The sequence below is a fragment of the Centroberyx affinis genome, unplaced genomic scaffold (assembly GCF_046629955.1).
Source record: "Centroberyx affinis isolate AG114_WGS23_722 - 3 ecotype Tasmania unplaced genomic scaffold, CSIRO-AGI_Caff_v1 ptg001919l_1, whole genome shotgun sequence".
NCBI lineage: Eukaryota > Metazoa > Chordata > Actinopteri > Beryciformes > Berycidae > Centroberyx > Centroberyx affinis.
In genome coordinates this window covers 163-63,245 of record NW_027280282.1, presented here as the reverse complement: position 1 = coordinate 63,245, position 63,083 = coordinate 163, and the positions used below count along the sequence as shown (strand labels likewise).

General features: G+C 41.8%; 1 protein-coding gene across 1 annotated transcript; it reads right to left on the bottom strand.

Moving 5' to 3' along the window:
- Positions 1-26,926: 26,926 nt before the first annotated feature.
- On the bottom strand, positions 26,927-56,818 carry LOC139653520 (delta-sarcoglycan-like; the record flags this gene model as incomplete). The annotated part of the gene is made up of 3 exons (XM_071530373.1): positions 26,927-27,125; positions 34,755-34,878; positions 56,746-56,818. Coding segments are annotated over 3 exons (383 nt in total), but the record flags the coding sequence as incomplete, so codon positions are not given.
- Positions 56,819-63,083: the final 6,265 nt, after the last annotated feature.

Below are 63,083 nucleotides of genomic sequence, written 5' to 3'. Positions count from 1 at the left end.
ACATTGACAACTTTAAAATGCTGCTTACATGTATGTCAATAAATCAGTATTAATATTCCAATAATTTATGAAAAATATAACTCTCTAAATGGGGACAGTTTGCATAATGAGTATGTTTACTTTGATACTCTAAGTACATTTTGCTGCCAATACTTATGTACTTTTACTTAAGTAAGATTTTGAATGCAGGACTTTCACTTGTAATGGAGTATCTTTACATTGTTGTATTGCTACTTTTACTTAAGTAAAAGATCTCAGTACTTCTTCCACCACTGCACACACACACACACTCATAGGGTCACACAAACTGGAAATAATGCACACACACACACACACACACATGTAAATCAGTATGGGTCCTGCTCCTTTTTTGCCCATCAAGCATTCACCCAGCCTCCGAGCGTCTGATTTAAGCTGCAGATTGTCTCTCTGTCTGACAGACGCTCTCTCTGCCTTCCATCCCGCAGAAGCATCGCGGTCTACATCAAAGCCCTCTGGAGCTTTTTACCACGGCAACTGATAAACACTCAACGCCCCGTCCCGTCCCTGTCTGTCAGTCCGAGCGGTCGGCGCAGGGAAAAAAAACCCAAAACTTTTCTAAATTTGACATAATCTCTCGCTAATATTCTCCCTCAATCTTCACGGTGTCAGGAGGCGAGAGAGGCAAACAAATCACTTTTCTTTTCTTTCTTTTTTTTTTTTTTTTCCCCGGAGGGACTGAATGTGTATGTGAACTCAATTAATGCTGGGTTGATAGTTCAGCCGTCAGTTTCAAGCACTGACATCGCACAATCTGGCACACACACACACACACACACACACACAAATGCGCTCATTTGCATGCACACCCAAACACACACACATAGATGAACACACCACATATGCATGCATACACAATCACGCACATGCCCAAATGCACACACACATTCTTGCTCTCGCCCACCGACCCAATCATCCATCCATACTCACACACACACACACACACACACACACACACTGCAGCTTCAGAAGCTCTGCCCAAGCCAGAAAAGTTTGTATAAAGTATATTACTGTATATATAAAGTTATATTTACTACGCACCATTATATGTGAGCAGCTGTAAAGCTTGCATCTAAAATTTTACAGCAGTTAGAGAATTTCCATTGACATAAAAACCAATATCTATGTGCAGACAAATAGGAATAAATGGTGTATAATTGATGCCTATCCAGTGCCAAATGCCTTTAAGGTTGGCTTTAAAACTGAACTGCATGCTGAATTTCTGAGCAGGCCAAACAGTTTGTGTCTGTTGTAACTAAAGCTTTGTTGTTGTGTTTTCTTTCTGTCGTCCTTGCAGGAGGCAGCAGGGTGGCACAGTGAACTAGGCATGGACGAGTCCACATTTTCTGGAGTCAATTCCGACTCCTTGTCATGGAATTGATGGAATCGATTCTAAATAGATTCAGATTCCAAATGAAAATCAACACAAAAATGTACGTTTTTTATGCTGGTTGGCATTCAACAGTGAGCCCTGAATTTGTCCCTCCCCACTCCCCACTTGTGAAATGGATCAGACCGAGGCAGTCGAACACAGATTAGTACAGATAGGCCTAAATCTGAATGAGCACGTCACAACTATGTGCAGACTTGCCAAAAATGCATATAAACAGCGTAAATTTGGGAAAATGGAAAAATCAGCTTCGTCAGTCCCTGCCTATGCCAATGCTCAATGCCCATGTGCAGTTTCAGATTGACCAACCCATCGAGGAGCAAAATGGATGCAGACAGACAGACAGAGTTTTCCTCATTTTATAGTAGGATGAAACAGTTTCTATGATTCCAGTTGGGAGTCGACTCCGTTTATCAGTAGAATCGATTCTCCGAATTGACGTGACAGAATCGAGAATCGGCTCTTTTGGAGCCGACTCTCCAGCCCTACAGTGAACAGACTCTCAACAGGAGAATCCAAACACCCCCCCAAGTCAGAAAGCATCCGTCCTGCTGAAGTGTCCTTGAGCAAGACACTGAATCCCTGTCCGCTCCAGCTGAGCTGTACTCACCGACTCCTTTGTGGAAGGAGCCAAGGGAAAACACAATTTCCCTGCAATGACATATAAGTATGGTAGTATGCAGTATATGTAAGCATACTGCATTCTACCTACTAAATAGTATGCAGTAAGAAAAACTGAAGTTATCAATACATCAAACTTAAAGCAAAACACCAAGAACCCACCAGACATCGTAACAGAACTGACAACTGATCATTTTTGCAGTGATAGCGGTTGCAGCTGCTATAGTGACTCCCTCACTATGACTGAGGGAAAGGAGCAGAGGTGGGATGTAACAGTAAAAATACTTAATTACTGTACTTAAGTAAGACTTTCAAGTATCTGTACTTTACTCAATTTTTTCTTTCACTTAAGACTTTTTACTTTTACTCCCTACATTTAAAAAAAAAATCTATACTTTCTACTCACTACATTTTCAAAACAGCCTCGTTACTTTCGGGAAACCATCAACTGATTTTCTAAAAGAAAAATATTTTCAGCATCAGACGGCTTCCATCCCGGAAGCAGCTGATCAAGAGCCAAATGTGATTGGCTGCTTGTTCAGCAAAGCGACAGGAAAAGGGAGAGAGAGAGAAGCAACAAGAGAGAGAATTAACGTTAGTGAATTCAGCTGCTAGGGTTCGGTTTCCTGATCTGAGCTGCAGACTCTTTCTCATCTGGGATTCAGAGGAACGCTCAACAGAAAACCAGTTTAGAACATCAGAAATGACTTTTTTAGAGAACGACTTACTTTTATACTTTAAGTAAATTGAAGTCCATGCACTTTTATACTTTGACTTGAGTAAAGAATTTGAAATGGTACTTCAACTTCTACCAGAGTATATTTTTAAATGAGTATTTGCACTTTTACTTGAGTAGGGAATTTGTGTACCTCTACCACCTCCGGAAAGGAGCGATGACTGATGGGAGCCGATCAGTTCATCAATGAAACTGAACTTTTTTCCCTACGGGGCTGTGTTTTCTCACAAATGTGAACACACTGTACGGATCACATTCACAATGTGGGCTGTGTGCGTTTACACCCTGCACCAACAAGCATTTTTCCATATCCAGATACAGATCACATTTTAATAGCAGCTGTAAACGGAGCCCTGGTTACATTCTTTAGTGTCTGATCTAGACATTGTATTTTACCCTTTACAGTTTTATTCTTCTGTTTTATTGTTTGCTTGTTATTTTATGAGTTGATCATTTTATAATTGCTGTTTCCATTGGCATAGAGGGTCATTCCTATGCTGGACTATTTTTGATTTTGACATTTTAATGTAACGTAATGGTTTTAATCCATTTATTGTTTTAATCAATCCATTTTATGTAAAGCACTTTGAGTTGTATTCTATGTATGAATGGTGCTATATAAATAACTCATCATTATTATTATGAAGAGTGCTATAGTGGGACAGAGGAGTTTTGGAGTCACAATCACATTTTCAATTCTCTTAAATGGACAGCAGTATAACACTGGTTCACTTGTGACAGGTGTTTTATCAGGTAACATCAAAAACATGTTCCACAAGATGACAGGGTTTTCACAGAGAAACTCATTTCAAGATATCATTTTAGAGGCGTTTCAGTGATTAAAATCATACTGCAGTGTTAGTGGACTGTGACACACTAAGTTGACACTCCAAGTTATTTGTCAGTGTGTTTTGATTTGCCATGGTGGAAGCATAATGAAGCAGGCATCAAGGTAATGAATAAAAGTGAAGAGCTTTGACGTTTGTTTTTTATTTCTGAATATTAATTTGAGTTGTTTTCCTTCACTAACAGCATCAATAAAGAATGGTAACAATTCCCACAAGCCATTTCAGGGAAATTAAAGGACAAATGTAAAAGGCTTTTTCCTCCACAAAGTGACAAGAAGAAAAGACAAGAAAAAACAAAACCAAGGGGAAAACTTCTAGATGTCAAGGAGCCCTGAATGGAGAATGTTGAAGCACTTTTAACAAACTCTGTAAAGGTTTTTATTTTTCTTTGTTATTATTATCATCAATAAGCCAAGATAGATACATAAAGTCAGTAGCTCCATCATCTATTCTCAAAATAAATAAGAGAGTATTATTGAGATACACATGAAACAAAACATACAGGTAATAATACCAAGGTTCTCTTTGATGATGGACTTTGTAATGGAATCGAACAAACAAGAGGACCAAGATACTCACACTCACTCACTTTTCAATAACAAATATCTTCATTAATCCATAATGGGCTACATGTGCTCTTGTTCTCTGAGCTCCATTAGCACCAGTCGAGTGCTTTGGCCTGATCTTGAAGGAAACCGGTAATTGGAGGAAAGCAATTTCCGCACGGTGTACAAAGCCAACAAAGACTTACTGTTGCACAATAACCCCACCGACTGAAAGAGATACACCGACGCTTTGAATTTCAGTCGGTGATTTGTCTTCACTAAGCATGTTCGGCTAGTTTTCACTGAGCCATTTCATAGCAATTACAGTGTGAATGTGGAGACGTAAAAAAAAAATCCAAATATCGAGGTAGAATGCCTAATGGACAATATTGCAGCACCAGAACATTTAAAGTAAACATACTATAAAAGGTATTTTTCTCAATATTTTCTTCAAGCCAAGGCGGCGGCATAATGAAGCATGCAGCGAGGCAATGAATAAAAGTCAATAGCTCCATTAACATCGCTGCTGAGCTGCGTGTTCACCGATACAGTGTTTTAAAGCTTTGGCCCGACCTTGGAGAAAACTGGAGGTAAGCACTTTTCATACGGATTATTAGCCAACAGAGTCCAACAGTGCTGTGACCGGGTGTTTTTAAAAAGCACAACAATAACACAGTATGGAGTAAGTATGGATTAAATGTTACAAAAAATATTTTCCTCAGTGTTGTACTGAAATAAAAGGATTTTCCAGCCAATGACCTGGACAAGGCATAATAATAATAATAATAACTTTATTTGTATAGCATTTTTCTAAAAGCAAAGTTTACAAAGTGCTTTACATACAATAAAAAACCCAAAAAACAATGATGCAGAATTTACCACAATCAAATAAATAAAACTGAATAATAAACATAAATAAATAAAAAATAACAAAAAAAGGAATAAAAGGTAATACAGGGGATAAATGGATACAACTAGAAAATGAACAGACATGCAACTAAACACAGATGTAAACAGATAAAAGTGAACATGAAGAAGAAACACAATTACAAAATAAACGATAAAGAGGAGATACACTGCCATTCAAAAGTTCAAAAGCTTAAAAGTTTAAAAGTTTGGAGCCCCCGAGAAAACTTCATACCCCCGAAAGAAACCAATGACTCCACTCGCCAAGGCAGCACCAACCAATCAAAAAAGGCACAGCCAAGACACCGACAATGCCACAAACCACTGCCTCCACTCCAGACAACTCCACTCCTCAAACCCCCCACCCATGACAGCCCCGCAGACCCCAGGCACTCCAGCCGCCAAGCCCCCGAGACATCCAGGGGAAGCCCCACCCCACGTCCCCTGCAGCACCGGACACAGGCGCAACCGGCCTGCAGGGCACCCCCCACGATCAAGCCGCCCCCACAAAACCCGCCAGTCAACTGCCGCCCCGAGAGGCGAAGGCCACCCCCCCCCGCACAACACCGCCAAGAAGCCGAAGACCCCACACAAAGACAGCAGCGCACGGCATGCCCGACCCTGCCAGCCCGGTCTGGAGCTCCCGGGTGGCGCCCCGACCCTGCTTCACTGCCAGTGGCTGGGGCGGACATGCTGCTTTCACCCTCCCCGACTTTAGTATTATTATCGTTATTAGGGGTGGTGGTGGTGGTGGTGGTGGTGATGGTGGTAGTAATAACAGCAGTAGGCTAGTATTATTTTCATCAGGGGGTGTCAAAGGTAGTATTAGTATTAGCGTTTCTTTTTCTTTTCTTTTTTTTTTGTATTTATTTATTTTTGTATTATTACTTATTATTAATCTATCTCCCATCCACCTTGTAGACCTCTTCCTAGTCTGACAATGTGGGACACAGGCAGGCAGGCACGCGCACACACACACACACACACACACACACACACACACACACACCAGGTCAACACAATACCTGACAACTAATGTCACTTTGCTCTGTTGTTTTCTGGCTAGACTTTTATTAATTGTTCTGTCCTGTATTTATTGTTTTGTTTTTCCCGTGTTGTCCTGTCAATGTTCTGTTGGATGGATGAATGAATGAATGAATGAATGAACAGAACGTCCGAAGAACAGAACAGCCACCCGAAACAGAGACAGCAGTTCGCAACACCATCAACGCCCCAGCTGCACCTCCCGACCAATTCAAAGCCATCCCGGCGGACAAAAGCACAAACAATAAAAAATAAATAAAATAAAATGATAAAAACAAAGGCACTGTGGTTCAACAGATATGGGTTTTTGAAGGCCGATACCAATACTGATATTTTTGGATTGCATCTGCCGATATTCAGCATCATTATCATATCATTATTTTCCCAATTTTCCAAGTCAAAAAAATGAAAAAGAAATGCCCAGATTGAGTAAGTTTCCCCCAAAACTTTATTCTTGTCAGGATGGAAAAGTCTCTGAAAAAGTTAGAGGAAAAAAGTAGCACATCCAAAAATAAAAGTAGCATGGCAGAGTATACTCACTTTTCACTTGAATTGATTTGCACACACACACACACACACACACACACACACACACACACACACACACACACAATCATTTCCAGAATCATTTTCACAATAAATTTCAAATTTACAGGTTTCATTATGGATTTTACAGGCTGAAACCCTGAAGCTATTGAGTAAAATCATGTCCTCACCTCCATCATATCAGCAGTAAACAACACTGAATTGGTATCATATATCCAATTTTTTATTATAAGGCCAATATCGGCCTGAGCAAACCGGTATATGACTCTAACCCTACTGTATATCAGGGTGTCTGCTGTCCTGGAGCGTTTTTACCTGAACAAAAGCAAAGAGATGTAATAAGAAAACAAAACAAAAAATGAATTACAAATATGCTGGTTTCAAAATGAGAAAGCCACTATATGAAAAAATGACACAGTGCGCTGCTTGTAATGAAATTGAAATTGACGCCTACTCTTACAAATTGCTCGACAGCACAGGATTCAATCAAACTACAAAAGTTTTTAAAGATTAGGAGATAACTGAATTGACACTTTCACAAACTGGATCCTCCATGGTGTCGTTTGGAAATGAGCACAATGATGAATTGTAAGCCTCTTGCTGAGAACATCAATATCCTAAAATATTCTGGTTCGGAGAAAAGTTAACCGTAAACAAAAGTGGCACTTCTGAATGAAACTTCAGTCACTTTGGAGTCTACTCGCACACACACACACACACACACACACACACACACTTGCAAACAAGCAATGATTAGATCCTGATTACAGTAATCATATAGATTGTCCACTAACTAGCATAGCTACAGTGCCATGCTGTGTTAGTCCCCCGCCTCCCGTAACTCCTGTAATAGATGATAATGCTGGTGGCGGCCGACCGGAGGACACTGATTTTGGATGATAAACATGATCTACTTTCTCTCTCTTTCTCTCTCTCTCTCTCTCCATCAGTGTGTCTGTATCTCTCTCTCTCTCAGCCTCTTCATGGCTTTCTTCATCGTTCACTACAGAAAAATGTCCACACTCATGTAGTAGGTTTGTATTTTTGAGTGTTTTGAAACGCTGAGGAAGGCCAAGAGCTGAAGTGCGTACGTTGCTGTTGCTGCTGTGCAAATGAATGAGTCAAAAATACAGACTATGTGAGTGCAGACATTTTTCTATAGTTTATATTTTTTGAGTCGATGAAGTGTACGTTTGTGAGTCCAGCACACCTATTCTCTCTATTTCTCCATCATTAACCGATTCGTTTGTGCTTGGTCTGCTGGATTTCCTCTTGTCTGTCTCTCTTGGTTCTTTGTTCTCATGCTGTTTCTCTATTTTCTTGTCTGTCTCTCACTCTTTCTCTCTCTCAATCTGTCCAACATTTTCTGTCTCTTCTCATTTTCTTTCACAAACATTTCAGTGCTGCTCCGGAGGCAGAAATAAACTCATTGGCTGAGTTAAACCTCAACGGGCGGAAGTTAGCTAACTGGCAAACTTGAATGGCAAAGAGCGAGCTATGGACAAAATATAAATCACTTGTTCCTCTCTCATTTATTCATAAGCATGGCATTCATGATCTTGGAAGGTCAGCAGGCTAGCTAGCTATTCAAATCCAAATCCAAATCCAAATCCACAGATCCAGCCAAATCCACTTCATCCTTTTCAGGATGTCCATGTTTGTCTTCCGGGTTTGATTTTCTGACTAAACAGCATGTGAAGCCAGAAGTCCTGGATACCGGACCTTCCAACCAGCACAGTCTGTATAATTAAAACTCTAAACCTGCCTGTTCCCTATCCCCTCCCATTCTCTTCTGTTTACAGGAGAACAAACCAGCCTCAGCCTGTGGTTATACAGCATCATTCATCATTCTTCCTCTCACACTTTTCTCCGCCCCTTCCCCTGTGTTGTTCTTTCTCTCTGCATCTGTGTGTCTTCTTGTTGTAACAAGTTAAGTGGCAAGGTTCAAAATACTAGAATTTATAACCTCCTCCCTCCTTGTCTCCTCTCCTCTCTTCTCCCCTCCTCTCCTCTCTTCTCCTCCTCTCCTCTCCTCTCCTCCATGGTGGGACACACAAACACACAAACTGCTCTCCAATTATAGTAGTGGGATAAGGAACCAGAGAGACGGTCGACAGAAAACAGAAAGTGTCTTTAATAAAAGTGGTAGGGAAGCAGGGGTCAAACTAGACTAAGGAAGGCTCCTCCCATATGGAGCTTGGCCTTGTTAATTTTCTCACTGTGGGGGCGGGTATAGTGTCTGCCTGCAGCGGTGAGCCTTTATAGATTATACTTGTGGGAACCCGGCTTGTCCCCCACCAGCCTGGTCATCGGTCTTGTCCTTCCTAGGTGGAGGAGAGGGAGAGACAGAGACAGGAGGACCAGGTGAGCCACAAAACAGCAGGAGGTCCAGCGACGTTCCAAGGACACAAAAAGTTCAATCTGAGTTTCACAGGACTCACTCGATCCACAATCCCTTATGGGTGTGGAGCTGCTGTCTGCTTGGCTCTCTCTTCCCAACTGACCGACCTTTCTGTCAGCAGGCTGGGTGAGTTAAGGCTGCACTGATCAGCTGATGGGCCTCAGGTGTGTCCCGGTCCAAGTGGCAACTGCATGGCTGCAGCATTTGAACTTGATCCTGTTCCCAGCTGATTGTGTGCTACACATCGGTTACTGTGTTGAACGCTATACGCAAACTATTCTCCTTGTAGATCCTCTCTAGACTTTAGCCCCTCCCAACCAGAAAACCTCCTGGGACGCCTCTGGCTCAGGTGCGTCAATCAGTCAGTAGGGTTTGTGTAAACAGGAAAGTGTATCTCTTTATAACTGCCATGCGTAATAGCTGCTAACTAGTAACTATAACCGCTATTTCTGATTAAATATCCTTATACCATGGTCTGGGTGAATACTAGATTCTGATTGGCTGCAGGGTGTCCATTAATTCCTGATAATGGACACCTACTAAGTAGTTCCAGTGAAACTGTCTGTTCACCGTTCTAAATTAATGCGCTGGCTACGTAGTATCAGCCTGTATCTAAAATGAGTAACCATAGCAACAGAAACGCAGTCAAAGCCTCTGTTTACAATTTATTGCAACAGGTTAACAAGCTAACATCTAATTACAACAATGAGTGACTTCAACATTTCTTTTAACCTATTTAGAGAATATGACAGTACACATGGCCTATCATTTGTTCGTGAAAATCTTGATATTGATTTGGGGACAATGACATGGCTGGCTAGCTAGCTAGTCTTGTTGTTAAACATACTGTCAAATTATATTTACTGTCAGCCGTACGCAATGGTATTGACTTTGAATGTTGCTAGCATAACGTTAGCTTTCTGGCTCATAGCTGAGCCAAAGGGTTCTATGAGCTGAGCGGACTAGAAATATCTCCCACTGCCAAGTCGTATCTAAGGTTCGTCCTATTTACTGGAGTAGTGAACAACGTTTCCATTGCATAAGAACCTTATGGGATGGTAATGATTGTTCCAGGTATTAGTCAAACCCTCATAGTTATGGCTTGTGAAAAACTTTAGATTTTGATTACAAAACGCATGAAAATATAAATTATGGTCTTAATTTTTTTTCTTTGGCAAGTGACCATGGTATAAGCGGGCGGGATAATGCCCGACGAGGTGTCCATTATCAGGAATTAATGGACGACGGGGAGGCCAACCGTCATCGGGCTTTATCCCTTACATGTTCTCTTTCCTACGTCTAGCTTACTGCACTAGCGTTTACAGTCTCGTCCCCAGATGATTGTATGCTATGTGTCAGTGGTTGCTAGGTTACGCTATAGGTATTAGCTCAACAGTGTTTTAGCATGGTTGTTGCTTCAAGGGGAACAACAGCAACAACAACGGTGGCATTTTCCACATATACCATGCCAAATTCCGCATCCAGTCAAAGAGACTTTTGTTGCCTAGTTACCTGGACTGGATAGTACAACACCTCCCTTCAACCCCCTCGCCCAGCAGCCTGGGGAGCTGAAGTGGCCCTGCAGGTCATGGTCAAGACTCACTGCGGCTCTCTCCCTGGCCCTGAGGCAGTTGTGTGGCAGTTTCCCCTGGTTTGCCACAATATATGATCAAAGGTTTTTTATTATACAGTTCAAGTAGAGAGAGACAAGAAAGACTGGGAGAGAGAGGGGGGTGACATCAGGGACGGACTGGGACAAGAAAATGGCCGTGGACTTTTTGACTCAGACCGGCCCACATCCAGCCTGCGAATATTCCACCATCCCCACCCCATTGATGCATACATGAATACAGCAAGACTCAAGTGTCACTAATAGTACATACGGTTTGTCGCCAGCAGACCACTGTGAGGATACTACAACAGATACAGGCTGCTATATTGTGCGTTTAGTGCATCATGATAAAGGGCTGTATTTGAAAAGGCGATATAATCTATATCATTACAGATGAAATCAGTCAGGGATTGCCAATGCCATTTTTATCACTTTAATTTGATAACTTTCAACAATAAATATTTAAATTAACCAACACCAGGTAACAATAAATTATAATAAACTATAACGTTGTCTAATAACAATAAACTATAAACAATTAAAAGGTGGAGTAAAGGGGTGGGCATGTAGAGAGAGGCACTGAGGCCAGGTCTGTAACTTTTGTGCATTTTGATGCCTCAGCTTCACGGGCCTTTATTTTTTTATCCCTCAATTTTTCTGCCCCACCTTTTTGTTTTTTGGAAGGATTCCTTTCCATTTTGTTACGTTTTTCTCCAAAATACCGCTGTCTGATCGCGCTGATCGGCTCATCTGACGCTCCGTTCGCGAGGGGTGGGGGCATCGCTCACTCACTTCTCTCTCTCTCTCTCTCTCTCTCTCTCTCTCTCTCTCTCTCTCTCTCTCTCTCTCTCATTTATGAAATAGGCGGCTCAAAGTTTTGTGGCCGTGGCCACCGACTCATAAAGCCCGGTCCTCCTGATTTTCAGTCCGCCACAATACGCACCTTAGACCACTGAGTCACCAAAATGCCCCATGATCAAAGATTGTTAATGACCACATTTTTTGAGGTTGAATTTAAAGTTACTGCATTTTCAAAAATCCACCTTTTTTTCCAGGCAGTTTCAGACTAACTAAGCTGACAACTACATTTCTTTTCAAAACGTCATGAAGAACATAATAATTCTCCTGAGCTGTAGCATATTTGCAAACAAAGTCATGAAAAATCAACAATATGCTATTAGAACATACTGTAGAATCATCTGTGTGACCTGTGAAGATCATTCATGCTAACATTTTAGCATACACTATGTTGAGTGATAGTTGCTGTCTATGTTCTCATCATTCAATGGGTAAGTCAATGGGCCAGTCTCTCTAGTAAACTTGGTATATTCCTTTAACACAACAATGTAAATTAGTCTCCAATTCACATAGAAGAACCATGGAAGCAATAATAAATGTTTGCTTGGATCCAGCCAATAAGCACACACAAATCAAACAGGTGGCAAGCAGCTGGGATTGTAACATACTTGTGAAAAAATGGATTATCAGGAAAGCTGTGGAACAAGTGAGATGATGTGTTTACTGTTGATTTGGAAAGGAAATAAATAAAACATATGGCAATCTGTATTCCGTGTGGGAAAGAGGAATCCGATTTCATTGTGTAATGCCAGATGTAAATGTAATCCAGCTAAATCAGATCTCGACCCAATCCAGATACGACACACAGGTTAATGTCAGTTAATGTTAAAGTCTCCATGAAATTATAACTCCCATTACTTTTTCTTACTGGAAAACAGAGTATCTTTAATGGCGTAAATAAAAATTACAATCAATAAAACCATCACACCCTCCCATCAAATAAAACTGCCTTTCTCTCCTTAACTGATACTCCATTGGTTTACACTTTTGAATGATCCCTGACTTGTCCCGCCCCCCAACATCCTGTTTCAACAGGAAATACATCAAATCAAAGAAGTAAAGATTAAGTTTAATGGAGTATTTAAATGGCTTCTTTGTCTTCCTCTCTGTTTACATCCCAACAAGGCAGGGATCCTTCCTGAATATCAGCCTATGGTTTCATATTCTTCCCCTCTCTCTTTTCCCTCCTCCCTCTATCCTCATTCTCTTTTTTTTCCTCTCTCTGTATGTCACATTCTCCATCCATCTATTCCTGGCTCCATCTTTATTTTTATAACCCGACAAGGCAGTTGATGCTCCCTAAACATCAGCCTGTTGCTGTCAGCTGCACAGTGTTTCATCCTTCCCGACTGATTCAGGGGTCAGCTGGTCTTGCCACACAGCGACATCACAGCTATTTTTCTAATTAATATGAGACACCTCTCTCTCTCTGGGAGATGGATGGGTGCAGCGTTGTCTCAGTATAATGGCCCTGTGATGCTCAGTAATTAAATGTATTGGTGTTTACATTGGCTTGATTGCAGTGCTGTCACTGTAGCATCTTGGTGTGTAATCTTATTAACTTCAGACTTTTTTCCACAAGTGCATGAGCGATTGTTGCAATGACCTTTATGCTTATCTTGAGAGAGAGAGAGAGAGAGAGAGAGAGAGAGAGAGAGAGAGAGATAGAGATTGCTCGGTATTGAAAAGACACAGATGACAGAGATTACATCCTCTAAAATGGTGGTTCTCAATGTGGGGTCCAGGGACCACCAGGAGTCCTTGAGGGGGTTCCAGGGGGTCCCCAGCAAACTGATGAATTGTTAAACTTCAGCATTATTTCATTTACAAGAAGTTAACACAATTAGATAATGTAGAAAAATGACTATTTTGATCATAGTTTCACTGTTATCTCTCTACCTATAATACAGATAGTCATGGAGTTCAGGACAAAATCATACCTAACAATAAAATATTCTCAGATTTGGGTTCGAGAGACAAATTCTCATCAAATGGGGGTCTGTGGTCCTAATGTGGACTAAAGTAGGGGTCCTTGATATGAAAAAGGTTGAGAATCACTGCTCTAAAAAACATTTTTTTCATGAATTGGATTATGTGAAAATGGCCCAAATCGGGCACAGCAGAGACTTTTGCAGGAGGAAAACTGTTTTATCAGTGTTGATGGAGAGCTGATAGAACTGGTTATCAATATGGGTCATAGATTACTTAATGAGCCTTTACTGGCCAACAGTATGAGACTGGTTGTACTGGGAGACTTCCATGTGTGGATGGGTGTAACTGTGTTAAAGCAGGCAAACACTAATGAGCCTTTCGTCCTGATGCCTGCAGGAATGTGCTGTAGAAGCCCCACATGTAAAACAAACAGAAGAAAGTTTGGTTTTATTCCAGAAGCCATAAGACTTTACTGTGAACAGTAAATCTAAGAGGAATGGTCTTCTCACAGCATATAGACTGATAAATGTACTGGCACTTTCCTCTGGACTGGACAGAACTGGATAGTATTTATTATGTTGTAGCCTTTTTTTTTTTATATCTATCTATTTTATATCTTGTTTTCTTCTTGTCTTTATGTGTATGAATGATTGCATATTGTTCTGTTGTTGTTTATGAACTTGCTGCCTTGAATTCCCCCTTGAGGGATGAAGTATTTTGACCGATTGATTAATTGTTACTGAAAAAGAGAACAAACACAATTTCCCTGGATAAATAAAAGTTAAATAGAATCTGTGCGTACTTCAATTCCAACTGGAAACTGATCGGTTTACAGTGAATGTAATGAAGGTGAAGGGGAACCATGAAGTCATTGTGTCAAGTGGGCAGAATCTTTTTAAAATAAGTTTATTGATACAGTTTAGATTGCAACTAAATTCATAAATACAAACTGTATACAGAAAGTATAATAAATTTAAGATAGTTAACTGACATAATTCATTGCATTATTACAATGCGGTCTATATCCATTTGTTTTGCATAGAATGTGCGAGGATCCTCTTTGCTTACATCATGGCACAAACCAGAAAAGAAAAAAAATCACCAATGTTAAACCTAGATGAGTTAAAATAAGCTGTCAGTCTTCGCAAAAATGTGTTCAACAACAATTGAAATTCTCAATCTCACGATTCTCAGAAGAGAGAGAGAGAGAGAGAGAGAGAGAGAGAGAGAGAGAGAGAGAGAGAGAGAGAGAGGAGAGAGAGAGAGAGAGCATTTGAGGAAAAGTGATGAGGCTTGACCAGCGACGACAGCAGGATCCACAATCTGTTCCTGGACCAAACCAAACCTCTGTGTTTTGAGCAGTAGAAAACCTCTCCTCGTATGAAACAGCTTGCTGTATTTACACTTCATTTATACATGTGGAAAATGTGACAGAATGACAGACATAAGCGACAGTTGTTCAGTTGTTTTTTTTTTTTTTCAAAGAGTCCTCATCTGCGTTTTGTGCTCCGCTGATGCGCCACCGCTTCGGATTCTCCTCAAAACATGACTCAACACATTTTTGTGAAGCCAAGAAAAACCCCAAAAACAAAAAAAAAACATTATCACACCGGTATCAAACAATATTGTAAATAATTCTTAGCATTTGTTTTAACTGGTTCGGAGTACGAGATGTGTGCGATTTACCATTTCAGGACGATTTGTAGCTCAAAATATATATATATATATATATAGATATATAGATATACTGTATAAAGGGCCGTTTTCAGTAAAATGTGCATACATTTAAGTCAAATCCCTAAACCTTGCACTACCCATTCAGCTTTGTTGGAGTTAAAAATACTGGACTGCCTTAAACTAAAATATGTAATATTGTCCGGGTCCTGATTGGTAAACTCAACCCACCTGTTACTCCTGCCAGGTAAAAACAATCTTTAAATATTTGCGAATAGTATTTGACCCAATTCTGCATACTACGCAAGAATGAGCAAACACACACACACACACACACACGTACACAGACACGCACTCAGTTCAAGAAATGGCTCAAACACAAAATATATTTCTTTCAATCATTTAGTGTTTACACCCATTGCAGATTAAACATAAATCAAAATAGTACAAATATATGGCACTCAAAGTCCTGCTTTTTAGCGTGATAAATCTCAACAAACAAGCAGAGGTGTGGAACACAACAAACGGCATCGGACAACAGCAGTGAGAAGCAGTAAAAACAAATCAAATCAGTAAATAAATGAAACGTAATGACAGCGAGGGCAGGAAGGATTCTCCACCCGGCAGACACAGTGGTGAACGGATGCCAAAATTCACCAGCCACTTTGATCAGTTTAGCAGCCAAATCAGATTTTTTACCATAGAATATGATTGGCTGCCTGCAGAAATGGCTGGAAAACTACTGTAACTCAACATCCAAAGTTAAAATTTGCCGAAATTTGACTGGTGGCTGGTGTCAGTTTCCAACTTTGATGACATCTGTGTGTGTGTGTGTGTGTGTGTGTGTGTGTTAGGTGAACGGTGTTACCATGTCAGCAGTGACACACCATGTCCTGTAACGATGATGTCATGTCTCCCTATATATGTTGTAATAGCACTTTTACCTAAGCTGTCATGTTTGCTATAGTCTCTCTTCATGTATTCATCCTGCATCAGTACCACAGGTAATTTTCTCGTCGTAAAACGTTGTAAAACCAAAAATCTTCTGTTTCTCAACCTACTAGTTACTGAAATGTTCCTCGTCATGTTTGAAATGAGCAAAACTGGATTTTTCCAAGCAATTCCTCTTCTTGAGGACGGAGCAGAATAATTTACACATTTAAGCAGAACCGCCAAAGTTAAACAATTATCGTCCATTAAAAAAAACAACTCAATAGGCTTTCGATGGTTCACAGGCCATCATGTGGTGCTACAGACCTGGAGATGGACATGGAGTACTTTTGATATTTAAAAAGATAGACCACAAGATGTCACTTTGTTTTGCTGCTAAACGTTCCTCAAGAAACCAACAGAAACCAATCTCACTGACCCTGCAACAACCTCATCTACTGTATGTACCTTCCTTTAAGTGTGTGTGTGTGTGTTACATTTTGACATGCAGCTTATAGTTCAAAGTAAAGCTCTTCTGCATTAGACCGACTTCCTCCATGAATCCTTTGAATCTTTCCTTTTGATCGCTGGACCTGATCCGGCCCTTTAGGTGCGACTCCTAAACAATCCCTTCTCCTATTAGCTGCTCTGACACTGAAGTCAGAGTCAACAACTCACTCTCAGCTTTGGCGTCTCATTACAATAATCCGAGGGGAAAGTCATCGGAAGGAGCTCTTGTCTTCTAAGAGTCGACCGGCCAATCAAACGGCGCAAAATCATGTGGAATCTAACTCGGAAGAGGAAGAGGCTCCTGACCTCGAAACACCCTCGGGTTCGAGCCTGATCTGTCGAGTGAGAAAAATGAATCAACAACCAATTAGTGAAAAAAAAAATCAAATAACCGAGGGTCAAGTTGGCCTGTCGGACGTGTGATAGACGGGGGAGCGGTGGAGGATTGAAGCTAATCCTGGTCACTTTCATCCCTTTGATACTTATTGGCAGTGGCGATGAAGATGAAGGGGAAGACGAAGAGGAAGAGTGTGTGTGTGTCAATTTCACTCGTTTTTCCAGTGCGACTCAGTTTAACCCCCTCTGGCAGATGATTTCACTTGTTTTAAAAATAAGTACGATTTTGACACCGGATAAAAGATTTAATGACTTGTTAAGATGAATATTTTTTCGCGGGCGTCTCGGCGGCCCGAGGTAACCCGCCGCTCGCCGAAGATTGGCTAATGAGCCGACCCGCCGAAGCCGTTTCCCAGGCCTCCAGCTGCTCAGAAACACAGATCAAACGGTCTCTCTGCAGCCTGGCCCCGCCGTAATAAGCCGAGGAAAAGCAAAAGGGGGGGGGGGGGGTTTGCAGCTTAATCTGCTGTGGCACCGGTTCACTCCTCTGATGACACACAGTCAACAATGCAACCTGGCCTGAACTCTGGGAAGCCTCGAAATGAAACGCGTCTCTGGGAAAATGAAGTTTATATTTTTAGGAATGAAGCCGGTGCTCTTCTGTAGCAATTTAAAACGAGTGAGCAGGCAAAAAAAAACAATCTCCCATTTTTTTTTGTCATTGTTGGGTGTAAAAAACAAAAGGAAACTGCGAGAATCTAAAGTAGTTTCTAAGCTGAGAAAAGCCGATTGGTTGATTTCTCTGTTTTGGAGCGGATTAAAAACTTCTTTCAGACGTCAGAGTGGGAAATCCAATCAGAAGTCGACCTCAACATGCCGCTCTCTCTCTCTCTCCAGTCTACAGTGAAGCTCGCTCCGCCCAGGTTTATAGCAATGTATGTATATGCTGGTAAAAAAATATTTTTGCTGCCGAATGAGCTAGACCAGTGATTCTCAAACTTTTTCAAATCAAGGACCCCTAATTTAGTACACATTTGGGCCACGGACCCCCATTTGATAAGATTTTGTCTCTCAAACTCAAATCTGAGAATATTTTTATCATTAGTTATGATTTTGTCCAGAATTTCAATTGATTATCTGTATTGTAGGCAGAGAGACAACAGTGAAACTATGATCAAAATAGTCATTCTTCGACATTCTCTAATTCTCTAATCGTGTTAACTTCTTGTTAATGAAATAATGGTGAAGTTTAACAATTCACCAATTTGCTGGGGACCCCCTGGACTTGAGAACCACTGAGCTAGACTGAGCTAGCGGAGCGTGTTTTGTGTAAAAGGTTTGGAATTTATCAAGTTTGGCACTGTCGCTCTCTCTCTCTCTCCAATGCAGAGTGAAGCTTGCTTGACCAAAGGCCAGAGGGAACGCCCAGCAGCTCTCTGAACTGGATCACTATAGAAAATGAGCTCCATTTTATTACAGTTATTGAATGTTAGGTACGCTCAAATCTTAGTGGATGATGAACACAGAACTCAAGAGTGATGCTAAAGAAGAAAATTCATATTTTTAACTGGGTTGACCGTCCCTTTTAAGGTTTTACAGGTTCCTTGTCTTGTTCGCATGGCTGTTGATGGACAGACCGGCTGCTGTTGGGATCAAACGCGTGGCGCTCCAGTAACAGAACGGTCTGGAAGGATGACGTCTTTGCGATGATAGCAGCTTGAACGTAGAAAATGCAACAATGCAGTTTTCAGTGAACACCGGAGGGTAAAAGCCCACGCCGCCGACTTTTGATTTAAACATTACATTACTGAAGAATTGCCGGCGCAGTGTCCTCATCCTTCCTCGACCAGACCTAAAAGTGTGGGCTTTAAAATGTCTGAATTTTTCAAAATCACTTTGGAAAATAAACACAGGCAGTTTTGGACAGTTTTCTCCAGAGGAAATGGCCTCATTAGCGCCAGACAATGAGCTGCGGGGCGTTCATACCCGAGCGTCTCTCTCTCTCTCTCTCTCTTTTTTCCTCCAGTGCTTTTTATTTGCGTGGCCGCTGCGTTTACACACGGAGACAGTGAGCAGCATCAAAACTCCTTTGAAACTTCACAACTTCACACAGACGATCGCTCACGCACGTTCGCAAGAAGTTAGCGAGAAGGGGAAATCAGGTTGGACAGAAAAGGGAGCAGACAGCGCTGTTTGAATAAAATACACAGGTTACGTGCCGACTGTCTTCTTAAGAGTATTCTTTGTGGATAAAACGCAGTGTTGACGCGCTTTTTATCTTTCCACTTTGTGTACGGACCATCAGCAATATGACGGGGTCACATCAACACAAATAGACTTCAAGTGGCAGAAAACATCCTTAGGGTTTTACGGGTTCCAATTAAAAAATAAAAGGTATTGAATAAGCCGTTGCTCAGCCCCATCGACAGGAAACCTGCTGTAAAACCTTCCTCCTGAAGACCGATCTCTCGCTGCAGTGCCACTTACACAACAAAATCACTAAACTACAAACACTGCAGTGTCTCTGCTGCACATTTTTTAAAGGAGAGTGTCACTTTCAACATATTTGTCTTGTTTGGGAGCAGGTACAACGGCGCTACCTTTCAACACAACGTGAAGAATGTTTCGTTCGGAAAAAACGTGACACTCTTACAAAGTCATTGATAGCAAAAAAATAAAGATAATCGTGGTACTTTTTAAAGGAAAAATACACCCTCAGAGATACTTTTACACTGTTTTTTTGTGATGAAGTGTTGTAATTTACACACTTTCTCTCGACCTGCCTCGTCTAGTTCTACTTCAGTTAGTGATTTCCTACGTTTCCCAGAATGCCTTTCAGCAACCCCCCAGAGAACGGGCCTGAAAATGGTGCATTCACATGCCTGGGGAGAGAGCGACAGTGACAGTAGTAGCACAGTAAGAGCAAGAGCGCAGGAGACTTCCAAGTTGAGAAAAAGCCAAGTCTGATAGCTGCATTGCATTCTGGTCTCTCTCCTGCTCCTGTGGGTGGAGAAACTGGCCTCTCTCCTCTTCTACGATGGATTTCTCCCTGTGTGATTGTTGAACGTCTCTCCGTGCAAAATGGCGGCTCTAGAAAGAAGAAGCCCTCGCTCTTTGATTCTGAGGGACTGACACCAAAACCTGACGTTTACCGCTGATGTTTTAGATCCTGAAGCATTTTCTCATATCAAACTCCACTGTAGCTGCTGGAAATATTTCGAAGTGACGGCAGACGATAGGTAACTTTAGTCCTCGGATGACAAAATGACATTTTTACAGATTGGATCCTGTGTGTTGTTAGTTCTAAACCATGAGGCATGGAGAGCCAAGAATCTGCAAAGTATCATTCCAACCAAACACTACAGCAGCTGAAGTCACTAGTTTGTTCGCGACTCTGTGGTTTAAGGTGCTGAAGTGAAATCATCTGCTGTAATGACAACCTGCAGCCTCCTGGGCCTGAATGACACAAGGTTACAGATACTGAATTATAACCTTCAGGTAATGGTATTTTACCATAATGGATATATTGTGTTTTGGAAATGGGAAGTGTGTTGCCATGAGCATAATCCTGTATAGAAAAAGTTACAAAAAAAAAAACGGAATAAGTTGTTCCAAACTAGATACAGAGATGTGTGGAAAATGGCTTCCTTTATCAAAGTGTGTACCCCTCCCACCCCCACCCCTCCTCGCTCCACCCCCCCACCCCCCACACCCCTAGCCGCCACCACCACCTTCACTTTGTAGGACTGGACCGGTCTAAGCTCCAACAGAAAGCTTTGTACAGCAGATAAAGAGGAATTCAACACAGTGATGCAAGGCCTGAGGGAGCAGATGGCTTTCTGTTTTCTTTTAGGCTAAAAGTTTCTGCACAGACACAGACACCGCTGTCAGACCCGCCTCATCAAAGCAGCGCCTCCGTCAGACGGCCTGGAACCGCCTTCTGACTCGCTGGAGAAGTGCAGAGCCGTGTTCTGACATCCTTCTTAATGACTTCACGGCTGAATTAGGTCATGGTAGCTCTTATATGGAATCAAAAAGGGGGTAAAAGAGATGGGAACCAGAGAAGGGATTACATACAATGAAGGTTATAAGTGTGATTCAGACCCACGACATCACGAATTCATCAGTGAGCGCTGGCCTGATGATCCACTGTTCAGTTTGGTAGATTGGTAGATGTCACAGATGTAGTTTACCGTATTTCCTCTAATAGTGGCCGGTAGTCAATTAAAAGCCGGGTCTCCGATAATGGCCGGGGCTGTGATCGACACGAACAAATAAAGGCCGGCCCCAAATACAGGCCGGGGAAAATAACAAAGGAAACAAGCGTGAATTCCCAATAGCTGCGACCACGTACACACACTGTGTGGCTACAGGCCGCCAAAGGGTGGGGAAATTTTTGTGGACCAACCGACCAACCGACAGAGCGAGCTGTAGAGCTGCTGGTCGCAGCTAAAAACAACGGTGGATGCCGGTAAACTCCTGGTGCCTGGCGGAAGTCCCTGGAGCGTGCCGTCGTCGATTACCGTAATTATCGGTAATGCGTTGCAGTAACAAAAAAACGGCTACCTAACGAACCCCAACAGAAGCAGATCAGAAAACAAGGAGGCTTCGTACTAAAATATGAGCAAACATACTTATCAAACAGAGGAAATTAGAAATAAAGGCCTGTCTCTAATATAAGCCTTCTAATAATAATAATAATAATAATATAATGCTTCCAATAAAGGCCTGGTAGCCTCTGCAGTTGAGGTAAATAAAGGCCCGGGCCAATATTAGAGGAAATACGGTAATCCTGCTCTGGCCTATCATCGCCCTAAAAAACAACAGATTGCACAAACCAACCCGCATGGGAAAATGGGTAAAATTCTCATTTTTTTCTGTTTTTTTTAATTAATTTATTTTTTTTAGGGAAGATCCAATAACTGCTGCAATCAATTTGAACAACGCCTTTTATTTTGGCATCTTTGAAAACTACTCCATGAATGGCAGTTTCAGACTGAAGAATGAGGTGAAGCAAAAAATGTAAATATTTTTTTTTTCGGATGGATGTTTTTTTCTCGCCTGTGTGCAGCCAGGAAAGTAATCTGCAGAGGAACAAAGGGCTCGGCATGAACACACAGGGCCGGGACAGGTACTTTCAAAAGGTGAGCTATTACTTATTACATAATCAACATGGTAATCAGCAACATAATCCACTGGGTTACTCCTGTTCAGTGACATCATCTGTTTACCTCCAGTCACTTTTGGATTACTTTGGCTCCAGAATCTATACAATACGCAGATTTAATAATAATAACAGATTTATTCAGATTCAAATTTGCGCAATCGTGTTTATCAGCTACAACTATGTTTAACCATTATTCAAGGAAGATTAAATATTTATATCAAAATGTCCTTTTTCCTCTTTTAAGTAATCACTGATTTTCTCTGATTGACGATATTGTGTATAATCCGATTTGATTGATAATCTATTCTCAGTTTGTGTATAATGCAATCTATAATATGATCCTGATACTGTGTTGTTTTTAGTAACTGCAGTGGATTACCGTTGCTAATTTGTATATAATCAGATTATTGTAATCCGTTGTGTGTCCCTGTGTATGATTTCCTTCTCTGCTTTTTTTTTTTTTGGTTTGTACGTTTTGCTTCTCTGAGATTCATTCAACAAGTTCTGTGGAGCGAGAGAAACAAAAACAAAAGCTCACTCATAGTAGCACAAATTTACACACAGCACACTTGGAGAATGCAAAGACCTTCGGCCCCGACTGCAGCAAAACGACGAGAAGAATGAGAGAGAGCCGGTTGGTGTGTGTGTGTGTGTGTGTGTGTGTGTGTGTGTGTGTGTGTGTGTGTGTGTGTGGTCCGTCTGATCCCAGCAGGAGAGGCGAGTACAGGGAGGAGAAGGCATCAAATCAAGACCAACTTGCTCTCCACAGGCGAACATCGTATACATTACTGTACATGCTAACCTGATGGATATTGATCAACATCATTTTTTTGCCCTTTAGTATAAAAACACATAGTGATGTATATTATAAAAAAGGTTTTCCTCTGCAAAAGAGCAGTGTTTTCCTTTCGCCGACGCGGTTTTGTGTACAGTATTTACAGATACAACCGTATAAAAAGATGTATTTCTCTGGTTTACATTTATTCCAAAAAAACAAAAAAAACAAATACGTCAGTCGGGTTTAGTTTCGTTGAGAAATACGTCTGAAAGTCCTCTAATATACAGTGAGAGAAAAGCTAAGAAAGAGAGAACACTCAAGAAAGAGGGAGGAGGAGGAGGCGAGTGGGGCGCTTTTAAAAAGGATTTGTCGTTTTTTTTTAAAACACACGCTCACATCTAGTTTGGGGTGTTTCATACGCTATGTACCGGACGATTTCTGAGTGTGGGAATCAAACCCCAAACCCTGGCAGTATCAGTGCCACGCCCTGCCCATCACACTCCACAGGACGTTTCAACACAAATGTTAAAGTGCCTATTGAACTTTGGTAGTATCTTGATAATAAAACCCCTAAAATCAGCGATTCTCTGTTATCTGAGGAGATTGGAGAATTGTGTTTTTTTTCTCTCTCCATTCACTGCCATTGTATGGTGAAACGCCAATTTCATTCCATTCCATCGCCTATTCACAATTATTGATAAACTTATTATTTTCTTCATTCCATCAGTATTGTATAGTAAGTTTCCTCCGACTGGATTTCTGTGTTACCCTTGTTCAAACTGACAGGTTTAATAAACATAAAGAAAACGATTCACTTAAAAACAATTCAGCAGAATGACTCGTTTTTTTCCCTATATTGTCAGAATCTGCTTTATTGGTGTTCGTTTATGTGCTAGAAGTGATTTTCAGACTGTTCCTCCATACAATGGCAGTGAATGGAAAGAGAAGAAAAAAAACACAATTCTCTAATCTCCTCTACCGGAGCAACAGATAACAGAGAATCACCGATTTTGGGGGTTTTATCATGGAGGAAGATACACAATCCAATATACTACCAAAGTTCAACATCACTTTAACAGCAGTACATACATGTTTTTGACACAAAATGCTTTGTCATGAACACATGCTGTACTGCCAAGAAACACGTGTGTCGTCCCAGACCAGGGAACGCCGAAACGTTCAAAATAAAAAACGACACTTCCTCTTTGAGAGCCGGGTGTTGAGCGCAGGCTGACAGCAGGGGGCGCTGCAGTCGGGCGCGGCAGCAGGTCTTTGCATTCCTCGACACAGAAAAAAAAAAAAAAGAGGGTTTGAGAGGTTTGTGAACTGAATGAAACTGAACTGAAATCAGAGATCATGTAACTCGCTGATACCAAAGAAAGTCTGTGTGATGTGCTTCTCCTTGCCACAAGTGCATTGACATAAGGCACAGGCACAGTTCCCCTCTTTCAACAGAGTGGCTCGCATTGTTTTTTTTTTTTGTTTGTTTTTTTTTTTGTCTTTTTTTTTGTCTTTTTTTTTTTTTAAATGTCCCAGTGCGAGAAACAAGTAGGGTGACCACCTCAGAAGTTCGAGTAGTTTACATCTGAAATTTATACAACATTTGATCTGTTTTTGTGTGATGGGGGGGGGGGGGAACGTGCGTGCGGGTTATAAACGCTTGTTGTTTTTATGGTTTTCCTCATTGTCGGGACGGTAGTGAAGGGTGACGCCATTTTGTCAGGGAGGGACATGGACGGTATTTAGAAAAGCAAAACAAAGCAAAGATCACTGACGGTCATTAAATGAAACAAAATCACTCTCCATTCAGTTTAGAATCAAAGATGTCACACAGGATTTGTTTAAACTTTCTAAACAGACCAGACGTTGGGTTTCACAAAAGTGTCGTAGCGCTCGTGCTGCGTTCAGGTCCCGTCGGAAGAAGCGGGAGAACGGGATCCAAGATGTGAGGTGAGGTCAACTGTTGTTAACGAGTTACTTCAAAATCAACCATAAATGATCTGCAGCAGATCCGGCTTGTTTTGGAAAGTAGAGTTGATTCCCTGCCACTTTTTCACAATTTGTGACGCCAAGTGGGAGATTTCAGAGCGTACAAAAAAATTCCGACATGTCCTACTTGTAATCACCACTAGGAGGCTGACGTGAACTGTTTTTTCCCCGGCCCGCAACTCGTATTTACGGTAAATCCGATGTGACGTGAACGCAGCATTAATCAGTGTTACTCAGCTGGTGGTTCGTGACCCAAAATTTAGTCTTTTCATAATGGGATTGAAACTGACCGGTGCATTAACTTAAAAATGTTTCTTTGTCTCATTGACTTATGATGCAGCTGAGATAGACTTAGTCCCATTGACTTACAGTGGAAATAAAATTGTCCTTGTCCCACTTACTTGCAATAGGACTGCATTTGCCTTTGTCCCATTGACTTCCTATGGAACTGAGTTGACTTTTAGCACCCACACGTCTTAGGGAAACCCAAATCTGGTCCAACAAAAAAAAAAAAACTGGTAACATTTTACTTGTAGTGCACTGTGAGGCATCATAAGCACACTAAGAGCACATGTGTATGATGTGTGTTAATTTTTTAAAACGGAGCTGCTATGATGCATAACAAATTTAAGAGAAATCTGACAATAAAGTTGTATCGTATACACACACACTGCAATAAATTACACACCTGATCTAGTATCTAGTGTGACTGAAATTGCTGTTAGCAATAAAGTTGCCCCAGAAAGTATGAAACCTCTATAAATTTGCACCTCATGGTTATTATACCACTTTATATCATGATCTGATTAAAATGATGAATAACAGAGTCATAAAGTGCTTATAATGTGCCTGTGGTGCCTTATGATGCTTTATGAGCAACAAGCGAAGTGTTACCAAATTCCTTCAGGTTTGGTAAGCTAAAGCAGAGAGAAGAAGAAGAGGGGCGGGGTGTTGGGACGGGACGGGCGTTGGGATGGGGTGGGGTGTTGGGACGGGGTGGGGTGTTGGGTGTTGGGACGGGGCGTGGGTGATCACCCTAATGATTCTGGTACTGAAAGTGTCTGGAGGGAGAAAAGTGTCACTCTGAGAGTCTCTGTTAGCAAATCTCTGGAGCTTTTCCTCTCGGTTTCTACCAGGAGGCTCCTAGGAGCGACTCAACCCCCCGCAGCTGTCTGTGTGTCAGTGTGTGTGTGTGTGTGTCAATGTGTGTGTGTGTGTGTGTTCCAAATTGTCAGTGTTAACTTAACACTTAAAGTGTTAATATCAACACTGGAAAATTTGCTGTCTGTGTGTCTGCATGTGTGTACGCTATTTCTACATAGCAGTGTGTGTGTCTGTTAGGGTTAGACCGATATATTTCTGATATGGGCCTTTTATTAGATATCGGGTATCGACCAATCAGTGTCGTCCCTCTCTGACATGATGGAGGTTCCTCCGGACCACAGCTATATATAAACAGTCTGGAAAACCTGCAATGAAATTGCACATTTTATTTATCAGTAAATGAATTCTTCATTTAAAACCAAATGTATTCCAGAGTTTCCCTGGCATTGAATAGTTGTGGCTAAAAGCATTTAATTTCTATCTGTTTCAATTAAGAGTTTTATGGTTTAGTGTTGTCTAAATGCTGTTTCGGAGGCTTTTCCACCCTGACAAGTGTAAAAATCAGTGGGTGAATTTTTTTTTTTTTAAATATTTGTCAGGAAAATGGTCAAAATTTAACATTATATCTGCGCAAAATATCAGTAGCTTCAATCCAAAAATACCGGTATCGGCCTTTAAAAACCCATATCGGTCGAACCCTAATGTGTGTGTGTGTGTGAGTGTGTTTGCAGCTCGTACTTGTCTCTGTGTGTCCATATAGATATCTATGTATGTTTCTCTGTCTGTCTACCTGTACGCCTACATCAGTCCTGGCAGACAGTGTGTGTGTGTGTGTGTGTGTGTGTGTGTGTGTGTGTGTGTGTGTGTGTGTATCAGTCCTAGAGGCAGACATTGTGTGTATATCTGTGTTCATGTGTCTTGTTTACGTCTGTCTTTTCTTTCAGGGCGTCTGTGTGTTTTCTGTGTGTCAGTCCTAGAGGCAGACGTTGTTGCTGATCTGGCAGGTGGATCCGGTGCCGGCCTGGGACAGGAAGAGCCTCCCGTTGGGGCAGACGCAAACCTCGTAGACAGTCTGTCTGGTCCCGGAGGACGAGGAGCTGGAGGAGGCCTTCCCCTCCGGCAGCCGCATCAGACGGATCCTCCGAGCGTCCAGGGAGATCTGGAGGAGGGAGGGGAGAGGGAGAGAGAGAGAGAGAGAGAGAGAGAGACGGAGGGATGAGGAGATGCGGCGGTGGAGATTTGCATTGTGGCATCTTCATTGAACTTCATCATCCGTTCATCCAGAGAGCTCAGGTGGGCCCGCAACAAGGAGAGATGGAGAGAGAGGGAGAGAGACAGAGAGAGAGAGAGAGAGAGAGAGAGAGAGAGCAGAGAAGAGGCGAATGCAGACATGGCCGCCTCAACTTTCCTACCTGATCTCACATCACTAAGGTCTGCTACAACAGTGTCTTCTTTTAAAAGCAGACTAAAAACATATCTCTTTTCACAAGCTTTTAGTTAGGTTTAAAGTGTGTGGTTAACGGGAAAACTTTTATTTTAGAATCAGTATTATTACTATTATTCCCTTTTTAATAATAATAATACCTTCTTATCTTATTCCTTTTTATTGTAATACCTTCTTATCTTATATGTTTTTATCTTTTTTTTATATGTTTTTATATATGCCCAAGGTTTCTTCCAAGTTTTCCTACCAAGGTTTTTCTTGGGAGTTTTTCCTTGTGTGCCTTTAGGGTCTACGGCTGGGGTGCCGGGTAGGTTAGGCTATGTAGAATAGGTAGTTTGTTTTGTCTTGCTCAATCTGCTCTTGCCTACCGGTGATTTTTTGTTTGCTAAGTTTGTCTTACATAACTTTGTTCACCATTGATTGTGTTTAGTTAGACCTAGCTAGACACACTCTCTGTAAAGTCCTCTGAGACATGCTTGTGACAAAGGGCTATATAAATAAACTTGACTTGACACATGTAATACCTTCTTATCTTATTCCTTTTTATTGTAATACCTTCCTATCTTATATGTTTCTATCATGTATGATCTTTGCCTATTTTTTGCTTTTTATTTTGAAGCACATTGAGTCTACGCCTGTCGTATGAAATGTGCTATATAAATAAACTTGACTTGACTTACATAAATACGTGAAATGACCGACTGTCATCAGTGTGTTTACATGCACAGACAGTTCTGCTTTTAATCTGGTTGCTGTAGTAACCTGGTTTCGGATCCACATGTAAACGTCATAACTCTTGTCACACCTGCACACCTCTCTGTGTGGCTCGATGAGCTGTGTGAACTTTGATGTGTTATTCATGTACCTCGGCACTCATGCTCATCACACTTCTCATGGAGACCACGCTTTTCAAAGCTCCAGTGTTTTAGTGGAGCTTCAAAAAGGCAAAAGAGGGAATAAAGCTCATTGTTTGTAGTCAGGAAGGCTGATCTCCCCAAAACGAATAGTCCAAGGCAAACTTCTTTGCTGCAAAACTTAAAAAGCCTTTAATTTAAATCCTTAGAATAACCTGGGTAAGCTCTAACACTGATATGAGAAAGCTTGGCAAGTTATATACTACTTACTTACTACATAAGGTTAAGGTCTTATTCAGGTTAAACACCGGTGTTAACAATGACCTTTGATAATCTTATTGTGCCATGGAAACGTCTAACTCCTTTCACTTTTGGTTTTTCGTCATCTGCGCAAGCTCATACTCGCAAAGCATTATGGGAACATTTTGGCGTCAACAAAAACACTGCACAGATTACTACTGGGATCATCATTTCTTTCTCCTGCATCAGAAGTACCCAGAGGAGGGAGCCGGCAGCCGAAACTTTTAATTATTTTTTTGCCAAACAGAAATATTCTCTTCATTTTGAGGTTGTGATGTACATGTTCCATCTCTTTGTTTTTGTCTGTGCAGGCCAACTTTATTTCCTGCTGTGAAGTACTTTGTGACAAACCTGTGTATTAAAGTATTAATCCACGATACTCATAACACTTTATTATGAGAAGCCTGGTTAAGACGCCCGGCGTACTCCGATATTAAACGGGTTACTGTGGCATGGAAACATCTTGCTGCTTTTACTTTTGGTTTTTCCCTGTCTCTTACTACTATTACTGTTCCTCATATTCAGCTATTTCTCCATGTGTTCTTTGTAATAAATAAAATTAATACTGTGTTTTTTTTTATATGAATAACACACTCTGTCCTTTGTTTCCTTTGTCCTGCAGAGTAGAGTGTTTCCCCCCCCCCCCCCCCCACATACCATAATGATGTAATCAATGCATGTATGTGTGCCTGTCCACTATATATGGTTATGAGTGGTTTTGAGTGTTCTTATAGGTGGACAATAATATATGCTATCCATACGTGTTTCCATATTAGGCTAAGTTGGTTGGCTTTGTCTCAAGGAATCTGAACCTGTGGGTTTGGCTCAGTGTCAAGATTTACAATTTTGTTTAATCTATAGAAGTGAATCCTCTCCACTCCATGCATGTCTGAATAAAGAACCCATGGAAGACTTTTGAACCTTTGCTCATTTGTTTTGACACAGGGGTGAAGCTTATTTTTCACCTACATTTTAATTGTTCTTAACTGCAGACAGTCCATCAGCTTAAGTCACAGAAACTGGAATTGCAGTATGTCTAACCTAGCTTATCAACACTGTCCAATAAACAAACTACTAGAGTCCATGTGACTTTGGTTTACAAGCCAAAACGAACCAAACACAAAAATGCAACAAAGTCAGTTTGTCCACTCTGGTTCAGACCAAAGAAAACAAACTGTAGGTGTGATCGTAGCTGGTTGACAAACCTTTTCATACTTTTGCTGGTGGACTGTTCTATGTACAGGAATATCCCACTACTATAATTGGAGAGTGGTTTGTGTGTTTGTGTGTCCCACCATGGAGGAGAGGAGAGGAGGAGAGGAGAGGAGAGGAGAGGAGAGGAGGAGAGGAAAGGAGAGCAGGAGAGAGGAGAGGACAGGAGACAAGGAGAAGAGAGAGGAGAGGAGAGGAGACAAGGAGAGGAGAGGGGAGAGGAGAGGAGGAGAGGAGAGGAGACAAGGAGAGGAGAGGAGGAGAGGGGGGAAGAGGGGAGAGGAGAGGGGAGAGGCGAGGAGAGGAGAGGAGAGGGGAGGGGAGAGGAGAGGAGACGAGGAGAGGAGAGGAGAGGAAAGGAGAGGAGAGGAGACAAGGAGAGGAGGAGGGTATAAATTCTAGTCCTCTTAATTGGGTTATTCGTGACAACAGGGAGACTCACACACACACACAGGGAATCAAAGCTTCATGTAAACAGCTTGACCTGAATAAGACTTTAACCAGAGCATGGCCAATAGCCGGGTGACTCTGTGCATGTAAACAATGATGCATGGAAATGTCACACAGTACACGTGGGTGTGGATCTTAATTTGTGTTCATTTTCCAGGTCGTTGGGTAAATAAAGACTTGGTAGCTGAAGGGACTTGTTAATGGTGTTTGGCGAGGTTTGGCTTGCTGTCAGCGCTCCTGTTACTGATGACTGCCATTTGGCTTCTGCCTGTCATTTTGCTGCTATTGCTCATGGTAACATTTTGGTTTGAAGGGGCGAGTAACTGAAGAAGCTCTGGTTTCACAAGCGCAAGGAGAGAGAAAGCTACTCCTCATATGGAAATGAACTGAGGAAAAACATATTCCAGATACAGAAGTTTACTGAGGAGAAATCTACTAGAGAAGTTGTTTCTTGAGGAGAAATCTTGTGATCATTCATACTGATAAATACTGACATTACCATGGGAGAGATAGAGGAAGAGAGATGGAGAGAGAGAGAGAGAGAGAGAGAGAGAGAGAGAGAGAGAGAGAGAGACTGGTAAAAAAAAAAGAGATCTGGTAGAAACAGACAGAGAGAGGCCTACACTGACAGAGACAGCTAAAAGAGAGAGAGAGCCATAGCTTCTGTTGTCCATTGCCATAGCTGACGACTGACCTTGTATTTCACTCAAGTGTCTTTTCAAAATAAAAGTACCATGGTTCACTTTTCAGGATTATATTTTACATTCCTTTTAATGCAGGGGACATGTTCCTTTCGTTTCCCTAGGCCTAAATGAAAATTAGAATAGCGTAACATAAGCTTTGGGTGGCATGATGAAAACCTGGCTGGCCACAGGTTGCCTACATGCCTGGGTTCTACCAGCGTTAGTCTGGTTACCATCCAGGCAGCGGAAAAACACAAGTTTAGACGCTACTGCTTTGTGTAGAGCAGAGCGTAACAGCCAGCCAACCGGGAGCCTGTTTGACACAGAGCCATTTGATTGGCCCACAAGAGAGAGTATGGTAGCCAGCAGTGACGTTTGAAAACCCAAAACTGTCTAAAACCGAGACATTCATATGTTATCGTTTATTTTCAATTAATGCTACTTAGTTTGCACTTGCTAGCTACTGTAACAATGTAACTGAGCCTCTGGCCCCGCCCACAATCTGTCAGAACTGACATCAACACACATCGACCAAGCTGCTCGCAGTGTGAAGGCAGGGTCAGTCAGTTGGTTCACACACCAATTCTTCTGCCTTCTGACCACTGAAGAGAGAACAACACACACACACACACACACACACACACACACAGCCACCCAGCCTCATTTTCCTTCCCTCAAATCCACATTGATTGGAAACAAAGTACCTCACTCCATCCGCACAGACAGGAACCGCTACTGTATGAATCCCTCTAACACCCCCGCACCCCCCCCTCCCCGCACCCCCCCTCCTCCCTCCTCCCTCCTCCCCGCCTCTCCTGGGGCTCATAGAGGGCTTGTATTTCGCCGGCCGAGGAGAGGAGGTGCTCTCCGGCTATAAAAAGGTAAAGGAGCCATTACCAGGCGCCTCGGGGAAGCATTGCCATCAAATGACCTGGAACACTTTTAAAGCAGAGTCTCAGCTGACTTCCTCAGACAGCTGCTATTGAGCAAATCTTTCACCAGGAGGGGCACAGAGTGTGAATGTGTGTGTGTGTGTGTGTGTCTGTATGTGGAGCGGGTAAGGCCTGGAGTGTGTGTGTGTGTGTGTGTGTGTGTGTGTGTTCGTGTATTTGTAGTTGGAGAGTAAGTAAGGCCAAGAAAAAGCATGTGTGTGTGTTATGTGTGGGGATAGAAATCTTAAGTGTATGTGTGTGTTTCAGTGCCTGTGCATGTGTGTCTCTGTGAGTCTATTTCTGTATCTGTGTGTGTGTGTGTGTGTGTGTGTGTCTGTATGTGAAGCGGGTAAGGCCTGGAGTGTGTGTGTGTGTGTGTGTGTGTGTGTGTGTTCGTGTATTTGTAGTTGGAGAGTAAGTAAGGCCAAGAAAAAGCGTGTGTGTGTGTGTGTGTTATGTGTGGGGATAGAAGTGTATGTGTGTGTTTCAGTGCCTGTGCATGTGTGTGTGTGTCTCTGTGAGTCTATTTCTGTATCTGTGTGTGTGTGTGTGTGTGGGTGTCTAATGGCCAAAACCCGCCAGTAATTGCGGCGGCGGAGCCAAGGGGGTCCTGAGGAGTGTGTGTGTGTGTGTGTGTGTGTGCATGTGTGTGTGTTTGTGTGTGTGTGTGTGTGCAAGACAGACAGATGACAAATGGACATTTGGAAGGCAGCGCTAATGGAGTGTGAGCGCGATTCCAATTATATGAATAGGTGGCAGCGAGCTCAACGGCCTTATTATCATCCGCACCGAGGTGAGGCTGTTCAGCTTCGGCTTCCAGACCGCCGCCTTGATTCCTTTTAATTGTGCCGTTTGACATCGAAGTGAATCCAAGGGCACCTTCTAGAAACAAGCTGCCACCCCCCCCCCGCTCTCCCTCGCTTCGCATTCATCTCATAATGTAAGAAACTGCTTTGTAAGAAACTTTTAAACACTTTCTGCTCTCTCTTTCTAATCCTCCTCCCCCTGATTTTACCAGATCTGACATGACATGACGGCCGAGACCTAAGGAGGGAAATCCGTTTATCAGCGCAACAAAACTGTGATAAATTTGGGGGAAATGGCGCATGTGACAAATCGTTAGAGAAATAGTTTGAGGAATTTTATGTGGGAAAGAAAGGAAGGAAAGAACAGAGGAAAGAAGGAAGCATGGTAAGGAAGAAAAGAAAAATGCAAAATGCTTCTAGAAACAGAGAAGGGAAAGTATAAACGAGATAAGATGGTTAAACAATTAAGCAAAGTGGGAAAATTAAAGACCGGAAGAGGATAGTGGAAGGAAGCAAGGAAAGGAAAGCAGGCAGAAAAAAAAGGACAAAAATAGATGTAACAAACAGGGATGCAAGAGAGGAATTTATCAAAGTAGAAACATTAAAGACTGAAAGATGTTTGAATGGAAAGTAAATAAGGTAGGAATGAATGAAGGAAGGAAGAGAGGAAAGAAGGAGGGACACACACAGGCTCTTGTAGAGCCGCTCATCCCGAGCAACCTCATAAACTTTTGTCAAAAATGTTCAGTATTTACCATTTCTTCTGCCGTAACAGATTCTGGTGGAGGGCCAGTGAGGGAAATTGCCACCAGCCTTTGGCCAAATGTGGGTTTTAATAAATGTTTGGCAGGGAAGTAAGCATTGTTTGGAAATGTTTTTTCCTTCTAAAAATCAGTTTGGCCCGGAAACAATATTGAATTGAGCTGGAATCCCTTCTGCCAGTATGGGTAAGTGGATAAAACGTTAATTTGTCAGCTTGCTAGTGCACAGAGTGTTGTCCTCATGCAGAAAGACTATTTGAAAGAATGGGGATCGCACTTGACAATGTTTTGTTTTCATGATGGACAGGATGTTTTTAACCCACCGGCCTTCACCAGTGTCTGCCATGAAAACAAACAAAACATTGAAATATGAAGGGTTTGATTTAAAAACAACATGTATCTTCATTTTTGAAAAACCGCAATGTGATTTCTCAATATTAAAAATAAACAGGATACTAATAATTTTGAACTAGCCTTTGATTAAAGCTTTTTAATCATATGAAGAGTGCCTTGGATTCGCCCCTTTTTTTGACTATTAAAAATAAACACTTGAAAATGTTACTGTACTGTAAATAAATGGCTCAAGTTAGAAAGTGATTAGCTTCAGTGCTTTGCTTTACTTTACTTTCATGCCAGCAGTTGTTTTGACGGAGGTGTCACTTTTGTCAAATGATGGATATCTCAAGAGTTTTGTTGTTTCAAAAATGAGAAATCCACTATTTGACAAAAGTGACATCTACTCTCCCAAAATGATTTATAGCACAAAATAAAATAAAAACTAAATCCAGGCACTTATTAAATGATACTAGGTAACTTTAGTTCTTCTTTGGTAAAATAATGACTTTTCCAGACTGGACCCTCCACATTTTAGAGATACTGACTGATGAATGAGGTGAAGACTTTTTCTGTATGGATATACTGTACACACTACCAGTCAAAAGTTGGGACACACCATATTTTTCTTTAGTCTAACTATTTTCCAAATTTTTGAATAGTAGTAAAGACATCGAAACTATGAAATAACACAAGTGGAATAACCAAAAAAGTGTTAAATCAAAACTATCTTATATTTTAGATTCTTTAAAGTAGCTGCCCTTTGCCTTGATGGAAAGGCAAAGGCTTTGGAAAGAAATTCATACATAGGATCAACTTCAAGCATTTAAGCAGAAGCCTTTAGATCAAAATGGCTTTAAGAGAATGAAAAACATAGTACATTCAATCAGGTGTGTTCAAACTTTTGACTGGTAGTGAATAGCATTTAATAAACAAACTCTTCATATATTTTCTTTGCTGAGTGCGGTCCCATTCCTTCAAAACAGACAGAAACGTGAACTTCCCCCCCACACCTCTCCGTCTTTGGACTCCAGGCGCAGCTCGTTCCTGCAGGTGGCCTGGATGTCTCCGGCCTCCGCCAGGATCTGGATGCCTTTAGGAGCCTCCATCAGCAGAGAGCGGGTGGGAGACTCCAGCCTGGGGAGCAGAGAGAAGCAGAGCAGCTCTGTCAGTCATCACACAGCTTGTATCATGTATCATCATCATCATCATCATGTTGGGATGAGTGAGGTGGCAGTTGTGGATATGTAAAGGAGAAAATTCCTAATCGTGATATAAAGGGGAGAAGTTTAGGGTTGGATCACAGCTACAGTTTGTTTTCTTTGTTCTGAACCATAGTGGGAAAGTCACATGTAGCTCATTTATTGGTTTTGGTAAACTGCCTTCCTGCAAAGTTAGAGACTTTCACCTCATCTTGACTTCAAGTTTGCCCTCGGTTCATTTTGTAATGCTACGATTTCCAAGCATGAGTAACTGCTGGCTATCAGATGTCAACATCCGTCTCCTTCTACCCATAATCCATTGTGTTTTGTGGTTGCTTCCTATAGTTGGTTAGGATTTTGTTGTCACTCCTAAGGAACAGCACCGCAGTTTGCTTGGAGGAGGACTGAGAGGATTAATAAGGGTTAAAATAATCATACTATGACACTGTGGGATATTTCAGGCTGAAGAGTAGAGAGCAACAACTCTGAAAAACACACAGGGAAGAACGAGTCTAATATTCATATTCAGTTCACAGAAACACATAACTCAAAGATACAATACACTATAAACACACTCCTGGCTCCTTCTGGCTCTTGTAACTTTATTAAAGACAATACAGCGGTGTCTTATTTAACATACTTCATTCTTCATATTATCTTTCACTTTCACTTGTAATTTACTCACTGCTAATCATGATTGCAGGATTGCATATAACAAGTATAGAAAACAAGATGGCAAGCACCACCTATATAATATTGTATATAATATGTAACATAATGACGAGCGATGTGATGCGATTAGGGAATTCACACACACCGATGTATTATACTGTTGCAAGTAATTGTAAGTCACTCTTCATAAGCTAAATGACTGAATTATCATGTAAGAAGAAATAATCTAAATTAACATTCAGTTGAGGGAAATGCAAACTGCCAACTCCATCCAACACAACATCACACAGAGAGTAATCCATGTAAAGCAATGCCTATGATACTGAAAAACATATTTCCATAACGATGCATCAAGAATAATGCATATAAATCAACGCCTGTGGCAAAGAAAACAATAAAGCAGGATTCAGAACATGGAAGCACATCGCTTGTGGCACTGAAAACACAACTATTTACAGTACATAGATTCACATTAGCATTTTTTTCTTTTTTTCAAGAATTTTAGAGCACTTCAGCTGCACATTCCCCGCAGTGTGATGTGTCCTTCCACACTGCAGAGATGAGAGTCTTACATACATCTAAGCATTTCATCAGAGGGATCAAACTGCAGGGGCGGCAACAAGGAGCGGCTGGCCCGGAGCAGGAAGGCTGGTACGGGTATTGAACCTGTGATCTTTAATAATAATGGCTAAAAAAAAATAACAACCAGGCTAGAAAAAGAGGCGAAAAAGAGACTTGATTGTAGTGGTATTGGTGGTAACATTAGTTAAAACTATGTAAAAGTTAATAGTCTTTTAAGGTAGATTTGTTACTAGATTTAAGTCATTCATTCCTTCCTTCCTTCCAGTAAACTGTTGTCTTTAGCTCTAGACTCCAAAACACATTTAGCTGCGAGTTGTAGCTTGAAAAGAGTCAGCTGAACAACATTTGGTCTCCAGCGTTTGCATTTGTTAGCTAGCTAACCAGCCAGCAGGCTAATTTAGCAAACCGACCAATGTTAATTTTAGAATGTGATTACTTATCCACACTGCAGAGATGAGAGTCTTACAAACATCTAAGCATTTCATCAGAGGGATCAAACTGCAGGGGCGGCAACAAGGAGCGGCTGACAGGAAGGCCGGTACGGGTATTGAACCTGTGATCTTTGCTACAAGCCGACTTAAGAACATGGAAAAAACACACAGTGATCATTCATGACAGATCGGGCGGCAGGGTGGCCTTGTGGTTACTGAGGTTGTCCGCCAGTGAAACACGTCGTCGCACATTGAGGCACAAGCCAATAACAAGGTGCATCGACGCTCCAAGTTTCATCAAAATCGGACTGGTGGTTATGACCTTTCACAGTTAGACATTTTGACTTTTGACCTGATCTACAGCACCTCCATGAGGCCAAACAGTATCATTTTTTATTTTATTTTTTTTAAACACAGTGCCAAAATTCAAGTTTCATCAAAACCGGACCAGATATCACGTTTGATATCACATTTTGAAGTTAAAAATTTTGACCTTTTAATTAGGCTAATCAGTGTAATTCTTTAAAGGTCCCATATTCTACACTTTCCAGTGTTGTCACTTTCGAGTGGTGTCATGTACCAAAAACAATGTGTCATGTACCTCTCAATCCATTTTTATACGTCTGCCTTTTCCAGCATCTCTCTAAGCCTTACCAAGAACAGCTCAACTGCTTTCAAAAAAACACTTTGTTAGTCTATTATTTCTTACAAAAATGATAATGAGCGAACCTTTGTGACGCCACAAAGTTACAGAAGTCCAAACAGCTTGTTTAGAGGCTCTTTTTCTAATATGGATTGTGTGGATTTAGTTGGTGACCGTGCGTTTTGATACTTTCACCATGTTTAGATAGACCATCCAACTCCTTTATGATCAAAGAGGCAAGGGGAATCCTGTTTTACACGATATGGGACCTGACTCTCTGACCACGAGGCCACCCTGCCGCTCCAACACTGAACCAGTATGGATCATCGGTTAGGTCGGGGGAGGGGGCAGGTGGGCGGAGACATTTACCTTTAAACTCTGACGATCTGTTCAATTTTTCTACTGTGAGGGAGGTTTTCATTTTCAGCTTAAGTTTTTCTTATTTAAAGGTCCCATATTCTCCACTTTTCAGTGTTTTATTTTGTGTCTTGAGGTCCATTCAAAGCTGTGTGTGTGGTGTCATGTACCAAAAACACTCCCAATCCATTTTTACACCTTCATTTTCCAGCATCTCTCTGAGCCTTACCAAGAACAGGCTGTTTCTGTCGCTAACCGTTTCAAGAGTGAAACATGAGACACTGCGGCCCGGCAGCTACAGGTAGTGAAAACTCTCCGGTAATAAACAATGACAACCGCTTGAAAAAAACACTTTGTTAGTCTATTATTTCTTACAAAAATGATAATGAGCAAACCTTTGTGACGCCACGAAGTTACGGAAGTCCAAACGGCTCGTTTAGAGGCTCGCTTTTCTAATTCTCTAAACACATCCAACTCCTGTATAATCAAAGAGGAAAGGGAAATCCTGTTTTACACGATATGGGACCTTTAAACACGGGAACACAGAGTGAAGATGCATCATCCCTCCAAGTTTCAGCAAAATCAGACCACGGTGTCTAAAAAAAGTCAAGGATTACTTAGCTTAGATTAGCAAGGCATCTTACCAGGAGGCAGAGTGCATGCAGCGTCAACAGAAGACGATAAAGAGTGAGTCACATGCACAAACACACACACACACACCATAAGGACCTGCAACAAGAATGCCTAACAAAGCGTCTTTTTTCAGAGAAATGCGGCATAACCTTGGATTTGACACTTGAACACTATAGCCCACCTTCCTGCTGTAACCACGGCTGCTTAGCGCCGCCTGTGTGAATGGCACACCTTACACGGATTAAAAACCGTCCCGCTCTTCACGTCTTGACAAAAAACAACTCATAGCCACAAGCAAATCTTTACAGGAAGCACAGAAGGTGTCAGGACGCTTCAGTGGATTCAGGACAGCAGAGGAGGTCTCTATAGCATTCCTGTCTGCCTGTCACCATGGCGGCTGTAGATAAAATATGTGCTATTCTCTCCAGGGAATCTTTTTCGACGATATGACACACAGTGTATTCAACTGGGGGGGGATCTTGCGCTGTTGTTGTGAGTGAGCTGTAGCTATTAGTGGCTATGTTTACATGCGCAGATACACAACATCCATTCTTAACCCAGGCGCATGACGGTTTTGGGTTGACGCTGACGCAAACGTTCAATCTGCGGACAGGAATATTCTGTTTTAATGGGTTATTCGTGGAAACAGGGATTCTCTTGCAGGATATCAAAGGTTCATGTAAACAGCTTAACCCGAATAAGACCTTAACAAGAGTATGGCCAATAGCTGGGTTACTCAGTGCATGTAGACGTAGCCAGTGTGTCATGGTTGCTGCAGGAAAGGAAAGGCTCAGTACACAACGCTCTGCTTCTTCCGGTCACTTAGCTGTCCTTTCCCTGCAGCCACAGTCATTCCTCCCAACGGCCTCGACTGGTCTTCCTCCGGTCTCTTGAATACTGTACTGACCTTCCCAGTCGCCTCTTCTGGTGTCAAACAATAGAGGCTTTTGCAGTTCATCGCAAATCTGCCAGCAAACACCATCTTGCGTCCTCATTGCGGTCCATAAAAGAATTGTCTGTGCACAAATAATGGCTAAAAAAAATTAAGAGCGAGGCTAGAAAAGGAGAGTCTTGATTGTAGTGGTATTGGTGGTAACATTAGCTAAAACTATGTAAAAGTTAATAGTCTTTTAAGGTATGATTTGTTACCAGATTTAAGTTATTCCTTCCTTCCTTCCTTCCTTCCTTCCTTCCTTCCTTCCTTACTTCCTTCCTTCCTACCAGTAAACTGTTGTCTTTAGCTCTAGACTCCAAAACACATTTAGCTGTGAGTTGTAGCTTGAAAAGAGTCAGCTGAACAACATTTGTGTTTGCATTTGTTAGCTAGCTAACCAGCCAGCAGGCTAATTTAGCAAAGCAACCAATGTTAACGTTAGCATGCAATTACGAGCCACTACAAACGCTAATGTTTGCCTCAACTAGATATGTTAGCTAGTGCGCAAATCAGACGGTGAAGCTGACATTATCTAAACACAACATTTATCAGTGACAAAATGATCAAAAAGAGCACAGAAATTCACTTTGTCTATTCAGTTCTTTTGAGACGGCCAAGTTGTACGTTTAGAAACACAATCAACTGATCTCAGCCACTGTTGCCCAAGAGCTGAGGACCTCCAATATGGCCGCCAGAGAGAGTGTTACATCACTTGAAACACCTATATACTTTACGACCCCTCTCAACCCTGAGTCACTCCCCCCTCCTCCTCTAATCTGCTTTTGTCTGAAGTTTAAAAAAAATTTCCTGCCCACCTCTCTCCTTAGCTCTTATTTCTCATATCTGTTCTTAGCACTTCTCTACCTTAAATGATCATTAACGGGTCACAGGAATGTACAATAACCAGTTAACAAGGATCATTATTTCTTTTTTTATTTAGTGAACTTTTATTTTAACCAGGAAGTCCCACTGAGAACCAATTTCTTTTACAATGGAGACCAAGAGGCAGCACTGATAATAAAAAAAACAATTTAAGCACAAACAGCACACACATAAAAACAATGAAGTTTAAAACATGAAATAAAAATAAAACCTACCAAGTGCCACATATAGTCTAGTAGGATAAAAGTTTTTACAGCCTGAAACGAGAACAGCTGCAGTTTTCAGTGACAATGGCCGTTCATTTCCCTTTAAAACCGGCCAATGACAAGAGACTGTTAGGTTTTACTGTTCTGCAGCTCATTCCAGGACAAAATAAGACAAACTCCTCCTGGCACCTTCTGTACGAACGCCTGGTGTTTTACAATAGAGCCATCTATTTGATCTAAGACTGTGCCTGGTGTGTGTCAATAGAAACATAGAATTAATACACATAAGCAATTTGCCAAGGATGGCCTTATAAATAAAAATATACCAGTGCTGCCCGATGTGCAGCAAGTGATTAAAGTTTCATCTTATTCATTTAATCTTATTTCCGATTTTCACTCACTGTTAGTTGTTCTGTTTCTTTCTTTCTTTCTTTCTTTCTTTCACACTTTCATCCATTTTCACTCACTGTTAGTTGCTCTGTTTCTTTCTTTCTCTTTCACACTTTCATCCATTTTCACTCACTGTTAGTTGCTCTGTTTCTTTCTTTCTTTCGTTCTTTCTTTCTTTCTTTCTTTCTTTCTTTCACACTTTCATCCATTTTCACTCACTGTTAGTTGCTCTGTTTCTATCTTTCTTTCTTTCTTTAACACTTTCATCCATTTCCACTCACTGTTAGTTGCTCTGTTTCTTTCTTTGTTTCTTTCACACTATCTTTCACACTTTCATCCATTTTCACTCAGTTAGTTGCTCTGTTTCTTTCTTTTTCTTTCTTTCTTTCTTTCACACCATCCATTTTCACTCACTGTTAGCTGCTCTGTTTCTTTCTTTCTTTCTTTCTTTCTTTCTTTCTTTCTTTCTTTCACACCATCCATTTTCACGCACTTAGTTGTTCTGTTTCTTTCTTTCTTTCTTTCACGCCTTCATCCACTGCCTCATTCTCTCCTTCCTTCCTTCCTTCCTTCCCTCCTTCCTTCCTTTGTCCCTGGTCCAGCTTGGCTGCTGCAGTATTGATTGCATAAGAGCCAGGAACCAGGATCAAACGACCAGGAACATTTAAATCCCAATAAGAAGTTGTCAGCTGTCAGTTTTTGCCCACATCACAGCTTATGGATGTGGGGGAATAAATGAATCATACACTGTGCTGCTTTTACAGTTCAAGCACACATATCGGCTGTTGCAGAAAATCATATAACAACCACTTTTGCTTTGTTCCATTGCCAAAGTCTTATTCAAAGCATGAGACAGAACACCAGCGCCAAGTCCTGATTCATCTGGAATAATAGTCATTTATCATCAACAAGGCAAGTGGCCTGTGACAAAGTGCCAGGCAGAGACGCTTTTCTGATTTTATTCTTTATTTTGAAAAGCTAATAAGAAGTTTGAATTGCACCTCTCTCCACGCGCACAGCGCTGAGAATATAACCGTCTATTTCACTCCAATTATGTGAATCGGTGTAAAGCTGTTGCTACCTTCGAGTACAATTTGAATATAATTCCCCTCGAATCAAAGACTGATGATGATGATTAGAGGTGGGACCTCAACTCCATCTCCAACCTGTCTCTCTCTCTCTCTCTCTCTCTCTCTCTCATTCTCTTTCTCTCGCGCACACACACACACACACACACACACTGCAGTAATGTAAAATAGTAGAGAGCTGTTGTGGTCGGAGCGAGAGACAAAACTAATGATTATTTAGTATTTGGGCACAGGAGGACATCCAAAAACACTTAAATGGTACAAACCAGTTTACCATTGCCTTGTTATTAACAGCTTTACCCAAAACCAAAAAATATGATAAAACACAAAAACACAAATTGGTGTATAATATCAAATATCAAAGGTCAGCATGCAGGTTGTCCTTTTCTCCACAAAGCTATTACAAATGAATAAGCACAGTAATCACACTTAATAAAGACCTTTTCAATTGTTTACTGCAATTCCACATTAACGTTTACTCCGACTGGGTTTAATTCGTACCGGCCTGTTAAAAACTTTTTGTTGATGCATCCCCAGAAGTTCTGCCATCGCAGCCAAGCTTAAATAGCGAGCGTGGTCAGCAGATAATAGCGAGCTTCCAGCATTAATAAATCACATCTACTGCTTATTTCCATAATTCCCTCCCTCTATTTTTCACAGCGGCCTTGAAACACCTAAAAAAAAAAGCCGTATCCAAGCACAAAGATGATTGATCCATGTTTTCCAAGAGCAAAAGCCCCGTCCATTTTGCATTCGCTACCTTCATCTGGGCCCCCGTGTTACTTTCCAACACAACTAATGCGATGCAGAAGATTAGAGAATAGAAAACGATGATGCACAAGAACAAGAACGAGAATGTTTTTACTTTGCTTGTGATATTATTCTCCAAACTTGCCAGTGGCAGCGTAAACAAAGTCCTTCTACCTGCTGTCTGAAAGGATAACCTGAATGCCACAGAGGAAGAAAAAGGGATAGGGGGAACTGAAACAGTCATAGTAGCAGAAGTTGGAGTGATAGCAAAAGTAACAGAATAAGAAGAGGAGAAGAAGTAATAGAAGAAGAAGGTGGAGTCTCTTGTGTTGTTGGTGTAATCCCCTGCAGACGTCTAGCATCGTTCTCCAAATTTGCCCACGGCAGATTTAATGAACAAAGTCTGTGTGCCGGCTGGCTGAGATGATAACCTGAACGTCCCAGAGGAGGGAAAGGGCTGAGAGGGACTGAAGTGGCGGTGCTTGCAGTGGCAGTATAGCGGTGGCAATTGCGGTACTGGTGGCATTAGAAGAGCAGAGGTTAATAGTAGTGTTCATAGTAAAAGAGGAAGTGCAGCAGTAATGGTTAAGAAGACGAAAGAGGAGAAGCAGCAAACTAAAACTCCCGTTAAAGTGGCGGAATCTCCCGCAGAGGGGAATAAAACCGTTCGGTAAGGCACTTTATGTTCGAGTTCAACGTCAAAAAAAAGTGTCAGTAATGGAACGAGGAGGTGCCGCCCATGTGAAAAATGTTTGCAGTAATGGTAAAAGGCAAGGCACTTTAGATAACAGCACCCAGCGAACAGCGTGTTATGTTATGGAAAAAGGGAATGGAGACCTACTAGAGAGAAAGAGCAGAGAATTCACCCGTCTTCCTCTATACAGGCTTCCCTTTCAGTGCAGTTACAGCCACCACGCTGTGATCAAGAAAACCTGCCGCCACCGATGCATTATGGGTAATTCTGATGGATAGGCCGTCTGCCGATCTGTGTGTTACTTTCCGAAACGACTCCGCTCGTCTTTTCTTTCAGCGTGCCTCCTGAGACTGGGAGCTGGCAAGAGTTTCCACCCCTTCCTGTGATCAGGCTAATGGGCTATTTCAAACTTAACATCCAATTATATTCGTTTGAAGCTTATTCATATGGATTTTCTGCTCGGTTGCATCGTATACAGCGGCATACAGGATAAAGGGGGAAGGAGTGGTAGGAAGATAAAGGTGAGGGGAAGTGGAGTTGTGACTGAAAAGTTGCAGGTTTGACTCTCCGGACCATCTGCGAATATCTGGACCAAGATTAAAGGAACAGTTCACCCAAAACCATTAATATGGGTGCTCACTTGCAGATTAAATACAAAATAATTGGTTTAAAACAGTATTTCTTCCTATTTTCAAATCTTCTATTTTGAAGGCTAAATGGCCAAACTGGAAGTCTAATTCAAGCTAGTCTTACCTATACACTTAGGTAAGACCGGGGTGCACGTATTTTGAAATAAGAGCTGGAGTGGCGATTTCAGCTACATAATGGTGTAAATGTCTTTTCAAGTCACTTTGGGATCTTGGAGACTTGGATTATCCTGTAAGAGCTGCATGGAGCCATTTTATGGTTATTTTCTGTTATTTTTTGAAGTCTGAAGACAGGTCTCCAACAACTTCATTTGTTTTGGAGAAAGCTGCAATGTACTTCTTCTACGGGACTGTTGGATGGACTAACAAACTTTACCTGATTTTCTACTGGCATTGGGGTGAGTAGATAATGACTGAATTTTCATTTTTGGGTGAACTATTCCTTCAAAGGACCCACAGGGTCGCAGCTGTACACATTCCTACTGTAACACAATTTTATCTGTGTCACAACAATAGAAACTAGCCTTAGTTTGCCTTGGCAGGTGAACCAAAAACTTGATTTTGGACACTGCCAGTAAGCAGGTTTAATCAGGTTTGATCCCAGCAACAGGCAGCGTGTTTCCAAGACAATGAAGCTGCTCTCTGACCCCTCAGATGGATATCTGAAGAAACACATTCTTAATTGCAGTGTGCGTGTAATACGGTGCTTAATTAAATATGAACCATCTGATGCCTGCCAGCCTTAACACAGCGTTTAAAATCAAAGCAACTCTTGTGATGAGGGCAGATTCAAAACAAGCAGTCCATTAAATTACCGACGGTTTAATTCACAGCAAGCGATTTCCCAGACTCCCCTCCTCTCTCTATTTCCGACTCATAAAAAAATCAAAGCAATCACTCTGACTCATCGTTCCCCCGGCCCGTTTCTGCTGTCTGTGTGTCTGTACTCGTTTCCTTGCCGTTGCCTGCGTCGACAGCGCCGGACGGGTTATTAGTATTCTGGCTAACGCTGCCTCGTGTCTCCGGATGCCACCAGAGGGAAAATAAAAACAGATTAGGGCCAACACGATGTAACATCGACGTATCCGGGCGTCGAGTCTGCATCGACGAGACTCGACTAATCTGACGCGTTGCCAAAAAAAACGAGAGGGGGGCAAAAAAATTGATCCCATCAAGGCTGTGGTGGGAATACTGAGAGGCAGCAGACTCACCAGCACCACATCAAGAGTCCAGTATCAATGTAATGTCTTACAGAAAACAAAAGTTTCTAGGACTTTTCAATGCAATATGATTTTAATAGGATAAAAACTTGGGTTTGAAGTTATTGAGGTTCAAACTGATTATAGAAATCAGTTTTCATTCCATACAAATTCAGAAAACAGAATTTAAATTCAGTCGTCTGCTGGAACAAATCTCATCACTTTCAATCTAAGTCATTTACACAAACACAAGATCTCAAGTCAAGACTTTAGAAACCTTTTCAAGTCATCAAAGTACAAGTCAGAGTCAAGTCCCAAGTCACCAGAACCCAAGTCAAGTCTCATACAATTCAAATTGTGACCTCTTGTAGAAACCCCCCCACCTCCTCCATCCTACTCCCAATCCTCCTCCTCCCTCCTCCTCTGTTTCTCTGAGTTTGAATCACTGTGGATGGAAGATAAACAGCTCCACCTCCTCCACCGCTCCTCCTCCCTCGTTCTCCCAGGCTGCTCCTCCAGGAGTCGGGCGTCGACACGTCTCTCTCTCGGGGGTTGTGTTTTTATATTCGTTCCCTCCTTCCTCTACCTCTCCTTCTACTCTACTGTGAACTGAATCTGTTTCATTCTCTTGCGTTCTCTCTTTCCGTCTCTCTCTCACTCCATCTCTCTTGTTCTAATATAAATACCACGTATTTCACATTTCAAAATCCATATTTATGTAAGAAATCATGACTGAAAGTAACATATGTAAGTAAAAATTAAGTAACAGTCTATGTAAGTAATACAACTCTTTCCCATACAGTATTTCCCACCAATACAGCCTAATGTATCTAATGCCCTATATGTTTATATAACCCCACAATTGTTTACATTCTATTTTATTGCATTTATTGGTCATTTTCTATTCTATTTTTGTGTTTTCTGGTCTGTTCTTTCTTTTTTTCCCTGCTGTATCCTATTACTTTTCTGGCTGCCACAACCTCATTTCCCCACGGGGATCGATAAAATTTCATCTTGCTCTCTCTCTCTCTCTCTCTCTCTCTCTCTCCAGTTCTCTCCTCCTCCATCTTTCTTTCTGTCTCTTTCTCTTTCTCTCTCTCTCTCTCTCTCTCTTTCTTTCGGTCTCTCGGCGGCACCTCATATCTCCAGCTGAGATCAAAGGTTAATAACTTTTCACGCTTCCTCCTCATATCGCTTCAGTTCAGATAACAACGGAAATGATTGGAGTTTTTTGACATGAAAGAAATTGTAAACCTGTACAGTTTTAAACCCACGCACGGCTTTTATCCTCTGCCTGTGAGCTGGTGCGAGTCCCTTTTCTGTCCTCAAACGATCTGCCACCGTTTCCGTATGGTCAGAACGGGTCGGCGTTATAAATATATAGCGCTGAGGGTTGAAACGGGCTCTCTTGGTGCCACGCAGCAAATCACAGGTTAAATGGCCAATAAGAGTGCAGCTGATTGCTCGGCGGGGCTTTGTGCGATGCCGCAGAATGGCGAAACCCCGGCCGCTGACCTGAACACTCGCCCCCAGGAACAGACCGTCCTCTCAATTACTCAGATAAGTGCAAACTGAAGGTGTGGAGGAGAAGGAGGAGGAGGAGGAGGAGGAGGAGGAGGAGGGAAAAAAAAGAAAAGGGAGAAGAAAGGGCCGGCCGCGAGCGAGAGAGGACAGGAAAAAGATCGGAGAGGAAAGGACAGGAAGAAGCAATGGGGTGGGCGAGGGAAGGGAGGAGAGGAGAGGAGAGGAGAGGAGAGGAAAAAGCAAGAAGAGGGGAGGGAAGGACAGAAGAGGAGGACACAATGAGAGTGGAGGGCAAGAGGATGGGGGAGAGGAGAGGAGAGGAGAAGAGAGGAGATAGAAGAGGAAGGAAGAGGAGAGGAAAGGAGATGAGGAGAGGAGAGGGAAAGAGATGAAAGTGGAGAGGAGGAGAGGAGGGGAGAGGAGAAAGCAAGAGGAGGGGAGGGAAGGACAGAAGAGGAGGACACAATGAGAGTGGAGGGCAAGAGGATGGGGGAGAGGAGAGGAGAGGAGAAGAGAGGAGATAGAAGAGGAAGGAAGAGGAGAGGAAAGAAGATGAGGAGGAGAGGAGAGGGAAAGAGATGAAAGTGGGGAGGAGGAGAGGAGAGGAGGGGAGAGGAGAAAGCAAGAGGAGGGGAGGGAAGGACAGAAGAGGAGGACACAATGAGAGTGGAGGGCAAGAGGATGGGGGAGAGGAGAGGAGAAGAGAAGAGAAGAGAGGAGATAGAAGAGGAAGGAAGAGGAGAGGAAAGGAGAAGAGAAGAGAGGAGATAGAAGAGGAAGGAAGAGGAGAGGAAAGGAGATGAGGAGGAGAGGAGAGGGAAAGAGATGAAAGTGGAGAGGAGGAGAGGAGAGGAGGGGAGAGGAAAAAGCAAGAGGAGGGGAGGGAAGGACAGAAGAGGAGGACACAATGAGAGTGGAGGGCAAGAGGATGGGGAGAGGAGAGGAGAGGAGAAGAGAGGAGATAGAAGAGGAAGGAAGGGGAGAGGAAAGGAGATGAGGAGGAGAGGAGAGGGAAAGAGATGAAAGTGGAGAGGAGGAGAGGAGAGGAGGGGAGAGGAGAAAGCAAGAGGAGGGGAGGGAAGGACAGAAGAGGAGGACACAATGAGAGTGGAGGGCAAGACGATGGGGGAGAGGAGAGGAGAAGAGAGGCGGAAGAAGAGGAAGGAAGAGGAGAGGAAAGAAGATGAGGAGAGGAGAGGGAAAGAGATGAAAGTGGAGAGGAGGAGAGGAGAGGAGGGGAGAGGAGAAAGCAAGAGGAGGGGAGGGAAGGACAGAAGAGGAGGACACAATGAGAGTGGAGGGCAAGACGATGGGGGAGAGGAGAGGAGAAGAGAGGCGAAAGAAGAGGAAGGAAGAGGAGAGGAAAGGAGATGAGAAGGAGAGGAGAGGGAAAGAGATGAAAGTGGAGAGGAGGAGAGGAGAGGAGGGGAGAGACTAAGAAAAGAGGTAAGGGGAAAATAAGGGTAAGGGAGGGGAGAAGAGGATTGGAGACAGGAAAGGAAAGGAGAAAACTGGGGAGGGACGAGAAGAAGAGGATACAAAGAGAGTGGTGGAGGGGAAGAGAGGATAAGGGGAGGGCAGGAAAGCCAAAGGGATGAAAGGAGAGGCAAGGAGAGGAGACAAATGGAGAGAAGGAGAAGAGGGGGAAGGAGAGAATATGGGAGGGAGGAGAGAAGAGGATCGGAGAGGAAAGGAAATGAGAAATCTGGGAAGGGAAAGAAAGCTGAGGAGGATGCAAGGAAGTTGAGGGGAAGAGACTGAAATGGAGGAGGAGGAGGAGGGGGGCATGAAAGCAAAAAGGAGGAGAGAGGATGAGTGGAGGAGAGGAGAAGAAAGGCATCAGAGAATAGGGGAAAGGCAAAGGGAGGAGAGGAGAACGAGGGACAGAAGACAGCATGGGGAGTGGAGGAGAGGTTGGGAGCGGAGGGGGAGGAGAAGATGAGGGTGAAAGAGGAGAGAAGAAGAGAGGAGGCTGGAGGAAGAGAGAGGCAATGAGAGAAGAGATTAAATGAGATGGGCAGAGAAAGAGAGAGGGTAAGAGCTGAAAGCGGGCAGGGATGGAGGAGAGAGGGGAGGAGGAGGAGGAGAGGAGAGGAGGGGAGAGGAAAAGGAGAGGAGAGAAGGAGATAAGGAGAGGAGAGAAGGGGAGGAGAGAAGGGGAGGAGAGAGGGGAGGAGGAGAGGAGGGGAGAGGAGAGAAGGGGATGAGAGAGGGGAGGAGAGGAGAAGGAGAGGAGAGAGGGGGAGGAGAAAAGGGAGAAGAGAGGGGAGGAGAGAAGGAAAGGAGAGAGGAGGAGATCTTAATGCAACATGCTTCAGACTCTGCACACCAGAGTGTTTCCTGGTCTGCGGTGACATGTCGTCTCCTCTAATGGTTAAAAATGACCTGAGCAGCACTCTGCTGGATGCTGAGCTGCTGAAGAAGCAGCTGCAGCAGAGCAGCTGCTCTGTTTCCTGACTGCACAGTGAGAAATCCCACAGCCAAATGAGGAATAGTTCAATTTCACTATAGTATAATTCACAAGATAGTATATGTAGAAGAACAACTATCCTATTCATACCCAGCAAACATTTTGAGGTAATAAATGTGATGCGACGGCCTGCACCAACACTGAAAACCAGTGTAAACACAGCACCAAACTGAAAATGAGATAATGTTCGTAATCGTCCACAGCTGCTGCTCGATTCTAAATTGATTCCAATTTTAAATGAAAATTAACACAAAAATTTAAGTTGTACAACAAAACGAATGTATTACATTACCACAAAATGGTGCAAAACTTGGTACAAATGTTCTATAAAGTCTGCCCACTGAGCAAAAGACGTGATTTCAACGTCTTGTCTATGCTTTAGCTCTCATATAGCCCAGGATCATTACGGCTATGTATAGACCTATTTTAGACCAAGCAGTAAATACATTATTACAATGAATAAACATCTGTAAATACCAAAAATATGCACCAGAGAAGGCCTGTAGACTAGCCTACAAGATAATTATCTGAGCACAAGAAGTAATTTCAACACTGCGTCTATGCGTAGCTCTCATATAGTCCAGGATAATATTGTCTATGTATAGACATCTAATAAACTTTCACTTTTCAACCCCATTTAAACTTAATTTAGCCTAGACGGCTATGGCCATTTAGACGTGTTTTAAACGTCTAATCAACGTAAAATTGTTCAGTGGGTGGTTAGCGCAACATGTTTTGTAGCAACTGTCCCATAGATGAATTGATTACAAAGTTGTTTCAATTAAACAGTTTCTTCACTTCCAGAGTTTGGAGTCGAGATTGCAACAGGAGTCGACTCTAAATCCGTCTATTAGTAGAATCGATGGATTCCAGAATCGACTCTTCTGGAGTTGACTCTCCAGCCCTAATTTTGTGAATCGAAACAGTTTTTTTTTTTTGTTTTTTTTTAAACTTTGTTTATTGGGTTTTGCAAGAACATACAATTGTGTCATCAGAGCATTTATAAAAAGTAAAAAGGTATATATTCCCTCCCTAAAAATACATAAAAAAGTGACAACTAAGTGAAAGTGAAAACTAAAATAACACAACCACAAACAAACAAAAAAAAAAAAAAAACATCAGTCAGCCAGTAGTAAACGGTGTCAGTAATAGACACTAACAGTCAGTACAGCAGCATATCACCCACGCCACAACAAACACAATATCGATCCTCCTCCAGACTGCAAAAGTTGCTTCAATCAGGAATGAATGGGAAATTTATCCTCTGAACAAATTGAAAGAATGGACCCCATATTTTCCCAAATTTATTGGAGGAGCCACTTAATGAAAGTCTGATTTTTTCCAATCTAAGAAAATAAAGGATGTCTCTTATCCAGTGGGTATGAGAAGGAGATACAGTTGATTTCCAACTGGTCTAGATTAATCTTCTAGCCAGTAGGGTGACAAAGTCTTTTTTGGACAAAACAGTTTCGAAAGCTGTTTTAATATGAAGTGTCACCGTGCCGTGATATCATGTTGCTTGTTTGGGTTGACATTGAACTTGACCACCTCCTGCATGTCGCCATCCATCCAATGCATGCTGGGTAGGTTTCACTCTCACCACTATTATCTCCCCATGTACAGTGTAGATAGTTATACAGTTCCAGCACTGAATCAACAACAGAAATCCTCCCATATAGGAGTTCAAAACCTGATGAAACTGGGGGTCCGTGGCCTGATGTGTCAATCTCTGGTCCGTGATATGAAAACCCAAAGTAAGACACATCTTTACATCTCATTCCGCCCGAGAAATAAATCCCACATCCATCTCACTGCTGTGTTTCCATTGTTTTGTTTTTTTTCTTTTGCAATGCATTCACGCTGCTTCTTATTGCTTCACACACACATATATATATATATATATATATTCCTTTATCTGTGCGCAGAATTGGTCGGAACATCAATCAAAGCCGCTGTCAGATTGTCCCACACTGCCATTTTCCCTTCACAAAGGCATCCGTCTGAAGCAAGGACACGTCCTGTAGACGACACCGCCGCATTACGGCACAGACGGATCTGACGGTTACGATAAAAAACTGACAACTCCGGTGGGTGAGATTGGATGGGATATGTGTGTGTGTGTGTGTGTGTGTGGGAGGGAGGGAGGGAGGGAGAGGGAGGGGGGGTAATATGACATGCCGAAATGGGACGTGAATCCTCGATTGCTACCTGCCATGGGTTTTGGCGAGATTACAGAAAGATTAGATTTTACCCATGCTCCAACGAGCTCGGCCCTCCTTTTTTCCCCCACGTAATTGGATAGTTTGGGCCGTATTTCATTCTCAATCGGCCGGTTGTCAACGACGACGCATAAACAGAGCGGGGAGGGGACAAAAAAAAAAATAATAAAAACTCATCGCCATAGACTCCGACTGTCAATTTATAACGGAGGATCTCATGATGAGGGGCTCTGGAGCATCGCTCAGAAATGATCTGCGCCTTTCTGATGGGACGGTTTCTATTTTTTTTTTATGATTTGAAGCGATGATCTTCGGTGATTGATGAGTCACGGGTCGAGTGGCGGCGCACACACTCCTGAAACGCCGTTATTACATATTTGTCATCAAAGTCCTTCTCCATCCGTCCTCTGATTCCCTTCACGCTCGTCTCTCTGTCACGTCAAGCTCCTCCTCTTTTCTCTCTTTCTCCTATTTCTTCTCCCCTCTCTCTATCTCTCTCTCTCTCTGTCACATAGAGCTCTTTCTATTCATCTCTCTATCCATTTTCTCTCTCTCCGTCTTACTTTCTCCTATTTCTTCCTCTCTTGCTCCCTCTCTGTCACCTAGAGCTCTCTCTATCTCTCTCTCCGGGTTTTCTCTTTCTTTCTTTCTTTCTTTCTTTCTTTCTTTCTAGACTTGCTTCTATCGCATTTGTCTGTCTTTTATACTCTCTATCATCTCAATCTTTCCTTCTCTTTCGCCATATCTTCTCTTTTGTTTTTTCTCTCACTCTCTCTCATTCTCTAATCTTCATTCTCTTTTTTCTCTCCATCTCTCTCTCTCTCTCTTTCTCTCAACTTTCTTTCTCTCTCGATTGATATCGAGAAAAATCCTTATGATTATCATGATATTGATTTCAACCATATCGCCCAGCCCTAATTGAAAAACCATTTAAAGGAAAAATCCTCCCTTGGATACTCTGTGATGAAGTGATGAATTGTTGTAATTTCATTTTTTTTGGTGAACCCACTTTCCCCCAGCCTGTTTTGTCTACTTCTACTTCAGTTAGTGACTTCCTACATTTCCCAGAATGCCTTTCAACAAAGTCCAGACAACAGGTGTGAACATGTTGCATTCAGCTGAGGGTTTTCACTGTTTGTAGAGAGAGAAATAGTGATAGCGATAGCACAGTAAGAGCAAGAGAGTGAGTTTTTTCAGTTGAGAAAAAGTGAGTCGCTTTCCTTACTCAAGACACAACATGTCTTGTAGCTGCATTGCATTCTGGTCTATTTTACGATGGATTTCTCCCTGTATGAGTGTTGAACGTCGGTGCAAAATGGCGGCTCTAGAAAGAAGCCCTCGCTCTTTGATTCTCTCTTGTTTACCCTTGATGTTTTAGATCACATCGTCTGTTTGGCCAGTTATCCACAGGGAGAAGAAAAATACTCCACCAAACAAACAAAATGGACCCATAAATGCACGATACATCACTAATAGCTGTTTCTTTTTTTGTTTACCAGTGATAAAGTGTTTTAGAGTGGAGCTTTCCTTTAAGACAGTAGTAATTACATTTTCAGTTGAAAAAGGTAAACAAGTCATTGAATAATTAATCAGGAAAGGACGAGTGGAGCAACATTTACTGAACGCTGAACATGTTGGTTTAATTTTTCCCTTTTGTCCCTTTTTCTTTTTCTCGTTTCTGCTTTCTCTCTTTTTCCATGACTACCCACTGTCACCAAACATCTCTCTCTCTCTCTCTCACTGTCACACAGTGTCTCTCTCTCTCTCTCTCTGCTCTGATTGACTGTCATCGCATCTGACAGCGCAGGCATGAGAGAGATGATAAACAAGACGTTTACACTGAGGAGACGTCCACAGCTGTCCACACACACACCACACACACACACACACACACACACACACACACACACACACACACACACACAGCATGTAAGGACACACGCATCACGCAAAAACACTCATACAAGGAGAGGACATGCACACATGCAGACACATACAAACAAGGACAGGACAAATGTACACACATGTACATTATGCAAGGGCCAAATAATAAACACAGAGACAGGACACACACACACACACACACACAGTGAAAGAGAGAGAGACAGAGAAAGGACAGGACACACAGAGAGCCACACACACACACACACACACAGTCACAGTGTTGAATGTGACTGATGCCTGTCAGAGGCTGATAACCTCTATCACCTGTCTGCCTCGGGCCCTGCAGTTTCTTCCCTGATTCCTCCTGTGTGTGTGTGTGTGTGTGTGTGTGTGTGTGTGTTTGTATTGTGCACCATGTGGCTCTAACTCCTTGTTATTTTGGTCCAAATCAACACTATGCCTGCCATATCGACTCAGGCAGCATCACTGGCTCCAGTCCACAGGTCCAGTGCAATGAGAATTGCATTACTCAGTTTTATGGTATAATTTAACAAAGGAGCTGTTAATGTAAAGTTACCCAAATTATAACTGTCAGCATTGTGGAAATTTGAAAAACTCTCTCTCTAGTTTTCAACAAAATCAAACAGATTTAGAGTTCCAGTCTACTTCCTATTGTAGATGATGTCACCTACACCCAGGTTTTAATGAATGTTGTGATTGGTCGACTGTATGCATAGTTAATCAGGTCTCCCATAGTCTATCTTAAATCTCCCTGCCTCTGTTGTTGTTCTATCTTTGGTTCCAAAGATAGAAATCTTGCCTGCAGTGGAAGGTTCGGCTCTCACTCAGTCCTTCAAGCTTTGACTCTTGACTTGGTCTTGACTCTTGACCCCTTTTGGACTTGGTCTCGACTAGCGGTGTAACGGACCGTAGTTGATCCGTGATCCGTACGGATCCCCCCCCACGGTTCGGCACGCATGTGAACCGCGGATTAATTGCAAAGTTTAACCATCATAGTGTGAAATACAGTTTTACTGCCGCTGTTACTTTTTAAAGTAATAATTCCCTAAATCTCGATGCAGAGTTGCAGTGAAAAGATACAGACAAGACAGATGTGTGCTGTGTTTTACTCTGAAGAACAATCATTGCGTTAGGGAAGAAAAAAAAAGGAAGAGCGACTGATTTAAAAGCCGTCGCTCTCGCCGAGTGAAATCCCGTAGTCTATGACTTTGGGCATTTTCAGTGGTGTAACTGGGAAACTGGGCATGCTTGTCATCATTGAAATAGATTGTGATGTTTATTGCAACTTCGGCAATATGCTGCCTGTCTGTGGCAGAGCCTTCAGTGTTGATAGGCTATTACTTGTGATGTGTAACCAATCAGATAGTGCTGTGGGCGGGACATTGAGCGAGACTACAGAGTGGAGACTACAGACAGCGAGAGGCGGCTGCATCAGAGCCAAAGTAGCACATTTTTAAATTAATTTAACCCTAACCCTTTTTTTTTTTTGCTGATCCGAAAAATGATCCGATCCGTGACTCAAAACCGTGATACGATCCGAACCGTGAGTTTTGTGATCCGTTGCACCCCTAGTCTCGACTCAAACTCTATTGGACCTGGTCTTGGACTTGACTTGGTCTCGATTATGGTGGTCTACTAGTGTTACCAACACTACCAAGATGCTGCACCATGTACACCCGCATCACAGTGAAAAACCCTTTGAAATGGCATTAAAAAGGTCTTAAAAATTGTTCTAAATTTAAAGTCTGCCTGTTTATGATTTGCCCTTTTGTTTTGTTTTGGGTTCTTTTTTCCCCTCAGAAATAAAAAGGGATTTTTATTGAGCATTGAGTATCAAACCAAAAGCCTCCATACCATAAGCTGAATGTATCGTTACATCCTTAATTAATACATTAACTGGTAATTACTTTATTATAAGGATTTCAACATTTTTAACATTTTCTTTTTAATTAATGATTACAGTAGCCGTCTGAAGACATTATTACAATATCTGGAAATTCATTACATGAACATTTTTTATTACCCATTCAGAGGGATATTTTATGACATTTCCCTCTCTTCTTCACCACTCTCTCTTTCTCTCACTTCTCTCCCGATGTCTCTCTCTCTCTCTTTTCCTCATCTCATCTCCATTTCTAGCCCAATCTTCTAGTTTTTTTTTTTTTTTTTACATCTCTCTCTCTTTATTCTCTCTCTCATCTCTTGCCACTCTCTCGTTTCCCTCTGATACTGGAGATGTACCTCTGATGTTTGTTTTAGTTAACGCCGGTCTCCTTTTAATTTGATTTTGATGAACATACGAGCACTGATCTGGATGTGGAGTGGGACTGTTGAAGGGGAGGAGGAGGAGGAGGAGGAGGAGGAAGAGGAGGAGGGATGAGGCATCTGTTGCCAAAGATAGACTCATTGATCTCTCCCAATCTAAGACCACACAGCGCAGCGCCGATCCTGGCTTCTCCAGACAGACATTACTGGAAGAGAAATGAGCGCTAATTGCCCGTGGAGAGTATCTCCCCCCCCCGCCCCCTCCCGTTCTACATCCAATCCCAGTCTCTCTTCCAAGTTTTCACCTTTTTTTTTTTTTTTTTTTTCTTCCCCTGACTGAACCGAAAGTTGACAAGATCTTTTATGTGCCGAGTAAGAGTCGTGACTCATGAGACCCGTTCAAGATTCAGAAAGATTCATGGATACACACATGGATTTTGTCTGGAGGAAATAAATGCAGAAAAAAGGGCAAAAGGTGAAAAATATTCATATAACCCCGAATGAAGTTGAATTTTAAACCCATTAGTCAAGCATCAATAATTCATCAATAAGCCGTGCATCCTAATTTGAATAATATTGGCAAAATATTCAGAATGTGGTGTTTTTGTGATTAATGCTGGAATAAATTAGACCGCCTGCATCAATGTTTATGTGTAGCACTTGGCACGTGGATATAAGTATGTGTGTGTAGTTGTGTGAGTGAGAGGAAGAGATGCATGAACACACACACACACACACACACACAACACACACACACACACAGAAAAAGTGTTTGCATTTGTGTGTACACGTGCTTGTATGCAAGTGTCTGTGTTTCTTATCAAAGAATGCAAGGCGAGTGACTCAGTGTAGCTCTTTAAAGGGATCAGTGTGTTGCTGTTGTTGTTGTTGTTTTGTGTGTGTGTGTGTGTGTTAGTGTGTGAGTGTGTGTATATGTGTGTATGTACAGATGAAGCCAAGTCTCACTTTTTATGCTGTACTGTTGCTCCATCCCCAAGGGGAAATGTTTGGAGTGGAAATAATAAACAGTTTTGCATTTTTCAGCCAGTTAAGTTAATAGGAATTTTCTGGTAACTAGCTGGTTGAGAAAGTTTTGAAGTTTTGTCTTATTATGCACTAATTTGATTCTCCTTTTTTTCTTGTTTTACATTTGAAAAACAATGAAGTACTGCAGGATAGATGTAGAACAACTGCATGAAAGTGGATTTTTACACCGTATATGCGTACATGAGTGTGTGTGTTTGTGTGTGCACATACTGTATACGTTTATATTCACCCATATGTTTGTGTTTATGAAAACGCACGACTCACCGTAGCTCTTTGAACGGCTCGGCCCTGACATGCGGCGTCTCCACCGAGCTGCTGAACACGGCTCCTTCGGCCCCTGGAATCAAAGAACACAACATCAGACGGGAACACACAAGCCCCTCCCCTCCTGTCCGATCGATGGACATAATCTCCGCGGCCGTGCGCCGATCTATACGGCTCCGGTCACCGGGCAGGACGAGCCTCGCCTCGCTGATAACATGGACTCAGACTGCTGTGAAGTACACAGATTGTTTTAATTAGGAGGATGGAATACTCTTTACGTGTAAAAACTTAGGCATTATTATCTTATCCAGAGTGAAATACAGTGAATGAAGCAGCAGAATACGCGTTAAACCAAAAGGAAACCAAAGAGATGAGAGAGGAAAAGATCCAACGCTGGTGAGTCCAGCTTTCTCTGCTGCTGTGTAGGAGACAGTTTGGATGAAGTTTTGATTTGTCACTTCTTCTTGTGGGCGGAGGAGTGTCTGTACTTAAAACCAGTCTGGGCAAATACGGCAAATCCATAACATCTCAATTAGTGGAGATGGGACGGCTCTTTTCTGCTGCAGCCCCACTTTGTCATTTACACTGAAAACATGAGTGTGTTTTTACATGAAAATCTTAACTAACTTTTTTAACTTATTGATCACCAACATTACAAGCAGCCAGTAGTAAAGAGAGCAAGAGTCATAGCTATATTCATGACAATATGCTCCTGTGAAGAATGACAATGCAAGGTAAGGTGTGTGTAACTTCATTGTAAACAAAGAGTAGGAATATCTCCGCAACTCTGGTCCGCTACACCACACTCTTGTGTTAATGCTGTTTTTAACCGAGCATGCAGATTTTATTTAGGAGTTGGTAAATACACCCCGACTGCTGCCATACAGGGTGATATGGGTTGGAAATCTCTATGGCAATGCCAGTGGAGGCTTTGTAGCATGCCTGATAGTCGACTCTGTAAACGTGTGTTTCTGTGGGCTTCCCAGTTGACTAATGTAAAAAATTATATGTACACTGTGAGAACTTTTTTTTTAGCTCCTTGCATATGTCCCACTTTGCCCGCACAGATAGAGTCTATTCAAGAAATGACTTAAAGAATGTTGACATTGCAGTGTCAGAGAGTGATGAACAGAAATGGTTTCAGTTAATAAATAAACCTGAGGGTAACAAACTGCGCACTTATTGCCTATTTAAAAGTGCTTTTGACACAGAGCCATATGTACAAAGTATCTTATCAAGGCAGCACAGAGGCACCTTTGCTAAATTCAGATGTGGAGTTGCACCTTTAGCTATAGAAACTGGCAGGTACTCAAACACCCAGCCGATAGACGGTTCTGCACCCTATGTAATAATGGTTCTATTGAATCAGAAGCCCATGTCCTCTTACACTGTGAACTCTATACAGACATTCGTTCTGAATTATTTTTTTCAACTTTCAAACCATGTTGCAAATTTTAATGAGTATGATGATTTAAATAAACTGTGTGTAGTTTTAGCTGGTAAATAAATACTGTATCAACGAATGTGCCAAAGCTTTGCCACCTCATCCTCAACAGAAGTCGTTCATTCATGAGTGTCTAAATTTTATAATGCAATACTAAGATTGTTTTATGTTCTTTGTGTTTGTGTGTGTGTAATATGACTTCTATTTTCCGTGTGCGTGTGTGTATGTTTGTATATGTGTATCAATGTATTTGTACAAATGTATGTACTTATGTGTGTGTATATTTGTGTGTATGTATATATGTATATATATATATTGTAGTAATTTTTTTCTATGTGTATTATTTTTAGCCGTGTCTCATAACTCTTAATGAGTGGTCCTCAATCTTCTTTTTTTACTGTACTGTGTTTGTTGCCTTGTTTGTCCTGTATGTTGAGGAGTGACACGTAAATAAATAATTATCTATCTATCTAATTGTCTATGTAAATAGTTGCTCTCAAATCCTGAGTTCCTGCTTGTTAAGAGAAGTTACTGACAAACCCTCAGCTTTGATAAAGTATATTACGTACTGGAAAACTGTACCAAAGTACTACTCCATTACTCTTCACCCCGCAGCTCTGATTGACTGTATTTCCAATGCAGCAGCTCAGCTGGAGTAAACCTAGGCGCTCAGGCACATCAAATCAACAAAGGATCAGGCGCGGATCAATGGCCATGACTAAATGTGTTTCAAAGCATTTTGAGGCACTGCTGGGAATCCAAATGCCTCTCAGTCTCTCTCTGACACACAAAAGTTTACTGCAGTAAGTTATTTAAAAAAAAATCAAAAAGTTACAACCTTGTCCAATGCAATGTTTGTTGGCACTTAGCCTTTATCCAGAGTTCAGTGTCTTACTAACAGACACTTCAGTAGGAAACATGGCTGAGCTCTCCATTATGGGATTATCACCCCAACCACTGGCCACCCTGCTTTCAAAAGAGGGGATTTTTTACTTTTTTTACTTACTTTTTTTTAGATTGAACACTGTGTATCCAATTTTTATGGAAGTTCAATATGACTTTCTCTAAAATATAGAGGATCCAGTCTGTGAAGGTGTTATCATCTTGTCAACCAAGGAGATAAGTTGCCTGTTATCCTGTAAAAACGATTTTGGTATGTTTTCAGTCATTTTGTAAATGTAGATAGATAGATAGATGGATAGATAGATAGATAGATAGATAGATAGATAGATAGATAGGGTTGGTCACATACGCATAAAAGACAGATCCCACAGTCCATAAAAACACATAATAAAAAACAATACATAATAAAAAACAATACATTCCAACAGGACATAAATATTGCTCAGGATCCAGCCAAAGCCAATAAAAATCCACTGTGATACCAATATAATGCAATGCCAATATACAGTATATGATGAGATGTAGGCAGTACAAGCCAATACAGCAATACAAAGCCAAGTCCTGCACATAGAAACAAGGCCAACAAATACCCAATAGACACCAAATAGAGTGCCAATGCCCAAATACATGCAGGTTTATGTGTTAATGACAAACTTTACAGCTGAAGCCACGAATGGCAACTTAATTTTCGCAACTTATTGACAAACCAATCTAACAAAGACAACAAAAACAACAAAACTGTAATTCTAGCACTACATACATAATGTAATAACGTTAATATGCAAATTAGGCGATGACTGCCAAGAGAGGACAGCAGACGAGGAGAAACTGAAACTAAAAGTCACCTTTATAATGGAAGAGGAAACTTTAGATGAAGAACTTGTGGCTTTTCTCTAGTTTAGATCCAGGGGTCAACAAATATAGTCTTTGTACGTCACCGCTGTTATGTTAGCGTGGAAGCTGTTACCATGACGATGACAGAAAGGGCCTATTCAAGTATGGTCTGAAACTTCCTCCTGGTTCTTTTCTCCATGACTATTTCCAGGGAGTCAGGAGTTAAGCCAGTTATAGATCCTGCCTTTCTAATCAGGTTTTTTTTTATCCTGTTCCTGTCATTAACTGTAATGCTGTTTCCACACGGATCACAGCGTGAAAAAAGGACACTGGCCAAGATGCTTTGATAGAAAACATTGAGCAAGAGTTCGCAAGAGTTTCTTACTGACCTCAAATCAAAATCTTTTGACTAGAGACATTGAAAAGATGTAGAAACTAGTTTGGCTAAGTTTTGAATGAAATACAAATATGAGTTTGATTGTGTTGATGTGTCTTGTGGCCGTGGAGGGTCTGAGTTTGTGGACCGGGAAACTGGAGTGAAACGGACTAATTTAATGTATTTTGATTATTGTATTGAATATGAAATGGACCGTATTATGATTTGAAATGTGTTGGGACACTGGAGTGAAACGGACTATTTCATATATTCTGATTATTGAATTGTCAGGAGCTTGTCTTGTCTGTGTGTGTGTGTTCTAGTCTTTGTCCTGTTTATTTTGTAATGTTATGTGTTATGATGTAAGTGTAATGGTTGCATTGTCACTATGTAAAGTCTGGTTTGTGGACCCCAGGAAGAATAGCTGCTGCAATGCTGTAGCTAATGGGGATCCTAATAAACTAAACTAAAGGACTTGAGCTTTCAACCTGGATTGAGCCTTTTTAAATACAGTTTCTCTTTCCAATTCAAGTCCTTGTCAACATGAACACCCAGATATCTGTAAGAAGGACCAATCTCAAGCTGATGACCTTCAATAATAAGCTTTAATAATAATGACCTTCTACTTCTTTTTTCTAAAATCAACGACCAACTCCTCGGTTTTGCCAATATTAGGATTCAGATGACAAACCTCTCAACTTCCTCTGTACAAGGCTGGTCCTCGCCATTCAATATCAGGCCTACAAGGGCAGAATCTGAGAATTTATGAAGGTGACAAGGTGTCACTTTTTTAAACGTCCAGGTCCAATGGCCAACATCCTCTGATTTATAGTCAATTACCTTCAAGTCACCTGGATAGCACCGGTGGTGTTAAGACTAACAAGCCACCAAAGTCTGACTCATTTTCAGCTGCCCTGGGATTAAATGGTTGAGATTCGCTGGATGTGTGGAAATATTTACAACACTCTCATTCCTCCAGGGAGCTTTTTAAATCACAGCTCAACCTGGCGAGGAGCGGGGGGGAAATCTATATGCAAAGAGTAGCTTTGGCCTGTTCATGTGGGAGAGATAACTCTCCTCTTAATGACTGCTACAGGTGGAGCAGCTTCTGCTCTCCTGAGGGTTTTTTTTTTTTTTTTAACCTTTATTTACCCGAAGAAGTTTTTTTTTTTCTTAAATTATTGGAACCATTATGTATTTTAAAAGTCGCATTTATTTCATATGGATCGTGAACAGTATATGTTCGCATGGCAATCGCTGACTGTCCCACCAGATGTGGTGTTTCACGCACCGGTGTGTGTGTGTGTGAGTGTGTGTGTGTGTGTGTGTGTGTGTGTGTGTGAAATGGCTTGTTGTCAGTTTGCAGATTGTTGGTCTTCTCCTACACTCCCAAAATCCAATGGCCTTCAGAAACAGAATGTAGGAAATCAGAGACCGTGCATGTTGTCATGATAACTGACATTTCAACATTTTCAAATTCAATAATGAATTTGATAAACTTTTGATACTGTCACGTTCCGCAAGCTGAAATTTATTTTCTGCGTCTCCTCCAGAGGGCGAATGTGTGTTGACTGGGAGAGTTGAAGAGCAAATAAACACTAAAACATATGTGTATATATATATATATATACATATATATATGTAGGGGAATTGCTGCTGCACTGCTCTCGATGGATTGAAACTTTCAAGCCAACTTTCACACCCCAATCAGTGATGTCAAAGCAGCTGTTTTGCCTTTGACGGCTGATGGAAAACACCTGCTGTGACATCACTGATTGGGGCGTGGCCAGACGTGAAACATGCTTTAAATTTCCAACCCATAGAGAGAAGTGCAGCAGCAATTTTTTGCTCTATGTGATTTAGTGGTTTAGTGATTTGCTCTTTAAAAGAAGCAGAGGAAGGAGGATTGGAATAGACACAGCTGCAGTCTGGCTCTTGACATTGAACTGCAGCACTCAGCGCAAAATACAAACAGTGACTGTGTCCAACAGTCAACCACTGCTTGAACTGGATCCCAGTCAAGACTGATGCCAGGAGCGAAAAAACAAACTATGTCGTTTAGAGAGCCAACTAAGAACATCTAACCCACATCAAAAGCTTCAGTGCAAAAGTTGCTATGAAGCTGTCCAAGTCAACTGTGCTCATACAAATAACTTATAACAAACATCTAAAACATCTCAGTGGCTGTTGCTACTTAATGATTTTGGCTGTTTGCTGTGATATTGTAGTAGCGGATTCCTTTTATATTAAAGTCTAAATTCTGGTATCATGAAAACACTAAGGCAGGATCACTGGACCCACATTAAAGCCTGGAAGCTTTCCAGCACATCCACAGTCTTCTACTGTCAAATATTATTTGCTAATAAGTTACTGTACATGTTTTAGTGCTTCAGGAAACCTTTCTTCAGGGAAACTATCTCAATGAGGAGTCCTCCAGAAAATGAACAAAATGAACAATTATTTACAGTAGTTTGACCCAGGTCCACTCAAGCTCACTGGGGTTGCGTTTCTTGCTCAACCGCATTTCAACAGTGGCTGATGAGGGAGGGAGGAGCGTTTCTTAGTCGTCGACATCTTCGACAGCAGAGGATAAGAGGAAGAAATGAAGACTGCTGGGAGAGAGAGAGAGAGAGAGAGAGGGAGAGAGAGAGAGAGAGAGAGAGAGAGAGAGAGAGAGAGAGAAGAGAGAGAGAGAGAGAGAGAGAGAGAGAGAGAGAGAGAGAGAGAGAGAGAGAGAGAGAGAGAGAGAGAGAGAGAGAGAGAGAGAGAGAGAGAGAGAGA